This window comes from Amblyomma mixtum, chromosome 3 (genome assembly GCF_055824585.1).
Source record: "Amblyomma mixtum isolate Tamu chromosome 3, ASM5582458v1, whole genome shotgun sequence".
Classification (NCBI taxonomy): Eukaryota; Metazoa; Arthropoda; class Arachnida; order Ixodida; family Ixodidae; genus Amblyomma; species Amblyomma mixtum.
Window position 1 is genome coordinate 406,521,302 of NC_143014.1, and position 71,717 is coordinate 406,593,018.

At 47.4% G+C, this 71,717-nt stretch overlaps 2 protein-coding genes and 2 pseudogenes across 2 annotated transcripts; 3 read left to right on the forward strand and 1 right to left on the reverse strand.

Annotated features, from left to right (window-relative positions):
• The first annotated feature begins 9,688 nt into the window (after nucleotides 1–9,688).
• On the forward strand, nucleotides 9,689–15,261 carry LOC149357505 (uncharacterized; annotated as a pseudogene).
• Nucleotides 15,262–15,847: 586 nt separating this feature from the next.
• LOC149357506 (uncharacterized) lies at nucleotides 15,848–19,619 on the reverse strand (annotated as a pseudogene).
• A 13,874-nt stretch (nucleotides 19,620–33,493) lies between these two features.
• LOC149357507 (uncharacterized) lies at nucleotides 33,494–43,066 on the forward strand. Its single transcript, XM_089584786.1, has 3 exons — nucleotides 33,494–34,147; nucleotides 36,238–36,799; nucleotides 37,669–43,066. The coding sequence occupies exons 1-3, from the start codon at nucleotides 34,059–34,061 to the stop codon at nucleotides 39,700–39,702; spliced, it is 2,685 nt and encodes an 894-aa protein (XP_089440912.1). The 5' UTR covers nucleotides 33,494–34,058; the 3' UTR covers nucleotides 39,703–43,066.
• A 4,242-nt stretch (nucleotides 43,067–47,308) lies between these two features.
• Nucleotides 47,309–51,595, forward strand: LOC149357508 (uncharacterized). Its single transcript, XM_089577927.1, has 7 exons — nucleotides 47,309–48,371; nucleotides 50,390–50,626; nucleotides 50,705–50,810; nucleotides 50,890–51,005; nucleotides 51,072–51,255; nucleotides 51,314–51,389; nucleotides 51,445–51,595. Exons 3-7 carry the CDS (start codon nucleotides 50,705–50,707, stop codon nucleotides 51,536–51,538), a joined length of 576 nt encoding a protein of 191 aa, XP_089434053.1. The 5' UTR covers nucleotides 47,309–48,371; nucleotides 50,390–50,626; the 3' UTR covers nucleotides 51,539–51,595.
• The last annotated feature ends 20,122 nt before the right edge of the window (nucleotides 51,596–71,717 follow it).

Genomic DNA, 71,717 nt, shown 5'->3' on the forward strand with positions numbered 1-71,717 from the left:
TCCTCGTTCAGAAAAATGCTAAACAGGAGAAAGTTATCGCGTACGCTAGCAGTTCACTGTCGAAAGCCGAAACCAACTATTGGACGACCGAGAAAGAATGTCTCGCCATTATTTGGGTAATGTCGAAATTTCGACCTATACCTGTACGGACGACCGTTCAAGGTTGTGAGTGATCACCATGCTCTGTGCTAGCTTCAAGAATACGACATAACTGTAGGCTACAAATCTGGCCGCAAGCATTCCGACGCCGACTGCTTGTCACGAGTCCCCGTCGACGCAGCTCAGGAAGAGGAAGACGACGGCGCTTTCTTAGGACCGGTAAGCGCCAGCAGTTTCACGCAGCAGCAGCGCTCGGATCCTGAGTTGCAAAGCCTAGTAAATTATCATAAAGGCAAGACCGCATCGCTCCCCGAGGGTTCAAGCGCCAGCTGGCGTGCTTCGTCTTTCACAATAATGTCCTCCTGAAGAACTTCGCGCCCAATAGGACAGTGCATCTTCTTGTCGTGCCCAAAAATCTCAGGCAAGATATTATGTAGGCATGTCATAATGAGCCGACTGCAGCGCATCTCGGTAATGCTCGCACGTTGCACGGCATTGAGGAGAAGTACTATTGGCCGCGGCTAGCTGCTGACGTTTCCCATTACATGAAAACATGCCGTGAGTGTCAGCGACGCAAAACGCCTCCGATTAGACCAGCCGGACTCCTGAACCCCATACCACCTCCAACTAAGCCCTTTCAGAAAATAGGGATGGACCTCCGCGCCCCCTTTCCGACCTGTTCATCAGGTAACAAGTGGATCATCGCGGCCACCGACCACATGACCCGCTACGCCGAAGCAAAAGCATTGCCTAATGGTATCGGAACAGAAGTCGCAAAATTTTTTCTCGAACGATTTCTGCTGCGACACGGCGCCCCCGAAGTGCTCATCACAGACAGAGGAACGGTGTTTACAGCGAAGCTGACGCAAGTCATTTTAATCTACAGTCAGACAAACCATCGGAGGACAACTGCCTATCATCCGCAAACCAACCGACCCACAGAGCGTCTGAGCAAAACCATCGCAGACATGCTCTCCATGTACATCGACGCCGAATACAAGACGTGGGACACCATTCTGCCCTACGTGATCTTCGCCTATAACACTGCCGTCCAGGAGACAACCAGGTTTACCCCATTCCAGCTTGTATAAGGCAGGAAGCCCACGACAACACTCGACGCAATGCTCCCGCAAGTTTCAGACGAAGACAACCTCGAAATCGCCGCCTACCTTCATCGCGCCGAGGAAGCCCGAAGACTTGCGCGGCTTCGCATTAAAGACGAGCAGCACACCGACGCCCGACGCTACAACCTGCGCCGGCGAGACACGCATATTAGACACTTTTAGTTGGACGTACGCAGTGAGCTTGCATACGCAACGACACCGCGGGTAACGAATGCGCATGCGCAGAACGCAACGTATCTAGCCGCGCGTTGCGTACGCCCGCCCGCTGTAAAGTACGCTACGTGCTGGGTAGAGAACATGGCGGCGACCATCTCGCCCGCTTCGGACCGATTTCACTTCGCCGCTGCTTTCTTCAATGCGATGGCTCGCTCTAAACTGTGCTGTTAGCTTTTATTTTGTCTACTCTCACCCACACGCCAAAATATTAGGGACAAATGCGCCTTGTTTTTCAGATAATGAGGCGATTTTTGACCTTTTAAGCCTAACTAAGGTTGTGTACGTTTATCGTCATAGCAACCGCACCTGTCGAATAATTTTTTTAAGTCATGTACATACTTTTGCACTTCCTTATACATTATACATTTTTTCCTTCATTAAAACAGTATTATACTATTCATATTGTCAGAAACTGAAAAATGTTCAGCCGAGCGCTACAGCGCTTTCAGTGTTTGTCACTAGATGGCGACACAGCACAACGGCTACGCGACTGTTCTGCGGCGGTACGGCCAACTATAAGTGTGACGGGAGTGTCCTTTACAGCGTACGGAACGTAGTGAGCGTTGCGTACGCAATGTCGCTACGTACGCAGCAACTAAAAGCGGGTGATCGTGTTTAGATATGGACGCCAATTCGCCGCCATAGATTGAGTGAAAAGTTGCTGCGGCGCTACTTTGGTCCGTACAGGGTTCTCCGTCGCATCAGTGATCTCGACTGTGAAGTCATTACCGACGGCACGACAGCATCTCAGCGACGACGCATACGACCGGAAGTCGTACATGTCGTACGCCTTAAACCATATTATGAACGCTAAAGGGCTCGAAGTTTGCATTCTCCGTGTTGATTTTCATTTTTGAAGCATCGAGGCGGCGCTTCTTTGGGAGGGGGGTAATGCCGCGTATCATTGTAGTGTCCGTTCGTTTGTGCTCAAACACGCAGGAAAGGAATGCTATCATTTTTGTTTGTGACGCGCGAAGCGACCGGACTAATCTCGATTGATCACAGCCATCAAGAGCTGCATCTACGTTTTTCCAGATTACTGTAGATGATCTTGACCTGCTATCTCGAAGTTTCCTTGCCGGCTTTAAATTGAGCGATGCCGCGAGCGGCGGGCATTCGTAGTTCGACGACTGACGAGCACGTCTGTTGCTTACGCCGCCGCGGAGTGATTAAGTTCTTTTGCGGGCGCAAGTCAGCTCAAATAAAGAGCTTCGTTTGCAAATTTTGTTGCTGTCTTCCTGAGCGCTGGACTGCCGTCACTACAACGTCACAATAGCATCCGGCGATGCCTTTATATAACGCCGGGAAATCAGTCAAAAAGTCTGTTTCGACAATTCCTGTTCGCAGAGGAGGTGAAATAAAGAAAAACAAAATTACTTGATCAAAAAATAAAGCTCATATCTTGCTCGCTATGAGGGGCACCTACTTTCCAATATCGCCAATATCGCATAAAAAAGCGGGCACATTTCCGTCTTAGAAGTAAGGTGCGATGCGTCCTATATTCCGTATCCATGCGTGAACCACCATTTCAAAGCAATTTTGCGTCTTTTCCGAGCAAGCGTACTTAGTTGCGCCAGCAGTTTTTCTCTGTTTTCAGCTTTTCACATTGACCCTAAATGGGAAGGCGCACCAGTAACTATTGCACCAACGCTGATGTGGTAAAACGGGTTCTCGCACCTCCTCTGTCCGAGACGCAGGCGAATACCAGCCAGCCGATGCACAGCGCCCAGACGAGGTGGTGGTAGGAGGTGTACAGTGCCGCAACCCATGGCGCCGGCAGCGCGTCTCCGTCGCCCCAATCCTTGGTGCAGAAAAGCACGGTGGCTCCACCCAAGAACACCGCGCTCCACGAGGCCTCCTGGCACACCTGCGCACGGCGGTCAAGGTGAGCGGTGCGGTTTGCACGGAAATGCAGATGGTGCGCGCCTCCAGCAGCAGAGTTATAGGCTTACAGCAGAGCATGTAGCAAAGCGTGCAGCGCCATCCGCTACCGTGAGTGATCCGCTTCCGTGGGGCACCGTAGGTATACGCGCTGATCGGTCCCGAGTCCCGACGCGGCAGGCGCGCACGCAGCTGACGGGGACGTGGCGCCATCTGGCGCCCCCGTGGCGTTTTGCGCACGCGCGGTGGCACCTCGCGGAGGCGGATCACGGAAGCGGATCGCAGGTTGCGCTATGCTATAATTGTCTAATGAGAAAGATCAGCGGGTTCTGCCGAGGCCAGAACAGAACTAAACGAGCGATGTGTATTGTCTAACAAATGAAAGATGGCGCCTGGTAGCTAGTTACGCTGCAGATGTGGTTATATGCGATGAATTCCCGTCCATTTTGATACTTACCTTTTCGTGAGGTGACTAATGCCTTATAGAAAAGAACCGATGTGAGAGTTCGAACTTAGTGTATGAAAGGGTGTTTTAAATGAACCCAGTTATCATGGTGAAAATTAACGCCGCTACAAAAAGTATTCGTAGGTGTTCATAATGCTTGTCGTGGAGCAACCTTGCGAATTGTCAGCCCTGTGCTATTATTCGAAAAGTTTATTTGCGTGTGTGATCGTAATAGAATAGGCTATGAGAGCTAGCGCGTTCAAATTTGGATATGCCTGTTACTTTGGAAGAGCGCAGCTTGTCACACGGCGGGCATCAAAAAATATTCTCGGGTGCCAGTGTTTGAGTCTTTAATGCGAAAGCATTTCTAGGCTATGTCGGCGGTGTCGTGTCACCAAAACGTGTCCGCTAAACGTGTCCGCAGAAGTTGTCACGTTCTCAGAACGGACAGCATCAAACGACTGCGTGGTTCTCATCGATAGACGACGGTGTCAGCATGCTGCGCAAAAAATTATGTGGATAGGATGATTAGTTAATTAATTATAGCTAATAATGTCGAAATCACGTCGAAATAGCGCGGACGACGATAAAGCGTATGGACGGCAAAACAGCGGTAGAAGGCAAAATATTGGGAAAATCGGAAAAAGGTGAAAATAAAGTTTGAATTTAAATGCATTTTATGAGCGATAATTATTCTAACAAAAAGTATTATTTACATAGAAGAAATAGTTAATTATTGGCAGCAAAAATAATTGGACGGTTCATTAGGGTTCCTAGGGGCTGGACGGAGATACGCCAAATTTGAAAAACAAAAATGCTCAAGATAAAAGAAGGTATAATAAGGGTAAATAAATCGGTTTTCAACTGAAGCATCAGAATATTACGCTGATTCAGCAGTTAAATTAATTAACAAGCAAAAATAAAATGACAAAGAGCGGCAACGAGTGCCGAGGAGGCGCCAATGCTTTCGCATTCTCCCAGTGCGGGTCGCCGCAGTGATCTCTAAATGCTGGTGTAAGAAGATCTGATAGAGCTTCACTCTGAGACATTCTGGACCTGTTCAGCTTAGCACATGTCGTCGGTCATAATCGAGAATTATGAGTCTAGAAGCAGACGGCGTCAGGGTAGGAAGATCAACTGTAGCGTCCGTCTGTGATGCTTTCAAATCAGTGATTCGTAGCGTTGGCGGAATATGGTCACTGGCGCTAGGACTTGGTGTTCTAACCAGTGTTCAGAACTTTTTTTTCGTCACAAGATATTAATAAAAAGTGCTCGTTTCAAGACCTAGAAAATATATCAGTATCAATGAAAGAACCGTTTATTTTCTCAATCGATTTCAAGAAATGCTCATTTCAAGACCTAGAAATTATATTAGTATCACGGAACAATTTCATGCATTGTAACTACAAGTACTTTTATTACAACAGCTATTGGGGACTTCTTTTCGGTGTTCTCTCATTCAGACTTCTGCAATCTGCATACATGATATACGACCGGAACTCTGTCTGTGGGATATGACTGCAGAAATTAGGTGCGAATTTGAGGTAACAAACTTCTGTTTCAAAGACACCTCAAGATACCTCGAACTTCGTTTCCTTTCTGGGTGGAAAGTGGTGAATTTAATTTTGTCCCCTTCTGTCATACGTCGTAAAAAGCGCTTTTGTATGGGCCTCGACAAGAAATCAGTTTATAATGGTAATTTTAAATGGTAAGTATAGCAGCTGTAGCAATTTGCTACGCTGCCAGTCGGGAGACTGCGTACAGTACGACAGCTCAAGAATTCAGCAGCCAATGCCCGACAAAGCAGACCCTCCAGCGGATGGCGGCGGCCGATTGTCATGGCGTCGCGGTTATGGTCCCGCACCTCCAGCAGTGACATTGCAGGAGGCTTTCAGGTGCAAGAGGTTTAACCGCAGATTAACAGCATTAGCCGCGAAGTATGTCAATTGGCTGACGCCCTTGGCTTGAGGGCCTCCTTTGAGGAGCGTTGGCACCTGTACTCTTAAAGCTGTGCTGTAATCATTTAAAAAAAATAAATTACTATATATTACCAGTATAGGAGATAAGTTGCGTTAGCGCACATAGCTCTTTTACAATTCATTTTCCTGCTCAAAATGGAATGAAAATAATGAAAATTTATTGTGAAAAGCCAGGCAAAACGATGTTTGGTTCCTAGGGGTTTAACGTCCCAAAGTAACTTAGGCCATGAGGGACGCCGTAGTGAAGAGCTCTGGAATTTTGACCATCTGGAGTTCTTTAACGTGCACTGACATCGCACAGTACACGGGCCTCTAGACTTTCACCTCGATCGAAATTCGACTGCCATAGCCGGGATCGAACCCGCGTCTTTCGGTTCAGCAGCCAAGTGCCATAACTTCTCAGCCACCGCGGCAGATCAGAGGATGACAAAGAACATATAGCTAAGGAACAACTAAAGTGTCCTGCCACGCTAATACATACTAAGTTGAGACTGTTAAAAGAATGACTACCCGCGGTACTTATGTGGAGCGGGGAGTTCTCTCTAAAGGACTCATCTACTATCTGTTAAAAGAATGAAAATTAGAAGTGCTCCCACTAATATATTTGTTAGAATGGGCAATAAAAAAAGAGACATTTTCTGGTCTCAACAGCGTGACGTCAAAGGGGCAAGACCCAATGGGAAAAATCACCCACTTTTTCTTCTAAACTGGTTTTGCATGTGTCGATCATTTTCCCATCACCTTTCTTCTCCCGTTTACAGACCCCTTGGTATGAGCAGGGTATGGGCAGCACCTGCTGCCCCTCCCGGTCAGAAGGCACATGATTTGCCCGCCAAACCAGAGGCACCTTGCGCCGGTTACAAATGCCGGGAGATATATTGAAAGTTGACGTTTGCTTCTTCAGTTCCTGCCTCAGCAATTATGGTAAGGCGCAGCACACAGAGGCGGCTATGGAGCGCTTCACCACGCTACTGCCGCAAGCGACTCTGCAATCTCGCGCGGGCGGCTAGACTCGACGAAAGGACTCGAGCCCAGCGTAATCGCAGTTCAGTAGTCGGGAAAAAAATGTCAGCGTGAAATGGCCGCTGCGCGGGCGACTACACGCAATTTTTTAACCGTGCTTCATAATGTGCGTTCGATGAAGTGTAGCTGTATCCTATAACAACTAGGTCGCTTCGCGACGCGGTGAATCCTATATAAGTGTAATCAGAGGAAGAATTTCCGTTCAGATTCCGCACCCTATGGCGCAACTGTTCCGTGATGCGGGGCCACTGGTTGCGAAAGGGAAGGAAGAGGCCCTTGATGAAGCGTGGCGAGGCCTTTTGTTGCGTGAGTCACACCATGCACTCACTTGTTCTCTATCTTTTCGAATCTGCGAGTCGCTCCGCGGAGTATGAAGCATGTTTGATAATTGTGTTTCTCGGAATTTCGCCCAGTGTTTGTGTGTTCTTAAAGCAAAGAATTGGAACTTGGACTGAAAGTTTTGTCACGTTACAGTGTTTTCTCCGCGCGTCTTTGCAGGTGCGCACTGCAGTGCACAATGCATGGAGTTTGGCTCTTAACGTTTGAGTATAATATTATGTGTGTACCACGACTCAATTAGGAGTCGCTTTTGAGGGTTGGTTTCATGTTGCCGGGCAGCAGTGCTGTCGAAGCAAATTTTGTAATTTCGTGGTGGATGCAATCTGGATGACCGTTTGCCTCGCTGCGCTCACTCGAGATGTTCCGAACGTAGTTCTTGCACTGATTCTATTTTTCAGCTCTTCGTTTCACCAGTGCACGTCGTTGGCCACTTCCCATAAGGGAGTTCGTTCATTAGGCCCTCATCTCTTCCTCTTGGAGGACGAAACTTGGGCGGAACGAGGAATATTTACCTGATGAAAAAAGGCACACACATAAAGTTACTACAATGCATAGCCAAGTGTGCCGTTAGAGAAGCATTTAATTGATGACAATACTCGCGCCTTGAAGAGCAAACCGTGTGCCCATACACTCTTCTCCGCAAATGAAGGATATAACAACAAAAACACGAAATAAAAACACACAAAAAATTATGGGGGCATCTAAGCAATTCTTGTGATGTGTAAATGCGAGAGCACTGCTTGTCGCTGAGTTCTTGACGGGGACTTGGGGGGGGGGGGGGGGGGTGAACGTTATTTCACTCCAGCAGCCTGCTTCCCACATTTCGCTGCGTCGCGATGGTCGCGTACTTCATCGGCAGTGAACTGCCGACTCCGCCGCCACGCTTTGCTGTCTCGCCTGTTGATGTAGACGCGAGCGATTCAACTTGACGATGAAGGCTCCATAACGCCGCAACCTCACTCACCGAAAGCTGAAGGCGAATTAACGGCGACAGTGGGGTCTTTCTCTTTGGTGTAATCTCTAGCCGCGTTTACATGAGTACGACAGAGCCGCATCGCATTTCCTATCCTATCTCGCGGAGGCGACACGCCAATGTTTGCATCCACCACATCAAGTCAGGCTGGACAGTCGCATCTCGGCCAGTGTCGGCGGCGGAGTGGGCTAGCCGCTGCCTTCTCGATTCTGGTCTGCTTTGTTATAAGAGTGAGGGGTATTGTACAGCGACCTGAGGAATATGGACGGGCGCCCCCCAAAGCTGCTTCCATTCCATTCCATTCTCGGAAGGACAGCCGCATTGATGGTGATGACGTCACTCATGTGCGGCGTGTCTGTTATGCGTGCCTGAGGCCTGAGTGCTCCTCCCGTGACGTCACGAAAAGAGGCCCAGAAGCCCAGAGTTGCCGCCACTTTTGGCGGAGCTTAAGGAATCGCGACTGGAATCAACTAGCAGCAATAAGCTTCCATTTATCACTCCACATTTTTTCTTTTGTTAAAATACTGGAATGAATAGCAGACACTTTACGCGGAATTTATTTTGAGGCACTAGCCGCAAACCATCCGAGCAAAGGTTGTTTAAGCACTGATATCAGCACCTCTATCGCATTGCGCTTTCTCAGTAGAGGTTTTGCTTTATGCATTACTTGAAATGAATTTGCCATTGTTTTAAAACTTTACCTTTTTTCACCTAGTTTTATGAACCACAGCGATAATGAAGAATTAAACACTGTCGATTAGCTTCACAACTGCGTATGTGTATTTTTATTGGAGATACACGCATTTGTTCTAAGATCATATTTTAAATGAATACGATCCCTTGAGGTGCTTGGCTTAGAAGTATAAGACGGGCATCCCGGAAACTTTGATGGGATTGCGCCTGGGCGAAGGCGCAGATGCGAAAGTGGTGCAGTGGTGGTGCGCCCTGCAACCTCGTCGATGTCGGAGGCCTCTCGCACGGTGTCAGCCTCAATGAAGTGAAGCTCGCAAACCTAGAAGGACGTGTAATTTTAGTTTAGCAGCTGTAACTTGGAAACAGAGTTTTCTTGAAAGGCTACATTCGCTACCTGGAATGCTAACCAGCTGCTTAGTTTAAATACACTATTTTTTACAGTACATGCGCTTAAGCTTATCGTATTTTGCAAAAGTAACTATTCTTTGAAGAAGCTTCGAACATCTAAGCCCCGTTTCACATGCTGCGACTAGAACGAAAATAGTCGTCCTAGTCGGTGACGCCGCAGTGCGATTTTCGGTCAGTGCCTTCACATGCAACGCTGTACTCAACGAATTCGGTCGGCGTGACAAGCAGGGTTGCTAGATGTCTGCTTATGCAACCCGTGAATAAACACGACTGTAATGCAACATGGAATGTGTTTATATTATATTATTCATGCGTACTTTTAGATACCAGGTAACATTTCATATGTTTTTAGTAAAGTAAACAGTTTTGAATTATTCAAAAAGTACGGTGGTGCGCTGAATGAAACCCTTGAGACGTGAAAATAGCGCGGGCCACCAAGGCGTCGATATAACGCTTGGGCTCGCGCTGCTCGGGCTCTCTCCGCAATTTGGCAATGGCGACAGTCGGAATGTACGATCCCGAAGGCGTGCGCCTTTTGATACTCGAGGAGTACTACCTCCTCGAGAAAAAAAAGTTGCTGATTGCCATGGACCCAGACAGCGTCTGTGAAGCGGAAGACGTCGACACGCCGGCGCTTTCCGCTTCCTTCGATGCCGAAAATCGCCGGCTCCTGTTGCTCGAGGAGTACTGCCTCCTCGAGAAGAAGTTGTTAGAGGGCCTGCCGACACCGAGGCGTTGGTGGGTGCGGCCAGTCTGGGAGAACAGGAAGGCGGAGTCTGAATTTTACACAGCCGTGAGTTGAGAACTTTTAATGTCGCCTTGTGTGTTTTTTCGCATATTTGCTGCTTGCTGAGTCTAGCCATAATCGTGGTGTGCAGATGCCACTCCTGATCTCGGGAGACCGAGATTACTTTCGGAAGTTCTACCGGATGACGCCGGAGCGTTTCGAGGAACCCTATGCGCTGTTGGAGGATGCACTCACAAAAGATTACGTGACACGTGAGCCACTTCCTTCACGAATGAGGCTCGCGATCACCCTCAGGTTAGTGGCTTTACTGCGTACAAGTTCGTGGGGTGTCTATACGTCTGCGGCCGATTTATGATGTCAAATTCTTGTTCGCATCCCAATAACTCTGTCATTCCTGCAATCAGTAGTTGTGGACTTAGACGTCTGAAAAGTCACCGCACATACCAGAACGGGGCAAGCGGTCATGTCTCTTACCTTGTTGCCACATGGCATTCGTAAAACTGAGCTGCAATATCGGGGCAAAAACTGTGTTTTTGACAATCGCTTCGGTAGGCTAACTATTTCATTGGAGCGACACAGTTTTGAGAAAAAGAATGTGGAAAGTTTTTCTAAATTTGGAGGGACTGCTCAGTGCCATAAATCTTGCATTAACTTTCTTCACCTTCTCTTCCACTTTTGTCTTTTAGGTACTTGGCATCGGGGATGCATATGCAGGAGGTGGCCTTGTCCTTCAGGGTAGGCATTTCCACAGTAGCCGGGATCATTCACTGCACATGTCGGCTTCTGTGGAAAGTGTTGCAACCTCTCTGCTTAAAGGTATGCTTTATGGCATGTATACCTGAAGACTGTACAGAGGGCAAAACGCATGTCTAGAACAAGCGAACTGTGCGTTCCGCACCTCCCAAAGCCGCTGCGACCAGGAAGTCAAAAAATGAAAACGAAATTCTATGAGTTTAACTGCACATGCTTACATTCAGACCATTTTTATTCAAATGTTTTCTATAGGTATCGCGTGTTCAGCCCGAACCACGCCAAGAACGTGTTCTAGACATGCGTTTTGCCCTCTGTACATGCTTTCGTTATCATGCATGCATATTTTGGGGGATGATGGCCACATGACCCATACTTTATTCCTTCATTTCGTGAGGAAATTGGCAAGTAATGACTGCAGACATAATTCAGTGGTTCCAGTTGTACAAAAGCTCCCAGGAATGTGTGATGAGGGGTCAGTGGGCATGGTGTGAATAAAAACAAACTAAAGAGTGCCAGATGAGCGTAGGCTTTTAACTGAGAAACCGGAATGCAACTCTCGTCCTGTCTACTCTGCTTTTGTTTAGCCTCGTACAGCAGTTTTGTTTTGAGTTCTACAGTACTGCTATGGGAAGTGCCAGAAGCCTATGCAGCTATGTGTGTTTACGCATTGCATGTCTATTCACTTTTTTAAAAAATACAGATATTAAGATACACTGAAAGTATTAAATAAAACAGCATTAATGAACTTGTGTAATGCAGATGAACAGTGTCGTTATAATGCTGGTGCAAGAAAAATGTTTAGTCTTGTTGTGTTAACTTGAGATCTGTGTTCAATATACCCTTGAAATCTCCATTAGCGCTTGAATTTATAAATATACCATCACTGCCTACATGTAACAATCTGATCTCTTACACCATCCCCGCTCATAAATGTGCATCTGATGGCATGGGAAATTTTTATTTCAGATGCCAACAACTGAAAAGTGGTGCGAAATTGCGAATGGTTTCCACCAAAAGTGGAATTTTCCCCACTGCGTGGGCGCAGTGGATGGAAAGCATGTACAAATACAGGCGCCACCCAATTCTGGAAGCCTGTACTACAACTACAAGGTACTACCAGTGCTTTGTTAGGTTTCAGCAATAATGCTTATTGTTTTGGTTCCTTGCAGGGCACATACTCCATTGTGCTGATGGCGGTTGCCGACAGTAACCTTAAATTTATTATGGTTGACGTCGGTGGCTACGGTCGGCAGAGTGACGGCGGCACACTAAGTGCATGCAGGTTCGGAAATTGCCTGGAGCGAGGTGTTCTTGGCTTGCCAGCCCCCAAGCAACTTCCCGGCTCTGCAGTTGTCGCACCCCACGTATTTATTGGGGACGAAGCCTTTCAGCTTCGACCTGATTTCCTCAGGCCCTACTCTGGCAGGTGCCAGGAAGAAGAAAAAAGGGTCTTCAATTATCGCCTGAGCCGGGCGAGGTAAATTATGGTCTGAAATGCTGTTCTCAGAACATCTATCAATATATGCTATTTATTTCCAGGAGGTGCGTCGAAAGTGCATTTGGTGTGATGGCTTCGCGTTTCCGCATTTTTCGGCGTGTCATCAACCTTAAGGCCCGTTCACACTTGCCCAAAAATCCGGCGAGCGAAGCGGATTCGGCCGCTTTTGACGCCGGGCGACGCGGAAAGCGGCGCGGCGAGGGCGATCGGGCTGGGCCCATTTCCGCCGCGCGGCGACAAACATGGCGGCGCCTTTCGAAGCCGGACCCCCCGCTTCGGATTCAATTCTCCTTGTTGCTGCCTTTTTCAGTGCGTTCACTGGCCAGAAATGCGGCACAGGTCTTTCGCTTCCTCTCACCTCGCCTCCAAGAAAACGTATAAGTGATAAATTTCCTTTCTTTTCTTTATTCAGAGTGACGAATCAGCCGCTTATAGGCTTAACAGCAGAGTCGGCTTGTTGACAGTAATGGTTCCCGCCCTGACAGCCAGATGGCGCCATTGCAGTTGAGTTTACTTTTGCATTTGTGCTAGCATACGCTGAACTAAAAGTGAGAATGTGCCTGCGTTTAACGTACGTAAGCATGCATACGCTTATGGTACGTAGACAGCGTAAATTTATGCTCTTTTCTCACTATATCTGTGAATGCCGCTAGCAGCGACGCGGTTTGGAAAAGCGAGAAACAGCAGTGGCGCGTGGGATCCGCCTCGCCCGCGCGTGAACAAGTGAGAACAGGTCCCTGTTTTTGCGACGAGCGAATCCGCTTCGCTCGCCGAATTTTTCGGCAAGTGTGAACGGGCCTTTAAAATGCGGATTTTGTGGTGTTGGCAACATGTGCATTGCACAACTTCCTCACCGAGGACGCCTACTACATCGATGGGCAGTACGTGGACCACGAGGACCACTTCGGTAACGTAACCGAAGGACAATGGCGCTCTGCGCTGGCAGCTGATGGAGGCTCAGCGATGCTGGGCCTGCAGCCTCCTGCTGGCCATAATTTCTCTAGGGCAGCAGCTGAAGCGCGAGACATTTTTTGCTCTTATTTTTCTAGTGCTGCCGGTTCTGTACCATGGCAGCGTGCATCTGCCGGGTTGCGGCCACAAATAAGTTCTTGTTAACAACAAAATTTCGATGGAGGCGAAATTCTAGAGGCCCATCTACTGTGCAATGTCATTGCATGTTAAGAGAACCCCAGGTGGTTTAAATTTCCAGAGCCCTTTCACTATGGTGTCCCTCATAGCCCGAGTTGCTTTGGGACGTTAAACCCCCATAAACCTTTTTAATGAGGATCTCTCTCTCGGGTTTTATACTTTCGAGTGATGTACTGGTGGATGGCCGGCATCGTACCAGTAAAAGGGGGACAACCTAACTCTTTAACTATCGACCAATTTCTATCTCCTCTTCCTGTTACAAGTTACTTGAACACATAGTTTCTATCTTGCTGGAAATATTTTGTCACCTGTGCAGCAAGGTTTTCGAAAAGGTTTATTGGGGGTTTAACGTCCCAAAGCAACTCAAGTGATCAAGGGACGCCATAGTGAAGGGCTCAGTAAATTTCGGCCTCCTGGGGTTCTTTAATGCGCACTGACATCGCACAGTACATGGGCCTCTAGAATTTTGCCCCCATCGAAATTCGACCGCCACGACTGAGATCGAACCTGCACCTTTTGGGTCAGCAGCCGAGCACCATAACCACTGAGCCACCGTGGCAGTCTGTGTTGTAAAGTGTAGAGTTCATCACAGCAATCTCGTGTCTATACAAGGGCAATAAGGAGCACTGGTGTGCACACTTTCTCAATATGATCATTTTATCAGGAGTAATGCCATGGTGCTTTCTTGAACTTTCATTTTTTAAGCTATGGCTATGATCAACGCCAATAACATCGCTACATTTTTGTCTGAGCCCTGCGTTCAAATGTGGGACCTGTTTTGGTTGCTTTGTAGACGTCTGCTTGCTCAGTACTCATTCATTGTGACTGCTGTATAACACAATGGTAGATGTACTTGTGTATATAGTGTATATAATGTGTACTTATGCATGTTCGCATTATTTGTCTGACATGTGTGAAGGGAGCGACAATTTGTTTGTTTTGTGAATATTTGTATGCATATATAGATTATACTTGTGGAGTTTTATCTATGCTCTATCCAGTGTTTCCCTATTCCTTGTATTCCCGTACCACTTGTGTTGAGTCTGTCATTGCCTCTGTCTATAAGGAGATGCGAGCTTGTCAAGCCGCCCATGAGGTATATGTGTTAACAAAACCCGCATGTCGACCACCAAAAACCAAACTCTTGGGCAGCAAACCATAAAGGGGCTCTTTATGAGCTCTGCCTAGCCAACAATGATGTCCTAAATGCTAGCGGTGCAGGCAGATCATCGTATCCTTTGTTGCTGTGGGAGCAAAGCAACGAAAGGAATTTTACAGCATTTCATTAATAATGTGCACTTTCATCAAGGGCTCCAATGCAAAGAGCCATGGGCAGCTTACATCTGATGACAGTGAAGTTGCACTGTATAATTAGACCGAAAATAGTGTTTGTTTTTTTGTCAGAAAGAAATAAATGCCTCGAAATATCCCCCACTATATTCCTCGGAAATAAACGAACACTCCAAAAGCACAGCCTAGTTAAATGTGAGCAACACCTCATTGTGCTCCTCAATAGCATAATCAGAAACCATGGCTATGCTACGTAAATGCAGTGGGCAGTCTCTTCTCTTTTTAAGCAATTGAAACAAGATATTTGTGACTGTAATGTCCTGGTAGCGCAGTTTTCGCTGTCTTTGTCATCAGTGTGCCACGTGTGGTCAACAGGTCTCATTCATGCGTCTTTTGTACCAAAATGAGCAAGTGCTACTGTGTTTTTCTCTCTTTTCCAGTGCAGATAATATTGTCTTGAAATAGGTTGCAACACAGGCATAATATGCGAAAAAAACAAAGCCTGTTTCAGCTGTTCCCCCTGAACACACGGCATTGAGTAAAGCACATTCATACTATTGTTCTGTGAGCCCTACAAGGTAATAACTTGCCATGGCTTCTTTGCTCCATCTTTTCTTTTCAGAACTGCAGCACAGTGAAATAAATGTGGTGCCATACATACCGCATCTCTTCACACTTATTTATTCTGATGTACCAAATGTTTAGGGGAATTCCCCAAAGTGGAGTAAATTTGTAATAAGGGAGTAATTACTCATTGGCATCCACCTGAGCGCAGCCATACGGCTACAAAGGAAAGCTATACAGCTTTCCTTCGTAGCCGTATGGCTGCGCATGGGTGGATGTCAGTGAGTAATTACACCCTTAATACTTATTTATTCTGTCGTTATCATCAAGTAGTAAAATAAGTAATAAATAATCAGTAATAAGGGTAATAAATAAATAAATAAATAAATGACGTAATAAATAAGTAATAAGGGTGTAATTACTCACTGGCATCCACCCAAGCGCAGCCATACGGCTACAAAGGAGAGCTGCATAGCTTTCCTTTGTAGCCGTATGGCTGTGCTTGGGTGGATCTCAATGAGTAATTACACCCTTATTACTTATTTATTCTGGATTTATCATCAGGTGAGTGGGATATACTCCCTGACTGTACTGCCCTACAATGTTCAGAAGTTCCATTTGCATATGGTGTCTCATATTGCTTGGCACAGTTGCCACATATGGCTTTAACGACAGCAAGAAGTGTTCATCGGCATCTGCTGGCCTGTGCGCCAGTAATGCACTGCGAACAGTCGCAAGCTGTGCATTCACGACATCGAGCTCTTCCCGTGCTTTCCTCCGCTTTTTGGGCTGCTGCGAGCCATTCCCTGCAGACTGACTCGTCGTGCCTTCATCCACAGCCACAGAATGAGAGGTGCTGGGCTGCGGCACTTCAGGGCACAAAAAAATGTCCTGGAAAGAGCCTGCTGGTGCTGAATCTGCAGCTGGAGACCCTAGTCGTGGGTGGTCTTCGAGCGCTTCTTGCACGGCCACCACCTCCATGCTGCTGTGTCCTCTGCAGGATGGTCACATTACGTAAACATTGATCACTAAGAGAATGTAGTGATAGATTTTCACAGCAGCACTGCGAATACACCTGTGACTCTACTGATCACTATGTCGCAAACCTAGCATTCACGAAATCGCAGCTGCAATGAAACTGCACAAACTAAATTGAGGCATCACACTGAACAGTTATTGTGGTGGATGAACAATACACCCTGAGAAGCAGTACATGCAACATTCATTTTTTTTTTCTGTGAAAATGATGCCTAAATGTTTCCGCTTGAAACTATCGCAAAGAAGTAAAATGAAATGTGGGTGGGAAAGTTGCACTGGAGTAATACTTACTGACGTACTTCCATCTGGTCTTTTAAAAATCGCATCCTTTCAAGGTGCACCCAGCACCTGCTCTTCGGCAACGCTCCAGCGCCACTCCTTGAATCACATTCGGGGTCTCTGAGCTTCCTCCTATATGTCTCTTTCAAATTTCTCCATCTCTGCTAGACACAATCAACTGTAACTGAAAAATGTATGAAAGTTAGCTACAAATGAAACTAATTATCTGATTTGAAGTATGAACGCTTTCCCACATGCTCCAGAAATTGTCTAGTGCGTTCCCAAGTTGTTTGTGTAAAACAAAACTGACAGAACTACACTCTATTAAAAGCAGCAAAATGAGCCAAGTATGACTAAGAAACATTCCCATATCCGTTTCTTGGTTTCGGCGAGTGCTTGGTTCCTTCATATTTTGAATGAATATTCAATGATATTCCCCTGAACGTGCCTTCACTTCAGCGAGTGAAAATGCATACCACAATAAATAGTGACAGCACAAGGGAAAACTTGGACGGGTTTGGTGCCGGGATAAGGCTATTTCGACGTTTGAGCACACAAATGTTGGCAAAGCTGCCACAGTAACTTCAAAGGTCCAGAATGATTCCGGTCACTTGAGTGCCTTTATAGCGAACCGACAGTCCACAGCACGCGACTATTTTTCCATTTCGCCGCCACCGGAAGCCGTAACACAAACTCGGAGGCATTCGTCTCGCGCTGAGCGGCAAAATTTACGGTACTTAACCGGGCACAGGCGTGTAGTCCCAATTCGTGAACAAGACTGGGTGTCATTACGCTTAGTGTCAGTTTTCTTGTTTAAGGATTAGAAATTTTACTGAAATGAGGGCCCACTCTGTGCACGTGGTTGGCCTTCGCAGTGTGTAAACAATTTAAGGCCTGAAAAAATATGCGAGCAAAAGACGTTTTCGATATTATTTCTTTTTGAGCAGAGCACAGTATACTATGGTTCATTGGCGTTTTTATGTTCTCGTTCAACAAAGCAGTGCAGAGTACCACTGTTTAAAACGCCGAGAATCCGCACGTGCAGCTGCGTGCATTGAACATGTTGCCTGCGTCGACCTTCCGAGCCGGCTATCGTTTATTGTCAAACAAAGGGCGGTGCAATCACTCATGATCAGAACTTCGACATTACAATTAACAGCGCTAAGAAAAAACATACTAAAATAAAAATGGACCAAAAGAAGTCGTACTCACCGTTGGGGTCGATTGATCGCAAGGCGTCTCTAACCTCCTCCCACAGCCCAGTTTTGTTTGCATTCTTTCTGTACTCATTCGATTTCACGTTCCACAAAAGTGGCTGCCTCTCCACTTCATCGATGAGAAGTTCATTAAAACACGCGCGCGTGCCTTCAACACCTCGAGGAGCAGAAATGTTCTTGTGCCCACGTGCGCGCGCAACAACCAAAACACACTTTGTGTTTGCCGCTGCATCCGTTCTGCTACACGTGACCGCACGTGACATGACGTCACGATGCTTCCCATTGGTCAGTCGCAGCGCGATCACATGACGCTGCGTAAGGATTCCAACCGGACGGAACCGCTGCACGGAATGTGTTGATGATGTTATGACCCGTGTGTTTTTAGATGCAAGGCAATATTTCGTACGTTCTGATTAGAATAAACAGTTTTGCTTACGCCGCGGGAACAGCTCCCACGTGACCCCACGCCGAGACGGCGCGTGACGGCACGTCGGAACTTGGTCGCAGGCCGTCTGCGGCTAGACCGACGGCCCTCTCCAGTCGCAGACCGACCGAATTCGCAGCGTCGCAGGCGAGAATCGCATGCATGTGAAACGGCCCTTACCCTGGAGTGCGGTGATACAACGAAGTTCTCTCGTAGTATTGCCCTAATCCAGGTGTTCTGTTCTTCTTCATGCCGGTGAAACTTGAAAACGTGGTTTTTGGGACACGATTTGTAGTTAATCCGGCAACTGGGCACGCAGCACCTGTTAAGCATATCACGGCAGAAGCGTAATCCATGTTCCACTCTAGCGATGGCATTAGAACACCGTCTCGGACACAACCGCACGCGCAGCAGGAGGTGTAGGCACAGTCAACGTCTAGAAAAAAAATGTGCGTTCGGAAGCATGTCGCGACATGCCGTGACTTTCCCCGAGGCAATGAAAGGAGTGTCACGTGTTTCCAGAACCGATCGCATTGTCGTCTCCTTCGTCCCCCACTCTGACTTCTCGGTACAGGTGGGGTTAACCATTGTGTACCTTCCTGGCCTCATCTTCAACGCGAGTGCGCCGCTCGTAGCTTCGAGACGTGCTGCACGGAACTTCTATGTGGGCCTCTTTCGCGCGACGTAGCTCAGGGGGGGAACGAACAGCCAGCAGGCCTTAAGTTATGCCTGCCACGGCTTACTGGCTACGGCGGGTAAGCAAACAAGGGAAGGGGATGAGGGGCTCGTTATAAATATGACAGAAGCCAACAGCCACAGAAACCAAGGGGCACAGGGGATTTTTTTTAATTAATATATTTATTTTGTGGTGTTGATCAATTTAGAATATTACTGAATATGTTATCGCTTAAAGCTAATTGATAGAAAAGCAGAAGAAAAAACAACCACATGCCGCCGGTGGGATCCGAACGGGTTTTCCACAACGAGCCAAGTACCCTTATCACACGCATGTTTAGCGACGCTTTCTCGAAGTGCACTTTTCTTGAACGAATGACACTTTCGGTTCGCGCTGTCACACGACAAAGAAGTGTCATTTGGAAATGATGGCAGTGGCGAAGATGCTGTAGTACCTTTGAGAAATTAATTTGCGCGTAAATACCTAGAAAATACAATTTTTCGCAAATCTAATTACTCCAACTTAATTTTCAGACTTATTTCGACACCTGATTAAGTGTTAACTACAAAAAACGTCACGATCCGGGACAAGTAATGCCCCTGCCACACGGGCGTTTCGAATGCCTTCCAACCGAATGTCATTCGACTCGACTGCCGCCTTGTGGTGCTTGACGAATTTTTTAACAGCATTCGACTGAGATACATTCTAATTGGTGGCGCTACGCAAATACATTCGAATTCTTGTGGGTGCCTCCCAAACTCGAACACAGCCCGCACTATTCGCTCAGACACAGCCGTCGCCATCGCTTCGCCCCCTCCAGAGAAACGCCGGACTGTTTTGGTTTTGAGAATGTTGATTTTAATAATAATATAATGCCTTCATTCGTGTCATACACAGTATATAGCACTCAACGCCGGTTGTAGAAGCTGTCACAAATGTCAGTTTGAGAGAGCCGCAGGCCACCAAGCACTAGACAGCGCGGTACAGTGATATTGCTTCTTAAAAAAAAAACACAATATGATGCAGTACACAATACACCCTGTTCAGCGAAATTCTTATCTTCTATAGTGGACTGTCATTCGGAAATGTAACATTTTCATGTGTATTGGTAACTTTTTGCTTCTTTTTTTAGGAAATATTTTTTGTACACCCTAATTGAGTGCTTGAGGATCATAGTACACCACTGAACATTTACCGCGTAAGCGCAAAGCTTCCCCGCGAATGCACCGATGAGGACGAGTGCACTCCTTCAGAAAGTCACCTGCGGATATCCCACTCTCAGGCAAGGCACTCCATGGTATACTCTTGCTTGCATCGCTGTGTGCAAACTGCTAGTGGTCGTTTGCATGACATGAAACGCAAGCTGCACATTAGTTACCTTAAATAATCTCAATTTTGTACCGGTTGTACCCTTGCTTGTTTACACAGCGTGAACACTCTGCAGGAAGCGCCGATGCAACCGCGCGCCTTCGAAACCCTTGGTAGCTGGGTTGCGGACATCGCGTAGGACCGGCGCTTCTCGCTAATCGTCCCTCCTTTCTCCTGTGAGTTGAATACTTCATTTCGAATCAGTTTATCCAGAAGCATGTTCGGTGACCGTTCGCATTCATTGAAACAGCGTTATTTGTTATCCACAAGCGACGGCGACGACTGCTGCTGGCTGCTTTAAACACTGAGCGGCAGTCTGGGTCCTACCTGGCGCTTCCCGTTCAGCGCATGCGTGCACTCTAAAGTAAGCAACAGTCGATTTCAGGTCACTCTTTTACTTTAAATTATAATTGAACAAAGAAACGCAAACAATGGTATATGCACTTGTTTGATAACTACGTGAAAGAACCAAGAAACTATCCTAATTATCCACTGCACTACTTATTGGGAGAGCTGTGGTGGCGGTGTCTTATGTACGGGTGGGATTATCCTTACTGTGGTCTGTCGGCAATTGCTCCACCTGGGCCCCTTAATTTAGACAATATATTTCTGCCACTGTCCCGTAAAGCCAGTGCTCTCGAAAAACATCAAGAGAGCTTTTATCACTGCTGGCCCCTCAGTTCATGAACGCTCAAGCAACACGATGCTAGAGACTGCGTCCAACAGAACCTTCAGCCTCCTCAGATTGCACAGGAGTGTCACTCCCGTCATAAAAAAAAAAGCGCGGAGAGTGCCACTATTCGTGGTCGCGCCAGTTCATGTAAGATACATTAAGTTCCGGATACGAAGTCCGTCATTTAGTTTATTTATTTATTTACACAATAATGCAGACCATTTCCTTGGGTCCGAACAGGAAGGGCACAAAGATATAAAATACAATGCAAGAGCAATCTGTGAGGAGTAAAAAAATGTGCACAACAAACAAAATTGGAGAATATGCCTATACAGTACTTAAAATACGTCATGAATTGCCTTCAGAAAGTCACCTGCGGATATCACACTCTCAGGCAAGGCATTCCTGTCGGTAACTGTCCTCGGAAAAAATAATACTTTCACGGCGTATGACGCTCAGCTATGATCGCGGGGGTGAATTCGACGCGTTTGTAAAAACTGTACATAGCGTAGCGCCGATAAAAGAGCTAGTTCTGTTAGCGGGCGCCATTTTCATTGTTTTCTATTTGTTTCTGCGAGGACCGTCCGTCCCTTTCCTTTTTTTTTACGAGGGGCGGCAGCTGCGGCGGTGCGCGCTGTGCCCCGAAGCAGTGTTCCCGTTTCGGAGGGGCGGTCGAGGCTCGGACGCTGGACCGCTCCCACTCCCCGGCGCTTCTTGGAAGAGAGGCTCTCGCACGTGTTCGTCTTTTCTCTGTGTGTTTACGTGTTTTCTGAGCGTATTTGTGTGTTTGTAACTGTGAGAGTGTCAACTTTGATACAGAGCAGATGCCCTTTGTGGGGCCCAGAAAAAGAGCGGAAAACGAGCGAGACGGTTTTTTTTTTCAGTGTGGTAGTGTGTGTCCGAGCGTGTGCGCGTGCGGTTCGTTGAGCGGAACGTTGTTCTTAGTGTGTGTATAAGTAGGCTTTGTACATTGAGTATTTATTAAACTTGCATATTCTTAAGTGTAATTTATAGTCCGTCTTTCTATCTACATATATAAATATTCCTTCATTGTATATTAGTTAGCCGAATAAGCTAACATACTTCAGAAGCGGCATTCTTCAACCTGCGCGGCATTATCCACCTGCACGGCAGTCTTCAACTTGCGCGGCATTATCCACCTGCATGACATTTTCAACCTTCACGGGATCTTCAACCTTCAAGCAAACCTATGCAAGTGTGAAGAACGATGAGATCGACTACCCCCAAACTCGACGAGCGACGATGCTCTACGGAACAGCGGGACGTGAGTGTGCGAACTAAGCGAATTACCCCGAGCGGACTGATCACGTTCGTCGCCGAAATTGAACAATTTTGGCTAGTGAACGAAATTTCTGTTTCAAGAATAACTGTGCAGACATTTCAATGTGTACCTAATTTTGTCGAACTACCCAGTGTTTACGTTGACGAGATACAATTGTGCGTAATCTTTCTTGTTACTTTGTGTTTCGCCTATGTTTGTTGTTGTTTTAAGTTTAATTTTACTCGAGCTAGTGCAAATCGCCTCATTTTGTTGTGTGCTTAACGTGTGTTTTGAGAGTTTTCTGTTGTTTGAATCAGAGTGTGACGGATGTGAATTGCTGATTGTTGAACTGTAGTTAAAAGGAGAGGCATGGCTGAAGGAGAGAGTGCGCCTTCTATGGCAGATTTGTTAAAGATGGTGAATGAGAAGAATGACATTATCAATGAGCTTCTGCAGAAATTAAGCATACCACCTCAGCCAACCGTCTCGACATTCCAGATAATGCCCGACATGAGCAAATCAATCAGACTTCTCCGCAGACAGAGACTCAGAATCTGCCAGCGATTGGCTCGAAATTCTAAATGGGACGGCGGCTCTACACAATTGGCCTCCAGAATTTAAGCTCGAAACAGCTAAATCACATCTGTTTGGACCGGCATTAGACTGGTACCGAAGCCGTCGAGCGCGCATCAAGTCATGGAAGGAGTTCGAAGACCTATTCCGCCGGACCTTCATAAGCCAGTCGAGCGCGGCAGATCGATACCAGCGAATGAAGGAACGCGTGCAACAAAGAAATGAGAGCACGAGCGTGTATTTTCACGCTATGTACGTTTGTGCGCCGAGGCCCACCTGGACTTCAGTGAAACGCGTGAGCAGGTGTTGATTGGCCTGAGGTCGAGTCAGCTGTGCTCAATGCTGATGGGGCGCACACACGACGATGAGGACGACCTCATTCATGACATCCAAGATTATGAGAGAGTGGAAAAACAGAGACAGGAGCGACGCGTACATGAGATGGGGTTTGAGACGAGCTACACACATCCCAAGCGTGTTGCAAGGCAAGGATACCCCGAAGTTCCAAAAGGGCCTACGATGAGGGACACGAGACCGCCCCTCCGGAATGACAAGGGAGAGCCCAAGTGTTACAACTGCAGCCGTTTTGGGCACATTTCCAGGGATTGTCCTGAGCCGAAGCGCGAGGTAACATGCTTACGCTGTGGGCAGACCGGGCACACCCAGAGGCACTGCGGGCAACAGATTACCGTAGTTGAGGAGCCCAGTACTGCACGGCGAGGGCTCCTGCTAAAACATGTGACAGTCAATGGGAAGGTGAAATTAATTGGGATGGTGGACACCGGCAGTTCAAGCTGCATAATGCGTGCTTCCGCTGCTGCCCGCTGTGGCGTCGAACTCAGGGCCGAGAAAAAACCGCTTTACGGGTTTGGAAACACAAACACCCCGGCTGCGCGCACCATTGGGACCTGCAACGCAGACCTTGAAGTAGATGGCGTCGTCGCGAGAGCTGCCCCAGTTCTTGTCGTCGCGGACGAGGCGCTATCCATTGATGTGATTATAGGAAGGACCTTCACAGAACTTCCGCATGTCACGTATGGGAGCGCGGATGGCTGCTTTCGTTTTTGGCACAGGAATCAATGCCCATTCACCCACCTCGAGCCAGCTCCAGCAGAGCGGCTGCGGCTCGTGACTTCGGAAGACGCCCAGCTTGAGGGTGAATCCGTCAACTGGGTTACCCTCACTACACACAGCGACCTAACGGGACCAGTTGTTGTAAGTCGTTTGGGGCAGGACGTGCTTGTCGATATGGTAGGCGGTGAAGTCACGCTGCCACTCTGTCCGATCGACAGCGGAAGAACGGTTATCAAGAAAGGACACCTTTTTGGGCGCGCGGTCTCGGTTGACATAGCCGAAGCGGATCGAGGGTCCCCGAGCGATATGGAATTAGAGGAAGTGGAGGAAAAGAGCGAGGAAGTGCGTTTGGTTTCAGAAAGACGACCAATTCTTGAGCATGAGGTTGACGTCGGAGACAGCGTCACCTCTGAACAGAAGGCAGAGCTGGTGAAGCTGCTCAACGACTATCGAGACTGTTTTGCGATGAGCCTCGAGGAGCTGGGATGCACAAAGGTGCTCGAGATGGACATCCAGGAGGTCCCGGGAAGTTCGCCAGTGGCAGTGCGTCCCTACAAGACGAACTTGGAAGAGAGAGACGCAATGAGAAAAATCGTCCAGGAATGGAAGCAGCAAGGAATAGTGAGTGAGACCCATTCTCCGTACGCGAGTCCGGCGATTCTGGTCAAGAAAAAGAACGGAGAAAAACGGCTCGTGGTCGACTACCGCAGGCTAAACGCACAGACGGTTAAGGAGAAATATTCCTTGCCAAGTATAGACGACCAGCTCGAGAGACTGTCGGGAGCCAAACTGTACGCCGTGTTGGACCTCGCACATGGCTATTTGCAAGTGCCACTCTCCGAGAGTGCAAAGGCGAAGACTGCCTTCATAACTCCTGACGAAACAGGGCAGTTTGAGCGCATGATATTCGGGCTCACCAACGCTCCGGCGGTTTTTCAGCGCCTCATGAACAGAGTTTTGGGCACACTCAAGGGAAACGTAGCAATGTGCTACCTCGACGACGTTCTGATTCCCGCCGAGAACTGGGAATACCTGATCATCAGATTGAGGAGGGTGCTAGAGGCTCTTAGAGGCGCAAACCTGACCCTGCGTCTATAGAAGTGCGCATTTGGAAGGGAAAGCGTCGATTTCTTGGGATTTCGCCTGAAGGGAGGAGAAGTTCACCCCGGAGAAAACAAGGTGCGAGCGATCTCAGAGTTTCCCGTTCCGACAAATGTTCATGAAGTGAGAAGCTTCTTAGGGCTGACGGGCTTCTTTAGAAGATTTATTCACAGGTACGCGCTCATCGCTGAGCCCTTGACACGGCTAACAAAAAAGCACGCGGAATTCGACTGGGGAGAAGAGCAAGATGAGTGTTTCTCAATGCTGAAGCGTTTACGTATACAACTGACCCAGTTCTTGCCCTGTACGACCCGAATGCAGAAACAGAGCTTCACACGGATGCCAGCTCAGAGGGACTGGCAGCCATGCTTTTGCAGCGAAGGGAAGGTGAGGATAAATGGCGGCTTGTGTATTGCGTGAGTAAGAAGACGACCGAAGCTGAAAGCAATTACCACTCATCAAAACTGGAGCTGATGGCCATTGTGTGGGCTGTCGACAGACTGCGGTCCCTCCTATTGGGAATACATTTCACCGTCGTGACAGACTGCCAGGCTCTCGTGTACCTGAACGCGCAACGCACGCAGAAGCCACAAATCGCCCGCTGGTACGACCTAATTCAGGAGTTTGATTTCTCTGTGAAACATCGACCGGGAACGCAGATGACGCATGTGGATTCCCTCAGCCGAAACCCTCTGGAACCTGCCGAAGACACCTTGGGTGCAATAATGGATGAGAAGCTGGAGGTATTTGCGGTTGGGACATTCGACGACCAGATACTGACTATCCAGAGAGGTGACAAGGAACTGAGAGAAATAATCAAGATTTTAGAGAAACCGAAACAGGAACGCACGAAGGAAGAGACTGCAAGGGTTGACGGCTACGCACTCGACAACGCTAAACTTGTGAGAATCGACCGTGGAAGCCTAGTTGGCAGGTTCGTCGTGCCAAAGTCGATTAGGAAGGCAGTCGTTGTGAGGTGCCACTACCTGCAGGGACATTTTTCAACTGACAGAACGGTTGCAAAAATCAAGGAAAAATTTTGGTTCCCTAGGATGCACCGATATGTGCGAAGGCATATCGCTCAATGTTTTGAATGCATTTACAACAAAGTGCCAGGAGGAAAGAGACCAGGACTTCTTCACCCCATCCCTCCTGGAAGGCGACCGTTCGAGGTCTTGCATATGGACCATCTGGGGCCTTTCGTGAGGAGTAAGGGGAAAAATCAATTTTTGTTGGTTGTCGTTGACAACCTGACCAAATTTGTGAAGATATTCGCCACACAAGACACGTCTGTGAAACATGTTCTTCGCGCTGTCGAAGAACTAATATATGAGAGGGGACTACCGGCGACGGTGATAACAGACCGTGGGAGTTGCTTCACATGAAAGGAGTTTGAGAAGTTTTGCAACGAGAGGACAATAAAACACGTTCTGAACTCCACTCGCCATCCCCAGGCAAACGGACAAGTGGAAAGGGTTAACCGCACTGTGTTGCCGGTCATCACAACATTGATTAGAGATGCTGACCATCGTGACTGGGATGAACGGATAACGCAAGCAGAGAGCTTCATGAACAATGCTGTAAACAAATCCACGAACAAAACGCCGTTCGAGCTACTGCATGGCTACAGGCCAGACTTCTACGCTGCAGCCTTGCAACAGTTAAACGCAACCACAGATCCGCGTGAAGACCCAAACGAACTTCGGGCTAACGCTAGAGCTCGGATTTTGAACGAGCAGCAGCAGAGCAAGCAAGCTTACGACCGCCGACACTTCCGCGCAAAGCTCTATGAAGTGAGGTGGTTTTTATGAAAAGAGCGCCTCAGCAAACAGGAAAACCGACGAAAACACAAGTGAGATACCGAGGACCGCTTGTTATAACTGAAGTCCTGCCGTCGGACACCTATCGAATTGCTGACTTGGAAAGACGAGGCAAGAAACAATTTGCGACGACTGCGCACGTGTCGCAGCTGAAGATATGGCCGATGACAGACAGCGGCACCAGAGATGACGACGACAGTACTTCGGACGAGGAAGATGAAGATAACGCGTGCGATGACGCGGGAGAGACCTGCTTGAGTGCTCGACCGCAGAGAACGCGACGACCTCCCGAAAGGTTTCAGCCAAACTAAGGAACAAAAAAAAAAGATAGAAAAAACTACCTGAACGAGTCAGGAAGTCGCATTTAACCAATGTTTCGTCTTCTTGTGCATCTAAATGAGTGCTGCTTTATACCGTGTCAGCAAAACAGTGTTTGATGTCTGTCCATATACGTGCATTGCAGTTTATGAAAATTGTACCCCCTGTGCTTGTTTGAGTGCTTTTGAATTTATTTTTTCTTCTTTTGCGTGTGCTTCTGTTTAACGAGGGCGTCAAACAAGTCAGGATGCCCGAGTGTTAGCGGGCGCCATTTTCATTGTTTTCTATTTGTTTCTGCGAGGACCGTCCGTCCCTTTCCTTTTTTTTTACGAGGGGCGGCAGCTGCGGCGGTGCGCGCTGTGCCCCGAAGCAGTGTTCCCGTTTCGGAGGGGCGGTCGAGGCTCGGACGCTGGACCGCTCCCACTCGCCGGCGTTTCTTGGAAGAGAGGCTCTCGCACGTGTTCGTCTTTTCTCTGTGTGTTTACGTGTTTTCTGAGCGTATTTGTGTGTTTGTAACTGTGAGAGTGTCAACTTTGATACAGAGCAGATGCCCTTTGTGGGGCCCAGAAAAAAAGCGGAAAACGAGCGAGACGATTTTTTTTTTTTTCAGTGCGGTAGTGTGTGTCCGAGCGTGTGCGCGTGCGGTTCGTTGAGCGGAACGTTGTTCTTAGTGTGTGTATAAGTAGGCTTTGTACATTGAGTATTTATTAAACTTGCATATTCTTAAGTGTAATTTATAGTCCGTCTTTCTATCTACATATATAAATATTCCTTCATTGTATATTAGTTAGCCGAATAGGCTAACAGTTCATTGATTTACCGCAAAGATAGGCGACAGCAATTACAGCACCAAGGCGGCACCTTCACTACGGCGTCCCTCACAGCCTATGTAGCTTTGGGACGCTAAACCCCCATAAACCATAGACCTTGCAACGCCCCAAATGATTGTTGAGATTGGCCTTTTGGACACTTCCATTTCGTTCGCCCAAAAATTCTTCTCCAAGTATCCCATATCCCTGCTTTTGGCGTCCTTGACTATTAACTTCTTTGTATAAATTTTAATTTGGCTTCTAATCACGGGTCTAAATCCTGAGTTGACTAAGGTGGCACTCGGTGCTTGTTGGCATGACACAGAGACAAGATACGGCGCCTAAGAGACACAGTACACTGTTTATCACTGCGACATATTTCTCCCGGAATGTACCTTTCTTCTACATCCTGGACGTTGCAAAGCTTACAACTTGTCAAAAAGAATCACCGAAAGCATACTCGCATCCTTCCCAAGGGCCGCTGTCTTGCTAGCGTTTTCAATCGACACAGCCTACTCGCCCCCTCAAGCGACTTCAACAAACCCCTCAACCACCTAGCCTTTTCCGTCCCCTCTTTCTCTTCTCACTAGGCGCCTTTCTCAGTACACGACTACTGAACATGATTTCGACAGGCACAGAGAAGGCTTCCCGCCGCATTGATACTTTTCTCTCTCCCACAAAGCCCTTCCTGCTCCCCCCTCCTCCCAGTGTTGAAGCTAATCCTGACAACGGTTAACCCGACCGCCCAACTCCTCCGCGGTGCTCCCTCTGTCTACCCGCGTGCGGATATGCGGGGAAGGAAAGGGGAAAAGAGGAAGGAGGAGTTTAGGGTGAAGCAACCCGCGCTGGCAGTTTGCCGAACTAAACGGCCATGTGCCGGAAAACTGTGCCCCATAAGGCGCTTGAACCAACGGTTCTCTGTCACGCTAGTGCAACGCAGTCACTAGCTGCGTGCTTTGTAGAAAGAATTTGTATATAGGCCGTTTCTGTATACACACATATCCTCGTGCATTAAATAGCACATTGGAAAGAACGGAAAAAAAAGGCCCCTCGTGGCGTATGCGTTGCGAGCCCGCCTGGCACACAGAGGGCCTGGGTTCGAACCGCACTGCCGGCTGATGTCTTCTTTCGAATGGTGATTTTCGTGCTCACACGCACTGCCGACAGGCCCTGTACACGCCACTCATGTGAGAGCAAACGCCTACGCATTAGTAATTTCTAGCACCACTGGTTCCTGTCACAATTATCGCTCGTCAACCGGCTGCCTGGCGCAAACCGCTGAGGTACAGGAGCCGCTTTACGTTTCCCTGTGGACTAAAAGCGAGCGTTGGACAGCATTGATTTGTTAAGGTCGGTGAGCCCGTGCGTGGTGCGCGTGTGTCGATGGGTCGGTCATCGAGAAGGGACTCAAAGGACTCAAAGGGTTGATGGGTTAAAACAAGTATTTACTTAAAGGCAGAGAAAAGCACAAAAAAGGTAAAAACGAACAGCAGGAGTAGCAGAAACTGTACACAACACGAAACGCGACAAGCAGGAGACGGCAATACAAAAATACAGTCATCCAACTGTAGCGAACAACAAGAAGGCGTACAGAGCATTAAAAGTAGGAATATACAAAGCGTTACAGAGGTAGGAAAAGGAAAAAGTCCGGCGGACAATTCACATACGGGGCCGAGGCGATGACACAGGTTCGGGTAGCTGTCGATGCGGCGATGTCTGGAAGGCGGCGGGCCTTGCACGATGGAACGCGCGTGCCTCGGCGCGGTAATTCGGCCCTCCACTCCCGCAGGCACACCACCCGACCTGTTTAGCTGCCTGTCTCCTCCCGACTGTCCTCAGCTCCCTGCAACCCGGACGGGCCTCATTTCTCAACGCGGCGACGACGGGGCAGAGGGGTCGCATTAACCCGCGAAGCTCCACCGGAGCGCCGCGCGGTACGGGAGGACAAGAGGGACAGCCGTCGCCCTGTCGGCCAGGCCTGCACTCTCCACTTTCAAAAAACAGCCTACCCGCACCACCACTTTTGAACTTTCCAGGCTTCCTGGAACTCCAGTGTCGGCTTCGTTCGCCGATGGCCGAGCTCCGAGAAAGACCTTGACGGACCCCCAGCAACAGCCGTGCTACGAGCCTGTTACTGCGCTATCTGAACGCTCCCTCTGCTCTCTCCTGATGAGACACGTCCCGCTGGTCTCTGACAGTTTCGCACTGCTTCGGGAACTGAGTCTCTGTCACATCTTTTGCGTTGCAGTTCTTTCGAGCACAACAGTGCGTGTTATTCAGTGGACACGCAGTTCGGCAGAATCCACCGAGGCGGCTGGTTGCGGATTTTTTTTTCTCGCCTGCCACAAAATGTACTCGAATTAAATTTATAGTTTACAAGCAACGAAGTTGGTGTGTATTATGCGCCATTTCATATATTTTTATGCGGACGACCTTGATCCTTAATTTAGGTGTGTATCTGAGCAAAGAGTCACTTTCTGCGAAATTTGGAAGTAATTTTTCAAGTAAATTTAATTTATTTCTAGGGCAAGCTGCAGGGAAGCGTACAAATTATTGTGGCTGAAGCTTTAGCGACGTTTATGTAAAAATTTTCTTTAAGTGCGGCATTTTTTGCGTTTTTAATTAATTAAGAAAACACGGAAAATTCTTGCATGGCTTCATTCACAAATTATGATGAAAGAACAAATCAAGAGAAATATTATCAAAATCTCTCCTTGTACCCTGGTTCACATATCATTTAAATATTTTATACTCCAACTTCTCCTTTTCGCCGAAACTTCAAATAGCGCTCACGAAAGGAAAACATTTTTTTCGAGAAAAATACTTCACTCAAACTGCATTCGCATAACAGCCAACAAGCCCAATTTGTTTCTTCAAAACAATCGCCGGTGGTCACTTTTGCGGTCAGCGACGTTTCGCGTGGAATGACACCAAATCTTATGAAGGGACGACTGCGTGAGTGACGCAACGCGGTCTTCGCCGGAGCACGTCGCATCGCGGACGGCCGGTGAACGAGGCGTCCAGCTGCTCCGTCGAAAAGGTGGTTAGACAGCCATTGACAATAGAGCGGGCTTTGCGGAAACAAGAGTTTCACACCTTCGCCGGTGCTAAGCTCTTCATCCTATCGCATCCTTGCCGCCAATTCATGCTGAGCCCAGCGCCCATGGTGTGCGCCGTGCTAAACTGTGTGTTCATGGGGCCACGCCAGATTGCTGTCCGACGGCCTTCCCAGAACAGTTTTCGCTGTAGAACACACTCCTGCCGCGCACTTGTCTGCCGCCAGCTCTTTTCTTTCCGCGTGGAAGTACACCAGGAGACACAGCACCCAGAAATGGCACGGCTACCCAATAAACAGTCTTTCCACCAGCGCTTATTCATGAACGCTGCATCATCGAGCGCTTCAGTCAGCGAAACGCACGATTTCCAGCAAGTTTTGAGGCGGTTGCACGTACACGGCGGCGTCAGCGACGAAGAACAGGGCCACTATACTTTTTGAAGACTGCTTTATTTATTTTTGCTTTTAAATCTCATTGATTCGCTGGCTGTTCAATCTAACGTAAATAGCGGCCATCCAGCCCCATTGTGGCCAGGCATGTACTTCTGGCAGTACGATCATCCCGCACGTCCCAATGCTCGGCGCCAGTAGCGCTGCACCGCGGCTGACAGGGCTGGACGGTGGGAGAACCAGCATGCGTATTCAAAATCTAGAACACAACGCGGGTTTCGCGACGAGCGCGGAAACGCTCGACCAATCGGCACCAGTTCCATAACAATATGACACACGTGAACGCAAGGATGCAGCCAAACACGCGCTTCCGACGCCAAAGAAACGCACGCGAACGCCGCGCTAAACACGTGTACAACCTGCCCCAGGCCGACAGAGTGTGCTGCGGCTGGCGGAATGTAGGCTACGATTCTACCTAAAATGCGCTCTACGCCGGTCCTGGAAAGCGTTTCATGCTGCGCCTCCCCTCTCGGTGACAACATAGAGCGCAAGCTTGTTTCTTCTTGAACCATTGCCGTCTTCCAGATCAACAAGGCAAGCTTGCTTTTCTTATACGATGGACTTCCTCAGGGTCGACGGCATTACCGATGCGCAACATGACGCGCGTCGAAATGAACACATGTGGAGCAAGCCCATAAGGACAATACATTTCACCAGTGAGTTGCCACCATCGCGGAGGAGGAATAAGCTATTTAAATAAAGCACTATAAAAAACTGCAATCGCTCCGCCAAGGCCTGTTGCCGTCCGCCGAGTTCGAAGCACTCCAGGAGGATGAGAGTAGTGTAAGGGAAAAAAGAGGTGCTAATAACAGCATTACACCAACATAAAATGTCTTCTGTATCTACATGTCCTCATTCCCCCCCCCCCCCCCCGCCCCGAAAAAAAAAGTTTTGCGCCAGCCTGTAGGGCAGCCAGGACAGCGAGCTGTATCACCCCATGCAGCGGGAGACACCGTAACACACCACAGAAGATGGCCAAACACTTAACACATCTGGGATCTGCACCCCTTACTCTGCAAAGAGCAGTGCACAACGCCCCCAAAGTTCAGAAGACCACTCGTCCAACTAATGACTCACCGAAACATGAAGCTTCGAAGCTTGTGAAAGCTGGAGCCAACGTAATACTCCGCTGCGCATACGAACGGAAGAAAAAATTAGCTTCGACACAACTATGCAAAAAAAGCACCCCTGCGTGCACACATGCACGGAAAAATCACGCGTGGGCAACCAGCTGTAACAACGTTAAAACACAACAAAACTTGTCAGACTTCACCACACTCGTACGAAATCATTCGCAGTATTAACAGAGAATCAGGAACTGAGCGCCTACGTTTAAATTAACATAGTGTCTAGCGTTCCGTCCAGACGGAACATTTGCTGCCGCTGCAGTTCCGTCCAGACGTAATATTTAACAGAGTGTCTAGCGTTCCGTCCAGACGGAACATTTGCTGCCGCTGCAGTTCCGTCCAGACGGAATATTTAAGGCGGCGGTACCACGCTAGCGGCGGTCAGCAGCCATTTTTCGTCATGTTTGTGTGAGCGGTGTGGCTCATCCGTTTGCGCTAGAGAAATGATATTGAGCGCATTGTAAAGATAATTGTATCTTCTTTGCGATGGTATGTGTCGCTAAAAGCTATTCACGTTAGTATGATAGCAGTGAGCAAAAGAGCGAGGGGCATAAAACGATATTTTTGCTCGACTTGCCTGCGTTGGATTTGCTGGTTACGAAAACTACTGCTCCGAAAAGAAAACTGCTTCTGCAGCTTTTAGATTAAGTGTGACTCAAGGACCTCACAGGCATTTTATTGAGTTATATTGGGTAGTTATTTAGAACTGGTGCCATAAAAAAGTGTGAAATTTAAAAGAATGGCGCATTAATAACTCCTAGTCCAGTTCATAAATCACAAACATATTTAGCAGGATTGTAGATAGTACCCATGTTGTTAATTCTTGAAAATTTCATTGAGCTACATGTCATAATTTTTTAGTTTTCATTGTTCAAAGTTGGTCGTAACCTAGAAACTGCGCTCTTTTGATCTAAGTTTTAGAAGCAAGTAAACGTCGTATAGGGAACAAATTTTGCACGCGAAATATTTAGGAAATATTCAAGGATCTGCTCAAGGCGGAATTTCGCTATTACAAACAGAACGGTATTACTGCGCCATTCAATTGCGCTATTTTTTGGTGCGCCGTAACCTCCGCAAAATACATCCAGCGCGAAAGATCACTGTTATATTCCAGGCTTTTTTGACAGGAACTGAAGTCGCTGGTCTTAAACTACCAGTGATGTAAATTTGGGTATGATAAACGGCTCATGTTAGCTCGCACTCGCCCCGTTTGTTGGTCGACGGGGCTGCTGCATTTGAATCTCGCGGGCGTTTTGACTCAACAATGGAGTTCCGCCGGTCAACGACAGTGGCGCTGTCAAACATTTTGAAGCAAGACGTACGAGACAGTAACTATTGGGGTTTACTGAAACGTGTGCGCAGCGCCTCCCATGTGTGTGTGACGCCCGCAACTCTCGCCCCGGTACGGACGGCTGACTACGCTGAAGCCTGTCCTGCCTTTCGGTCGCTTCTTCGGCTGCTCCGCAGGCTGTCATCGGCGTATCGTGCTGTTTTGCTTGTTGGTGTTTTTTTTTTACTGTGCTTCTGTATTTATGTGCAGCGCCGTTTTTTATCACGTTATCTTGCCAGTTTTTTGTGTGTAAAAGTGTCAAATGGGGAATCGGCGGCGATACCTTCAAAGCAAAAGGTCGACGATCACAAAGCGTCGTACGCGCATGGCTGATGTCAGGGCCAAACGCAGGTGAGCCATTCGGACCGCAATTTTGTTATTAGTATGTGCATTGAAGTCCCAACTGTACCTGTGTCGCGTGCGTGAGCTACCTCGTAGTGTGTGTTATCGAGTGCGGTTTTTCATGAACGCGTGTGCAAGATTACCAGTGTCACGGCACTGTGACATTTCGTAAGGCGAGAGCAGAAATCTGCTGCATAATTCTTTGTTCCTTAGCTGGGGTCCTGTAGAAGTGGCTCTAAATTGGAGAGTTGAGGGGCTTGTGTTTAGAAATAAGCGATGAGTTTTAAAAGTCACAGAGGGCATTGAGGGATATTTTATGAATATGACGACTCTCGTCCTGAGCATGCGCACGTCGCGGGTTGGATCCCAGATGTGGCAGATGGAATTTTTTTCTTCACTCCGCTCTGAAGTAAGTCTATAAACTGTTGGCATTTCTAAAAAAGTATACTACAGCTTATACAGGGCGATAAAATCACCTGCTGATTCTGCATTGCGCAAAACATTTCGCGTTTGCGTTTTGCATTCCTCCTGATTTCGTTAGGAGCTCGCAGTGCAGTGCGTGGAAGCGGCAGTTTACGTTGTGGGGGGATGGACACCTTTCTATGCGAGTGGCATTTGGCAGCTTATGTGTAGATTATGATGAGGGAGGGGCAAAGCGTGATAAAAAATCGTACAAGCGCACTGCGAGCCGTAGCTACTGCAGATACCTTAGTACCGGTGATAAACTAGTTCTTAGCACTTGAAATTTTTTGCTGAGGAGGTTCAATTTTCTTCATTCATGCACCTAGCTCGCGCCTATGATGCTGATTATCTTCTAGTTTCGTGCTATGAGGCCGGTGCTTTCAAAGAAATATAATTGTGCTCGTGAAATTCACTGCATAACTCTGGCTAGAGAAACGCACTAGTCAGTGCATGCTTCTGTTTCGTATTCACTGCAAGCAAATTTTTCTTCTCCTACTTCGCTGCAAGAATAAATTGTGAAGTACAATTTAGGGATGTCGAAGAAGCCCCACTGCTCATTTTTTATTGTCTGTAGTGTTGAAAAAGGGGCCAGAGAGCAAAACTTGTGATGAAAGTGATGGATGTTCAAGTGCCCCAGATGAAAACTGTGCTCTGTGCACTATCCAGTGTACTTCCTTTGACACAGTGAGAACCATGCCAACCATGTTATCAAGACGTCGGTCCGCCTTGAGTGTATGTTGTTTGTGGTTCTAGAAAACAGGAAGTGTTAGCAGTGTAATGAGTGACAGGGACTCGTCAGGCAAAAGTGAATTGCCTTTTGTCCTGTCCCTCACACCAAACTTGTCTGAATAAAGACTTCAATCATTCAAATCAAACCAATCAAATTAGGATTCTGTATCAAAAGCCTGAAGCAAACTTCAAACAGCCCACTCTTGGCAGTCACGGTATAAAGTTATCACCAGGCTGCACTAATGTAGTCTTGCGATCCTGTGCAGGCATGTGAAGTACCTAGGCTATCGGGCAAAAACATCATTTCCATTCCACAATGCAGGATTACAAAATAAAAATCAAGATTATTAGATATGGTGTACTATAACTGTTCTTGTTGAAACATTTACTGAAGGAAAATAAAAGACAATGAAAAGCATGTAACCTGCTCTTAGTAGTTCATGTTTCACATTACGCATTGTGGTTGTATTACATAATATGCTTTTAGTATTGCCAGTTGTACCGCATTTTAGCGCACAATCATGTCTTCAACATGACTGAAATTATAAAACAATGGAAATGAAAACTGAAATATAGCTATTTCTTGGAGGTTGCGTGCACTAGTATAGCACACAGCAAGGACTTGTGTGAAGCAGCTTCACTGCACATCTGCTGCAGTATTTCTGATAAACGGCCAGACATGCTTATTCTGCAGTCGATGAGACTGCACACTTCTGAGCATGAGCAACCATTTATGGTTTTATTGCTTCATCATGATGCAACCAAATTGCTACCATTGTCTGTTGGATACATCACAATTTCGTATGGAGAGCATTGTCTGCTGTATTTTGAAGCTTTATTTTACAATGATGGACTTATTTACAATGATTCTGTTCTTAAGAGTATATTCATTTCACCACATATTTCAGGCAGAAAGAAACCCTGCCAGAAAGCAGCAGAGGTGCAGAAATGTCCACTCCCCCACATGTGGAACCCAGTATGGGCCTTACAGATGCTGGAGGACCTGACTATTGGAATGGTCTGGGACTCGGCGGTGACGAACCCTTACCAGACCTTTCCTTTGAAAGAGTCACAGATGCAGTGGAGACGCCACAGCCTAAGGCTATTTCGGGGAGGAGGGTGGTGTCACTGACACACTTCATAGCTGCCATACGGCATCTTGACACTCATAGTTGCCCTCAGTCGAAAGAGGGCCACTTTGTATTTCAAAAGGAGCGAAAAATAGGGCTGTGGTCTGAGCTGATCTTTCAATGCAGTGGCTGTAATGAGGTCAGAAAGGTCACCACAGACCCGGTTCCGGAACCGGCATCCCTCGGAAACAGCCTTGAGCTTGGCGTCAATGATGCTGCTGTCTGGGCATTTATGAGTATAGGGTGTGGCCATTCTCACCTGGAGGAGGTGATGTCAGTTATGCAGGTCCCAGTCATGAGCAAAGGAGCATTTATGCGCCGGGAGGACTGTGTTGGAAAGGTAGGACGGTGCACCTACCATTGCAATATTTTTCTTGTATTTCAGAGTATTGGTTTTGGCACCTGCTCTCGTGTATTTGCATGATTTGCAAGCACCAACATATGGGGATTGGCCACGTCAAGGGGCAAAACATGCTTAGTATGGTCATAATGGCGAAGCATGAAGCGCAAAAAAAGACAGGGACATATTATGCTTAGTATTCTGTGCACACTTGGCTAGGTAGCTTTGCGTGTCTTACTAACTGTCCACTTATCTTGCAAAAGGTGCAAATGTAGTTTGTGTGTTTTCTCACTGGCAGTGTTCTTGGAAACTAATACCAGGCAGCAGTGTAGTAATTGTGGCTTTTTTTCAAATAGCAACAAAGAAAACTAAGCCTGAACTTGTGGAGAGGATTGGAAAATGTTAAACCCAAGCTTGTGTGCCACGCTAGCAGGAAGCACAACAAGAACACTATTCATTTTTCGGTCTTTTGTGCACTGTTATTTCATGTTTTACCTCATAACTGTGAGTACATAGGTGTCCACAGACATGACTGTGACATCACGGTGTGCATAAAGTTTAAGCACCTATGCAGCGGCATATTGCGAGTGACAAGGCAAAACTGCACACACCGTCATTGTCCACAGGGACAACACACACGGATTGGTCTTTGTGGAAGTCCACCACATGCAAAATGGGTGGTCAGGAAGCTCAGGGCTTGCAGCTATGCATCACGCCCTCCCTTTTCAGCCTCTCTCATTGTCCTTATCTTTTGCACTTCAAAAGCATGAAGAACCAACCAGCATGCTCTCATACCCACGTTTGTGCGTTGTGATTCGTTGTGGGTGGTAATTTCTGTACTCATGTGGAACAACCATTATGTTTTTCAGCATTGGAAGCATGTGCTCATAGAGCATATGCTCAAAGCTGGCCAAGAGGAGCGAAGGTTGGCGGCTGAAGCAGGGGAGTTCTGTGAGGACCAGAGCACTCCACACATCACGGTGGTGGTTGACGGCGGCTGGTCACACAGAAGCCATGGCCACAGGTATTCAGCAAATTCTGGAGTTGCGGTAATCATTGGAGCACGCACGCAGAAGCTGCTTTACCTGGGTGTGAGGAACAAACTGTGCAGTACCTGTGAGTACTACACAAGAGAACAGAAGCAGGTGAAAGAGCATGCGTGCTACAAAAACTGGAGTGCAAGCTCTGGTGCTATGGAGGCTGACATTATTGTGGAAGGGTTCAAAATGAGTACAGAGATGCATGGCCTGGAATACCGTACCTTCATAGGGGATGGTGATTCATCTGTCTACCATCAAATCAGCACGAAGGTAGACTACGGTCGTTTCATAAAGAAGAGCGAGTGTGCCAATCATGCAGTCAAATGTTATACCACTCGCCTCTACGGTGTTGTGAAAGAATGCAAAGGGAGTGCCAGCATCCTAAGTGGCCCTAGAATAAAACGCATCAAAAATGGTGCCCGCAAAGCAATCAGCCACTATGCCCGCACCCTGCGGGAGTTTCAGGGCTCCTCAGAGGAGAGGCAAGAGCTGATAAAGCGCAGCGCACAAGATCTGACTGCTGATCTCTTGAATGGGCCAAGTCATGTATTTGGCTGCCATGAGAAATGCAAAATGTATTTTTGTGATGGAACGAAGAGTGAAAATTCCTGGGGGTGCATTCCTCAAATGCTGAAAGTCAAGATAATGACTGCAGCAAATATTATTGCTGACAAGGCTGCCCGCCTGGTGACAGGGGATACAAGCAACCTTGCAGAGAACTACATGTCTCTTGCTGCCAAGTTTTCAGGTGGCAAACAGATCAACCGGTGCCAAAAAGGCTCTTATGAGCATCGGTGCCAAGGTGCTGGACTGAGTTTTCAGCTTGGACCTCAGTGGCATGCCATAGCTGCTAAAGCTGCAACTAACAAGAGTCCAGCACCTGTCCTGAAAAAGTATGTAGCAAAAAAAAATGACGAACGAGTGCATAAAAGGCTGCAGAGGAAACGGCTCTTTGATGACTGTGGTCAGCAGAAGCCTAGACACAAAGATCCTATGGCCTGCGAATCTTTTCGTCACTATGGGCCTAACTGTGAACAGCCAGATATGCCACCTGAACAGTTCTCTGAAAAGACTAGAGAAATGCTTCAGTGTTTGCAAGTTGATCGCAAGCAGCAGGAGGAAATTGAAAACGCAACACGAGGTCAGGCTGATAATCCAGCCTGGCATGCTGAGAGGCAGCATCGCCTTACAGCATCATACTTCCATTCCGTTTGTACACGGAAGGACTCTACTCCATGTGACGTACTTGTCAAAAGCCTTGTGCACAGAAAGAGCTTCACTACAGCAGCCCTGGAACATGGAAGGCACCATGAGAAAGAAGCCTTGAGCTTGTATGAAACTTTGAAGCAAAATGAGGTGCAGCAGTGCGGGCTTTTTGTAGATATAGAGCATGGTTTTTTGGCTCCTTCACCTGATGGTCTGGTTGGTACTGATGGTATTGTGGAGGTCAAATGTCCGTACACAACAAAAGACCAGGACCCACTGGAAGCTGCTCGAAAGATCTGTGCGAAAACAGATAGCAGTACTGCTCCTACGCTTCCGCAGTCTCACCAATACTTTTATCAAATTCAGGGCCAGCTTCACATTACTGGGAGGTCGTACTGTGACTTTGTTGTGTACACCACAAAAGGAATTCATGTGCAGCAGCTGCTGCGAGATGATGAGTTCTGGAGGAACAAAATGGAGCAAAGTCTTATTCGATTCTACAGAGACTGCATTCTTCCAGAAATTATTGACCCCCGAACTACCCGCTCAATGGAAATCCGCCGACCAGAATGGAATAGGCTTGCCATAGAGAAAAGCCAACTAAAAAAAACAGCTTCTTCCAAACGGAAGAAAGAAGCGTGTGCCCAAAAGGAGTGAACTATGTATGTTTGAAGCAGAAAAGCAATGCCACTGTCTGAAAACAATCATGTCACTTCCCGTACGAGTAGTCGGTTCAACCAGCGAGAACTGTGTAACCACTACGATGACTATAAGTATGCACCTCTTTCTCATGGCACATCCTGCTTGACAAACAGTAGTCGGTTCAACCAGCCAGAACTGTGTCACCACTACAATGACTGTCAGAAGCACCTCTGTCTCGTGGCTATCCTCCTTGACAATCAGTAGTCGGTTCAACCAGCGAGAACTGTGTAACCACTACAATGACTGTCAGAAGCACCTCTATCTCATGGCACATCCCCCTTGACAATCAGTACCGTGTTTTGTGGTGTATAAGTCGTATCCCCCTTCAGATGGCTGTTTATCCAAAAAACGTACATAAGCCGCACCGGTGTACAAGACGCACCTGTCCACTGGGGTCGTTGAGGATCACCTGTAAAAAAATTGCGCCGACAATTGTGGCAGCTCATATACAATCTAAAAACTAGATAGGACTTTTAAAAATGTTTATTGAGATACATACGGAAGGCACGCAAAGGCGCAGTCAAAAGTAAATAAAATGCACAAATGGAAAACTGCATCCATCATACCCTTATTTTGCGCGTCTGGCGCTCGTCATCGTCGGCTAAAATGTGTGCACGTTATGTTAGTGACACGGCATAATAGCAGCAGTGTATGGCCAAACCCTGAAGTTTGTCTGGTGTCACCATGCATGCGCTCCCTACTGGCTATACCAGAGGCCATGCACGGTATTTGCTGACTCCTATCTAACTGGGCGAACCAATCTTTATACACACCACAGCTAGCACCGGAAAAAATCATCGTACTGCATTATGAAAATGGCGTGCACTCATTTTAGCTGCCGCCGCCGACTGCCGGATGCACAAGATAACAGTATGTTGGAGACAGTTATCCGCTCGCTCAAGAGACAGCGCGCACCGATATTTTCAAATCTCAAAATTGTAAGTTGCTGGGTTAAACATAACAAAGTGACATGGACTATAAGGGACGCGGTAGTGGTCGGCTCAGTTAGGCATCGCGCAGCACATCCATACCAGCACACAAGCACCTTTTCGGGAGCAGCTGGTGCGACCCGCATTTATTCCGTTTATAAGTCGCACCGACGAAAATTTCAGAAAGAAATGCGACCTGTACACCTGAAAATACAGTAGTCTGTCAAACAGCCCGAACTGTGCAACTACTATAATGACTGTCAGAATGCACCTCCATCTCATGGCACATTCCCTTGACAATCAGTAGTCGGTTCAACCAGCAAGAACTGCGTAACCACTACGATGACTGTCAGGACGCACCTCTGTCTCATGGCACATCCTGCTTCACAATCAGTAGTCGGTTCAACCAGCGAGAACTGCGTAACCACTACGATGACTCTCAGGACACACCTCTGTCTCATAGCACATCCTGCTTGACAATCAGTAGTCGGTTCAACCAGCGAGAACTGTGTAACCACTACTATGACTGTCAGGACGCACCTCTGTCTCATGGCACATCCTGCTTGACAATCAGTAGTCGGTTCAACCAGAGAGAACTGTGTAACCACTACAATGACTCTCAGGACGCACCTCTGTCTCATGACACATCCTGCTTGACAATCAGTAGTCGGTTCAACCAGCGAGAACTGTGTAACCACTACTATGACTCTCAGGACGCACCTCTGTCTCATGACACATCCTGCTTGACAATCAGTAGTCGGTTCAACCAGCGAGAACTGTGTAACCACTAAGATGACTGTCAGGACGCACCTCTGTCTCATGGCACATCCTGCTTCACAGTCAGTAGTCGGTTCAACCAGGGAGAACTGTGTAACCACTACTATGACTGTCAGGACACACCTCTTTCTCACGGCACATCCTGCTTGACAATCAGTAGTCGGTTCAACCAGCGAGAACTGTGTAACCACTACGATGACTGTCAGAAACACCTCTATCTCATGGGTTGTCCTGTGTGATTAGCTCATGGTTGAGCAACTATGAACTATAAGTTATTGTAACCTATGTTGATATCTTTCTTGTGTTCCCATCACCAGCCAGGTCACATCCAGTGGAGGACCACAGCCAGTTGTGACCTCTATTCCTGTCCTGTTCAAATCACGGGGAGCCTAATTTTTATACGCACCACATCTAGCGCTGGAAAAAATGCTGGTACTGTATTTTGAAAATGGCATGCAACATGTCTGCACTCCCTGAAGACTTGCCGCTGCAGACCATCAGACCTCGCCTAGTCGTTTGCTCTTTTGCAACAATATAGTTTTTCTTTCCGCCCTCCTGTTATGACCTCGTAGGTGAGTATATGTGAGGTAAAATCATTATAGAGGGTATTTTTGCTATAAACTTATCACTTGTTTCATACAAATGCTTGAAAGCTACACAGCCCTCCTTGAGTTGGGTGTTTTCCTTAGCTGAAAAGGCGCTGAAGCACATTTGTGGATGAATGCACTCTAAATATGCTTGTAATTGATTTTCAAATGTAACCGTTGAGATCCCTGCTATATGAAACATGAAACTGTGTTTTCATTTCTTTCCGCTTTATATTTTCAAAAATGTGGGGCTTTTATATGTCCGTTGCAACGGCACTGTTGAGTTGTTTCTTTTTCCCCAAGTATAGCTTAGTTGGACATGCTGTACTTCTTATGCCTGCTCCTTTCTTCTGTTCTATAGCTGCGTCTTTTCTTTTGCTACTAGCCCGCTTGTGGCGTTCACTTTCCTTGGAAGCACAGTATCAATATACACTTTCAAGGGATATTCAACCTCACAGCTCACATTTTTCTGCTTGTGTGTAATGGATACAGCCTTCTGCTGGTAAGCTTTTTCTTCGTGAACTGCTGGTGACATCAAAACAAGCAGTGTATCATTGTTCCAGCAGCTTTGTATCACCCTGTATGGCGTAAGCAGAATATGTTTCTATCGTGCTCAGCAGGCTTTTATCCTAACTTATCTGCTCTCATTGTTACAGTGGCAGCAAATTACTTAGATGTATGTAAGGACTTTTCAGTCCACTTGCTATGTTTATGCACATATTTTCTTTCCTTTTCCGTTACTGCCCTCACATTTTTGTATGACGGGAGGTAAGCATATGTGTTTGTGTGTTACTGAAACACTAAGTCAATGGAAAGTAACTGCAATGGTTGAGCAGTAAACAGCAAGCTAATACCCACTTTTGAGCACTGACATTTCCTGTCACTTCCTGAAAATAGACTCACATATGACATTGGTATGGACTTGTTTGCTTGCAGGCTGCCACCATGATGTGTGGGGGAGTTGTGCAAGGCATCTGAACGTGCTTAGCAGATGTTGCAATAAAATGGTCCTGTTTTTATAAGGAACATGTGTTTGTCTTTTGAAAATGCACATCAATGGAAGTGAATGAAGCCTTCTGCTTCTGCCTCTACCAGTGGCGAAGTGCATGTGTGGACAGTGTGATTTCACTAGCATTGTAGTGGCAAAGCATGCCCCCAAAATTATATGTCAATCACACACTGCAAGAAAAAAAGAATGCACGGATAACATTCTTGAAAGGTATATGGGAGCATAGCTGGTGATATGCATGCGCGCAATGCAGCAAAAACAATGCCAGCATCTCTTGCCATTGTTTGCACTGCATGAAATACCAGTACTTTCCCTCAGCGGTGTGCACACCACGGATACCGAAATCGTTAGAAATGCAATCAGTTGTCAGTCTCGGCTACAGGGTATTATGATTCAAAACTAGCTCTTGTAAATGGCGGTTTCCGGAAGAGCTGCTCCACAATAGTACAGCGACATTTGCTGCGCATGGCGCTGCACGAATGCGCGTGTAGTGTCTAGATAGGAGTAGGTGAGTTGCATAAATATGGAAGTCTGCTATGGTGGGCTTGCTGCTCGCACCGCTGGCACTTGCCACGTGCCAGCGCAAGTGCCAATCTGCTCGCGGGTGCTCAAAAGCGGTGGTGTCCCTCATTGTTAGTCATGGCTGGAATTCCGCTCCGGTCAAGAATGGAGAAAATTGTGCTGCGGGCGTGCGGGGCAGCTTGGTGTATGCGAGTGAGAGGGGAGCTTGCGGAGCGGGCGAGCGTAGTGTATGTGTGTGTGAGAGAGAGAGAGCGCGGTCGCCCTCTCCCGAAGTGCGCGCCTCACGTGTCAGGTCGCCGGCAACTTTCGCGGTCCTTCCCACTGGCTGTATCGCCTCGCGTAATGGAAATACAAGCAGGTGGGAAGGTTTTCCCTCTCTCTCTACCCTTTGTTTTCCCCTTCACTGTCATCTCGCTTTCCATTTCCATCCCCCAGCTCAGGTGCTTCTAGACATGATAGCAGATGCCGGCGCTGGCAAGAATCCTTTTACCTTCTTTTTCATTTACAATAAAAGCCACTTACTACTACTACTCAGGATAGTTCCGTGAACACGAGGGGCCGAGAGCTTCTGGTGAAATTTATTGTAAACCGGTATGAAGTCCTTTGGCTGGGTGGTCTGTGGATGACATTGGTGAAAACATTTTGTCTAAGAGCTATTTTTCAGCAGATTTCGAAGCCCTCTCAGCAACACCATCAAGGACTTCAGGATAATTCAGCAAGGTTATGTGGGAAGCAGGTTTTACATCGCGAATTGTTTTTTGACCTGGTTTACAAAGCGGGGAACATAATATGACGTTAGTGTCGATCCGTATTCACAAATTAGAAGAAAGACCATAAATATTTTCAAAATGGTGCTCGTCTACCTGATAAACATTTACGACCAGATTTTCATTAGCGTGGTTATGAAAAAACCCTAATTGGAAGCGTCCGGAACTCTACATTTTACCAGATCTGACGAACGCTTCAGCCTCTTGCCCAGGACGGTTCCTCATGCTTGTTTACAAAAAAGCATACAGCAGCAGCATGCTTGCATTGTCTTCGCATTCCGGCCTTGAAATAGCATTTGCCACAGCGGTTGCTTTTGTGTGCATGGTGTTGAAGACGAGGTTCGGGGTCGCGGCTCGACGGATCCACGGTCTGCACGACGCCCGTTCCCACCTCCAGGCCAAGGACAGGAGTGCCGCAGAGCGACGGAGTTAGAAGGTGGCAAAAGAAGGCTGAGTTTATTTACATAATTACATGAGTGAAGATCGGAAAGTAGTGCTCTTCGACGGCATTCGTTGCGAGTTTTATACCATCTTTCTTCCCTAGCTTCCCTAGGATGATGACGTCAACTCCAGGGCAGGTGAGGCCAGAAACTCACTCGCGCGCACACACTTCCACTCCCGCACCTGTGGACACGTCACGCGTTGAGCCGGGGAGAAAAGGAGGCCCTCGAGGTAAAGTTGAGGTGAAGTTCTCGGACGCGACGAATGTTCCCCCGGGCTGTTGACACCTGTCCGTCAGAAGACATCCGTCACGAAGGGTCGGAATGCGAGACCGTCAAAAGGGCGGAAGTGGGCCTTTGTCCTTTGGGGACGTTCTTGAAGATTGCGGAAGTCCCCCGCCAGCCCGCCGCGGTGCTCGGTACGCAGAACAATCATCGAGACGACGGCCCTTGACATTCGCAACGGTTACTGCGAAAAGGGAGAGGTAACGTCCACGTGCTGATGTCCCCACGCACGTGGGCCGACTCCGGAGAATTGGGCGCTTTTGTGTCCATTGGGCCTGCACGGAGACGTAGCAAAGGAGGCTGCCCTAGCCTCGTGCCGAATCCGGAACGACTTGAGGCGACCAGATTTTCATTAGCGTGGTTATGAAAAAACCCTAATTGGAAGGGTCCGGAACTCTACATTTTACCAGATCTGACGAACGCTTCAGCCTCTTGCCCAGGACGGTTCCTCATGCTTGTTTACATAAAAGCATACCGCAGCAGCATGCTTGCATTGTCTTCGCATTCCGGCCTTGAAATAGCATTTGCCACAGCGGTTGCTTTTGTGTGCATGGTCATGAAACGTGAAAAAAATCTGCCATCATTTACACACACATCTATTTTCCTCAATATTTCATGACATTCTAAGATATTGGGAGTAGGCATTGCTCTGGCTGAATGTAACTTCTAAGTCAAAATGTTTGCTTGCACATGAATGAGCACATATAGCGATGGCTCTGCAAATAAAGTGTTCCCGCATGCGCGGTAATCTCTTCAGCTTCGCATATCTGTTTAGAGGCACTTTATGCTCGCATAAAGATTGTGTTTATTATTATTAGCGCAAAACGTAACAAAACCCCATTGTATTGGCCTCGAATTTCAAGTTGATTCACTTAGGACACACACTTTCTGTCACTTCCCCATGGAGGTAGTTTTCATTGACAATCTGCTCCACTGAGTGCACGTGATCAATTAGCAATTTTCGCTCCTTCAAGTTGACAGAAAAAAAAAATGTTTTCACTATTTTCTGGGACACACATCTTAGGCTCTACATTTTTCTCACCTGAAAAAGAAAAAAAACGCGACTGCGCATACAGATTTGCTGGCAGGCCAACACGTGCAAAGAAAACTGGCTTCCTTCAAGACACACGTCATCAACGCACGTGCTTCTGGTCCGAAGGGCAAAACATGCGCCGTACCGAGAAGGCTCACACTGGGAGAAGAAGGCTGCCAGGCGTTTCGAATCAGGGAACAAAGCTGGTGGGGGAGTGCTCGGCACCTGAAAAACCGGTTCAGAACCGAAATTCGACGATTTTGCCCATCGGGGCACACCTTTTTGACGTCACACTGTTTACATCAGGGAGAGGTCTATTATGAGGCACCGGCCGGATTCACCATGGCGCCTGGAGCGCGCTCCTGCCACCCGGCCTAAGTCATTCAGCGCAAGCGTTTCCCCTCTTCTATCCTGTGAGGGCCGGCGAGGCGTCTCTAATCGGGGTAAAAAGGCGGCGAAGGAGCCCTCGGGACCAACAACACCGGCTCAGAACCAAAAGTTGTCACTTCTGCCAACCGGGCCACAACTTTTTGACGTCACGCTGTTTACAATAGGGAGGGGGTTTCACAGTTCTGCGAAGCTGATGTTTTGCGAAGGCGATTGACATGCGGCCGTTCCAATCCAAGGTTCTTCTGCAGCCAAGGCCAGGCTAGAAAGAGGAGACAGACCTGTGTGCCTCTGCTGCGGGGAGTGGGTACAACTTGTCAGGGCGCACCCGCCCTGGGCGCAGTGGGGTTTGTAATAAAAATCTTTAGCGCGGCACCCAACCCTTGCTCTCACCGTCGTGGTGAAGCGGTGCGTTGCGCGTTTCTTTCCAGGAACGACGCTTGCTCCGTCAACAACTGCGGGGGGTGGGGGGAACGTACACTGCCAGTAGCCTTTATGCGCTCGCAATTACATGCGTGGTCCTGACAGTCAACAGACTCGAGCGACAAGACGCGGTCAGGTTCGCCAGCGTAGCCTTGTAAAGTGCACCGGGGAAGGCGTGTCCACAGATGACTCACCCCTTTCATTTCTGCCTATTGAAGCCAGCACTGCCCGTTACTGCTCTGGAGACCACCTGCACCCACAATTATAAATGCTTTTTGGCAAAAAGAGGTGCTATTTGGAAATGATGATAGTGACGATGGGTGTTGCAGGTAGTGACGATCGGTGCTGCAGCACATTGTGAAAATAAGTTTGTTTTCGCAAATACTTGCAAAATATGTCATAGCAGATGTAATTGCTTTCGCGTCTGATCGCATGCTGTTATCTAAGAAAGCATCACGAGCCTGAGATTAGCAATATCTCTGCTACACGGGCGTTTCAAATACCTTCCAACCGAGTGTCATTCGAGTCGGATGTCGCCTTGTGCAGCTGCACGAACTATTCAATGGCATTTGGCTGACATACTATCAAGTCAATGGAGCTCCGCGAAGGCATTCGAGATTTTGGAATCCCTTCGAGTCACGAACACGGCCCGCACTGACGTCGCCATCCCTTCGCTCCGCCAATAACACAGGGCGACTGCACACCAGTACTCCTTTTTACAGCGCTGTATGCAAACAGCTATGTTTGTTCGCGTGAGGTAAAACGAGAGCTACGCTTTTGTTTTATTAATCCTATTTGTGTACTTGTTGTTCCTTTGCTTGTTTATGCAGCGCGACAACTTTGTAGAAACTGCCGATGTGATCGCGCGCCTCGGAAACATTCGGTGGCCGGATTGCTGACATCGCGTAGGACCGACGCTTCTAATTGTCCCTGCTTTCTCCGATGTGATATTCAATTTTGAATCGCTTTATCCTGAAGTACGTTCGATGGCGAAATAAAACGTCCTTATTCCTAATCCACAAGCGACGCCGGTGACTGCTGCATGTTGCCCAAGAGCGCGGCAGTCTGGGTCCGACCAGAGCTTTCCTTTCATTGTATGTGCATCCTGCACTGTGAAAATAGTCGATATTAGGTCACCGTTGTGAAAACTTCATTTGTTGGCCATTTGCATTCCCCAAAACGTGAATTCGCGTTCGACGGTTGCGGAAATTGCACACACGAAACCTGCGGAATCGTTAGACCTATCGCGGAAAGGGGTCGTCGTCACTAGCAGAGCGAGAGTAGCTGTATTCAGGTATGTACATTATATTTAGTTGCTCATTACCAAAAAAAAGTTCGCACTAAGAACCAGAATAAAAAATAAAACTTTATTTACAGCGGAGCACGGCTGCTGAGACTACACACTCGCCTTGCCGGACCAAGTGTAGTGTGTTCGCCAAACTCACTGCTGGGCAAATGCGTTTTGGTACGAGGCTTTTGTCGCAAGCTTTCTGGCACGGGGTTTTTGACACACGAGGTTTATGTAGTATGGGACATACATTGCAAGGGCGTTTGTCACGCAGCTCTAACAAGGCAGAGCTTTGGAAACGGGTGTTCTGCACTCGAATCAATCATGCTGTATCAGCAGGAGATATGTTACAATTTCCAATTAGCGGCTTGGAAGACGTCCTTTTAGTGCGAGTGTAAAGCGTGTCATAAGCATGATGGAGATGCGCGATTGTTGTCAGTGCACCACCTAGTACCTGCTCCCAGTATAGGCCACGCCGCCACATTGAAGGCGCTTTAGCTCTGCAGGGTACGTAACCGGCGTTTGGATTCTTGCAGATTCACTAAGAAGGTTTTTGTATGATGTTGTATCATCCTCCTTTATAAACAACGCAGCCAGCCCTGCCTGAAACAGGAAAGCAGAAGTACAGTCGTGATTAGCATTAGATTAGCACCAGTGACGTTTTTATCTCGCAACGACAAAAGCAGCGCACGTGTTCACATAATCGTAACAGGATGCAGAGAACCGTGTAGGTCATTTCGAAAAACCTGACATTTATTCTTTATCGTAAGCGTCGCTCACAACGTTTCCCCAACGGAATGTACAAGCTGTGCAGCGCTCGCGTCATGTGCAGCGAGGTAGCTTAGTTTGCGGCTTTTCCTCTACTACAGTTGTGGAATTGCATGAAAATTGGTTACTGTTTCTGCAAACGCTTTCGGCAACCTTCGCAGCTGCAGGACAACCAGCTCTGTCAAAGCGTGCTGCATGCCCATGCACAATGCGTGGACATCCAGCCTCCGACATAATCGTCAGATATTCCAGGAGGCGAGGACCCGGTGCAGCTGTGCCGGCTTTACTGAGTCGGACAGGTAGCGAATACTTGGGACGAAAGATGGTTACCATGTTGAGTCGAGGAAGCGATACCCAGAAAACGTGTGAGGTCAGAAAAATTGCTACGCGTTCACATAACGAATAGGATGGCAGAATGGACCATTGTACGGAAAAAGAAAATGAACTGAAAGGGACAGGGGACGCTGGAGGAATGAACAGCAAGGAGTAGGTGGTGTAATGCCCTGTCTGATGCGTGGTATACTGAAAAACCCCCAAGTAAGGCAGCGAAGCACCCATGTACGTTTTTCTTTTTTGCGGTGCGTGGTCAGAGGGGCTCAGCATGGTTGCAAATTTTTGCAAGCCTGCAGACCTAGTTATCAGTGCAGCGATTCGTTATGATTGTACAATACCCAACATAATAAGTAGGAGCCAATGAAGTTAGCTTTTATACCCGGCGTCAAACGTTTTGTGAAGCCTATATTCGAGTAAACAAGCCACGTGTTGATACGAAAAATTGAAGATGGCATCACGCCTGCCTGCAGGCATGTGCTATTTGTTGATCTTGCATCTACGTTAGCGCACACAGCAGCTTACCCACTTTCCCCGCTTTTCGGTTACTGAAGTTTTCCTTTACAAAAGCACTGGCTTCCCTGCGCGACGCCCATTGCAGTGCATGGTCACTTTAGATAATGGGACATTTTGCACCCTGCAAAACTGCAAGATGAATGGAACATTTGCGGAAATCTGTAAGTGAGCTTTCGGAAAGGCTTGTTTTAGAAGGTCTCGTTCCTGGAAGACACTCTCGCATTCTTTGTGGAAACGAACAGAGCCATGCTTCCGGTGATGAAAAACCTTTGAAATGTCGCCATGTGACTTCGCGAGTACTCCTAGGGAGCTGTCGAGAAAGTACAGGGTCGTCCACTCTTAGTTAGAAGGCCGCACTCTTCAGAGGGCCACCGCGTGCGACACAGTCGCTCACCACAGCAAAGTGGCGCAGAAGAAGGTTTTTTTTTTTAAATAAACCACTACCACCACCCTCCAAAGAGGACGGCCATGCGCTAGCGCATTCTAAGTAAGAGTGGACGACCTTCTGTAGCAAGGCAGCAGGGGCTAGGCAGGAAATGAAAAGAAACTTGTCCACTTTCGGGTCTGAAAAAAATTTGCAGGTGTCGAGCGATCCTCCGCGGCCTTTATCCCCGAGAGACGCCTCGCAGCCTTTCCTTTCCTGGTAAGAGCCTTCTTGGTACAGCGCCAGTTTTGTCCACGAGACGGGAAACACCTGCGCTGATGACGTAAGCTGAGAGAGGTCGCCGGGTGCACCCATCAGTATAAATTACGGGCCAGCAGCGTAGCAACCGCATTGCGACCCGTCGTCCCGTCACAAGGATCCTCGATCATCAGCAGTAAGTATTGCTTTTTCCATATACTCGCGGCATAACTGGGGATTCCCTAAAAGTAATTTTTTTTTCTTTTTGATTCAGATGTTTCAAAACCAACCTGCGAAAATTTACGAGCATCAGCTCATTGGGGACAGCATGCTCCTGCGGTTGGCGGAGCGTGCTTCTGGACTTCCGCGAAGCCAGATCGGTAAGTTTGGCCGTAGAAGCAAATATGGTTCATTTTCTGAAACTGCAGTGCCTAACTGCTCGTAAATTTCGCCGCGCAGAAAGTCCTACCCTAATGCCGGGAGGGACTGCGGCAACTCTGCTCGGGAGACTACGCAGGGTGGCTCACGTGGAGCCCATGGTCGCCGTCCTGGTTGGCACCAACGACCTTACCAGGGTACGCTTGTTTACGGCATCGGCATTATGCGTGCAAACTCATTTCCCTGTTTTTTTTTTCTTGCAGGCGCGTACCATGGTCGACGCAAGGCAGCTCGTGGCCACCCTGCGGGAGATTGTGGAGTGGCTGCGCGGGCGCTGTGCCGTGGTTGTTTTGCTCACGCTACCACCCGTCGCCCGTGCAGCCCACAACAGCACCCACTGGCGCATTTTGAAAGTAGTCAACACGTGGATTACTCAACAGAACCACGGTAAGTTAGTTCGTAACGTAGTCTATAAAATATAATGATTGCTTTCATTTCTACGCAGACAATGTGGTGCCAGTGCAGATAGACCGCCTGTTCATACTGCGGAAAAATCGCGTGAAATACTGTTTTTATGAAAGGTAAGTAAATATGTCAACATTTTCCGCTCAAAATAACGACTGTTATTTCTTTTAGGAGGATAGGAGTGGCCAGGCGGCAGGATTGCGTCCACTGGAGCGCGTCGGGCATGGACGCAGTCCTGGAGCTTCTGGCGGAAGTGATCGCCTAACGCGAACTGCACAGAATGGCCTTCTCCCAAAGGACGGTAGGCAGCAAGTAGTGAGCTACTTCGAAGACGACGACCTATGGCTTCTTCATGGTGGTAAAAAAGACGGATTTGTGGTGATGACCACCCAAACCTACAACAAAGGGCCGCCTTTTTGTTTTAGGTTGGGGCTGTCATCTCCACGAATCGTCTTGTTTATCACCATAAAAAAGTCATAGGTCGTCGTCTTCGAAGTAGCTTACAACTACTCCTTGCCTACCGTCCTTTTGGGAGAAAGCCAGTCTATGACAGCCCCAAACTATAAAACAAAAAGGAGCTAGTGCGCTCCATATCCTTACACAGGCCTATCGTTGTGGTGTTCACTCTGCAGGCTTGTCTGCTCACCTGAACGAAGTTTTTCTGTAGCGCGGATTCGTTGTGATGACAGCCCCAACCTCCAAAAAAAAAGGGGTCCCTATAGGCCTCCTATAGGGAGGCCTTTTTGTTGGTGGTTGGGGCTGTCATCACAACGAATCCGCGCTATAGAAAAACTTCGTTCAGGTGAGCAGACAAGCCTGCACAGTGAACACCATAACGATAGGCCCGTGTAAGGATATGGAGCCCAAGCAAGTGCAAGAAGGGTCATTTAGAGGTAACGCATATGCCCGATGTGCTTTTCAGATGTATTGTTACCGAGAGCAATTCATGTCAACCGCAAATTAGCCGTGTTCTTCCCTTCGCTACCAAGGATGTGACAGATGTGACACCTTTTTTGAGAAAGCAGACGGACGTTGGGTTTTTATTTTCAATTGATGTTGAAGGTTTATTATAGTCTGTGCCACGCGCAGAACTGCCTGAGGCAGTATGCGCGAGTGTACTGATTTCAATGGGGATACATCGTTTCAAATTTTACCAGGTATTGGTGTGCAAAGATTCTTGTTGTGCTTAGCTCCACTGTTGTTTCTTTTGGAACAAGCATGTTTGTTCCTGGTGTTGCACCGGTGCTATGCAATATATTTTTATCTTCCATTGACCGTGCCTTAGCACCTTCTGCTGACGACGGCTCTGTCCTGCGAATATGTAGAGTGTTGACGAGGTAACCGCACCTTGACGCATGCTAGCACTTTATAAGGAATCTTATCCCTGCTTAGACAACTAGGGAAAAGCCTTGCTTTTACACAGCCTGAAAAATATTGCGGCCAGGTATGGCGTGCCTGTTGTTTTCTCGGCCACGAGACAGCTCAGCGGTTTGTGCACACGTAATGGGCGAAGAAAAAAGCACCAGTGCGAAAAGAGGCATGGTGAATGCTTTGCAGATTGTGCAGTTGGTGTGGTATATGAAATTCGCAGCATGAGAGCACTCAAAATCGCTAGAAAAGGGAACTGGATCTAATTTACCTCTTCACTGCGCAGAGTGGAAATGGGAGCCGGCACTTGACAGTATCAAGGTTCTTGGCAGGAGTCGCGAATAAGACAGCGCGCGAGGTTCTTGCAAAGAAAGGAGCCTTTGCAGGAGAAAGGAGCCGCATGTTGTAGTGATTGTTCTGCTGCATTATATGTTTTTTCATAATCACCAGGCCTTGATAGCAAATGACTTCTAATAAAGAAGTCCTTTCTGCGTGTTGTGGATTTACTGCTATGCGCTGAACGCGTTCTGTCGCTTTTGTTGTTTCTTGTTCTTTTTGACGATTTATTGTATATCACTGTATTTTGCAATGATTTTCTGACGCTGCTTCTGCAAAGATACTTTTGTACAATAAGCAGGAAACCGGAACTTGGAGATAGACGGTCAGATTGAAGATGCTGAAGTCGTTGTAAACTGTGATTCCACGAAGGAGGGTTGATGTGATAGCAGTTGTGCGCGGATCGTGTTACTGAGTGCCCTGTATATATTTGAGCCCCAGACTTGCGAATAAACAATTGGTAGTCCAGCCACTTTATTGTCTGTTTCTCTTTTCCGATTTTTATATTTTTGGATGGTTATTTATTTCTCATAATAAAGAGTTTTAGTTGTTGCAGTTTTTGTGTTACGCAGGAGTGCTGAAGCGGGCACAGCTCTCATCAGGAGAAATTAGTTGCTAAGTTGAGCTTTGCGTTTCGAGTAGACATGTAGTATGCAGTCTTCCTCGACTAGCCTGGCTTCCAGGACTATTGAGGATTTGAGGGCTCTAGGAGGCTCGTTTGTGGCGACCCTGTATCCCGGTAGCCGATCATCGTGCACATCGTACAAAAAATGAGGGTGCCAACAGCGGTGCCCTAACAGTGCTCATTTCTTCAGAAGGCATCAACTGGAGGGTACTGACAAACTATGCCCCTCGTGTGCCTCTGGAGTGGATGCCATTATCAAATTTTCTGGGCAAGTGGCTTATCACGCTTTTGTCACGCGAATAACCTTTATAACAACTATACAGTCAGGTGTGGCTGAAGAAGCAGGTTCGACATCCGTGCGCGTGGTTGGTAGATGATATCTTTTCAAAATGTTGATATGATCTGTTTAGACTTATGCCTTCGCTCCACTGTTGTTTTTTTTTTTTTTTGGAACAGATATGTTTCTTCAGAAAAATAGTTGCCGCTACGGATATCGAGTATGCTGCTGTGCCGGCCCAAGATGGCTCGCACTTGACATTAGAGACTCCGGCGTACCGCGTGTCGCTGCCAAGGCGCAGGGGTTAGCGCATCAGGCGACTGCAACACTTCGCGAAAAAGTAAAAAAAGAAAACCGTACTGCCAGTTGGCGTATTTTTTTCTCGCTTCCTGGGTATTTTTTCGCACAGTTTTTTGAACACGATCGACGAAATAAGTGTTACTGCAAAATTTGCAGTTGGACCCTTGAGGCCTCTTACTCAAGCGCTTTTTTGAACGTACTATCACGATCAAAAGAAATGCCGTCAGAGTGCAGGTCGAGCTGAGTATTCGAAAGAGCAACTTTTGAGAAGGAAAACCGAGACTCCTCTACTCTCTTCCTCGATTTTTTTTTTCCCATTCCCTCAAAATGCGGACTGAACTCGACTTCTGTCGGGCTCATGTATCCACGGGACGAATGCCGTGTTCGCTGACGCTCTGACAACCGGTGCCGTTGCGCAGTTTCCGCAGCTATTCTAAAAAAAAAATTTTTTTTTTTCAGCGAGAGAGCTACCGGGCGCTACGTGTTAGAAGGAGCACAGGGAACGCTGTGAGTAGCGAGACGGGAGGCGGCCAGGCCGCCATATATTTCGCATCGGCTCCTGGACAATGCAGACCACTGGGAGGCCAGATCTGCGAATTTCCGCTACCTATCGCCGAAATTCACTAATTGTGCAAGGATCGATTCGCCCCAGGCCTCAGCGCGAGCACAAAATGTTTTCTTATGCTAGAGCAAACGAAACAGAGCAGCAGAAGCGATTTCAGTAGAAAAGTGACGTGAAAGCAAAAGTCCACTTATTTTGCGGACATCAGCTAGAGGACTACCACGGTGCGTATAGCTCTGACTTCCCGCATTCCCCGGAATGGAGAAAAAATGAGCCTTTTACTATACTAATTTACTACACAAACAGTGCCAGTACAAAAAGATGGGAGGGGGGGGGGTAGTGCAATATCCACATTCGATCGCTTATTTTCTAGACAGATGCTGCCGCACGCTCACATCCGTGTTCACAAGACAGGAGGGAATTAGAACTGTTGGAATTAACACAATTTCGTGCTGGTCACTAACGATATCACAAAAGCAGGAACGTTGCCTCGTGTGGCAACAAAATGCAGTTCCAATGAATGGATGGAAATGCTATGCTAAGGCCACAGTAGGGAGAAACCCGACGCGATTGTAATGAGTACTTATTAGCTCTTGCCAGCTATGTCCCGCAGTCTCCAGTCGAAGTTTTGCAGCCAGTGTTTCCTTTTCGTTTTTCGAACCTTGGGGGTGGTAGTAGTTTATTTGACAATAAAAAGTGAACGAAAAGAATGTTGCCGGCTGCGGCCCTAAGCACTTTCGGGATTTTTGTTATCATACACGGATGCGCGGGCGGAAAAAAAGAAAATCAGCATTACTTGCAACGTATCTCAACGTCACAGACTACCTCTCCGCAGCTACTGACCCAACGACTTGAACGCAATATGTTTGTACCATTCTGATATGCCTTATTCTGCCCATTTTCTCTTATTTACTGTTACCATATCAGCTGTCTCTTAGAATTCTACGTAGCACTGGCAGTGTGTGAGTAAACAATAAAAACACTCGTCATGCTTCGAAATCTCGGGTTGATGTTTCACTGCTGGTGTTTTTCCTGGAATTGCGAAATAAACGTTTGTATGGTGAACGGGAATCAATAGCACACAAGCTACGCGCCACGCGCCTTTGACCGCAGAAAAGGCTGTGACAACACACATGGCAACAACCCTTTGAAACCAAGAGGTCATCTACTATTCCGCTGCATCCATTTCGACATCATCCATAGTTTTACGAAGGCCATAGCCCATAGATGTCTTGTGGCCCTTTGTTATGGATGCCAGTGGAACCTACGAAGCTTTATTTTGTAATATTGCTTGCCGTGGCTGCCGCTGCTAGTCATCAAAATATTTGTCAGGGTCGTGAGAAAAGAACAACTATAAAACAACGTGTACAACTCTGGAAAAAATGGAAACAAAATATGATTTCTGTAAATGTCACAGATATAGAGACTTCGTGTTCAGGAAAGTAAAAACAGCGCTAAATTCTACACAAAACACACAGAAAGACGGACAGGACGGGCGCTGACTAAACTGAACACAATGTCACATCAACTAGCCCCGCAAAAGGTCACATTCGAAATAGTGCCTCCTAAAAAAGAATCGCCAGACACCATGGCAGGGCCGCCAAGGGGTGGGTAGGGACGAAAGAAGCAGTACCCGTGTGCCAAACACGTTCGAGCGCGGTCGTCATTGTCATGGCGTTTATCCCCCTCCGTGACTAACCGCCTCCTTCTGCCACAACGCGAGGGAGAGGAGGTCAAGGTAACGCAGAGAGGAGGACCAGACCGTCTCGAAGGAGCGCTTTTTCGCTTCCACGGACAAGTGGAGCCGCCCTGGTGGTTCAACTAACGTCTTGTCCAAGATGGCCGCCAGAGTTCCGTCCATACAATAGACAGTTTTAGTTTCACATAAGTAGAAGCTATATGTACGTAGAGTGCTTACGGGTCACCGGTGCGCATGCGCAGAGCGCAAAGTGTCTGCGTGAGTCGCATGGACGTACGTGAGATTCGGATCTTTGCGTTGCGGTCTTCACGTTGCTTGCGTACGTGGCGTTGGCAAGATGGCGGCGCCCTGCCCGCCCGCTTCTCAACGATAACAGCTTCGTCGCTGATCCCTCGACGTGGTATCGTGTTGTAAACTGCTGTATTTGCCTTCAGTTGGTCCATTCTTGCTTTCGCATGAAGTTTTAGGTGAGAACTGGCTTTTGTTTTCCAGTTAGAAATCCATTTCAGCAGCTATTAAGCCTGACTGAGAAGCGTTTGTGGTCGTCATAGCAACGAGTGTGAAACAAAATTAGTTTTATTTATCTGTACTAGATGGCGCAACATGCTAGCGCATTTTTTAGGTTCTATGGCAGATCTACAGTTTGCGTCGCGTACGTGTAGCTAAAACAGTACGAAGCGACACGAGCGTACGCTGCGTAGACTGCTCACGTTTACGTACGTGAAGGTTCTACGTACGTAAAACTAAAACTGTCTTATGTCCGTACTGTCCAGACTATACGCCTAGTGCATACCGTCATAAAGTGTACAAACATTTGTTGCTGCACGCTTTTATTGCTTTTATTTTGGTTCAGTCGACGCTAGAAGCGCTGTCACACACCAGGCGGAACAGGATTGCCACTTTTTTAAACGGACATTCAAAAGTCTGCAAGCAAACTGGGTTCCCAATCCCTAACACCAACTTTAAGACCGTCTGGACATAACTCTTGTGGCAGATAATGCTGGACGGAACTGTATGGTGTCAGATACAGTTCCGTCTGCACGGAACCCCATCGCTATAAGCAGTTCGAACTTTAGCGCAAATTGTAGTTCCGTCTGGACGGAACTCTAGCGCAAATTGTAGTTCCGTCCGGACGGAACTCTAGTGCAAATTGTAGTTCCGTCTGGACGGGACTCTAGCCACAGCCTTAAATTAAGATTAATCGATTAACATAAACGAACACGCATCGGCAAGCCAGGGAACTACACAGTAGAGGGTGCCCAATTTGTACCCTACAATAAAGCATGAAATGCAACATCCGGTTGAAAACACCACTCAGAAGTGACCACAACAAACTCCGTCAAGTGTAAAACGCGCTAAAAGGCAGCGGCTGCATAAAGAAATGAAAAAAGTCATCTGGCTCGCGCTCACAATTTTCGATGACACGGACCGAGGTAACGACCCTACCGCAGGTCATAGACGATCGACGAAATACCAGAAGCAGTGGTACCATAACGGACAATCACTTTGCAGAGCGGCGATGCGGGCGCTAGAGTTGCGGTTTACTCCATCCACTCTCTCGGAGTGCCTATAGAGGGCGCTAGCGGGTGCCAGCGCCTAGAGTTCCTGTATATGCTCCCGCAGGGAGCAGAGTTGCGCGAAGGTCCGCCAGCATGTTCCAAGCTGTGCGGGAAAGCCACTTCTCGTACGTACAGGGGCTGCGTAGCTCGTTGTGCAGGGCGCTTGGGCTTCTTCTTTTTTCTCCTTTAAATAGATTGACTTGATGGCAAGTTTCTAAACGTAACGCTGAAAACTAATCTGTGATTTACCGACGGTGTGCATACAGCACGAAAAAAAATCGCCAAAGGTTAACAGCAAATCGTAATCATGACAAACTGACGAAAAAAGACTGGAAACGGCCAGCGAGTTTTTTTTTCTTTCTGGAACCAGTAATTTCACAAGAACAAGCAGTTCCGTTCCAGATGAGGCAGCGTCTGTCCCATCCTGTCTTCCTGCGTGCACGTCTTAAGAACAAACAAAGTATAGCGATGAATTACTTTTTTTCACAACTAGCACCGCCGCGTGTTCTGTACGAGTTACGCGCGGAAAATACGAAAACGCATCTCTCTAGAACCACATTAAAATAATTGCGCGACTTGTTGTAGGCAAGCAGACTAAAGCAACGCCAGTGCATTGAACGAGGCGAGTCTGACATAACGAAAATATTAACACTCAATTGGTTGCCCAACACATTTCACAAAATGTACCCCGTTGCTAAATGCAGTGATAGGGCTGATCTTTAAAGGACCTTGAAAGTACTCTTACACGTAGATATTATTTAACTTTCCTCATTTTTTTATCGAAAAGCACTATCGTTTCACCTTAGTTATTAAATTACAATAGTTGTTGATTGCTGTGGTAGGTTTTCCTGCCTGCTTCATCCTTATTGCTCGGAAAAATTAATTTAATGTTCCGCTTTGCATTTTTGTACTCCTTCTTCGTAGATTCGGCTTAGGTCGCAGTATCAAAACATTTCGCGACTCCTGGATTTTTTTAAAGCCGAGGTTATAGGCTGATTTGCTGTCTTCTAGCTGAAATTATTCGCGGCATCAAGATTTGCGACACTTGTTTACATGCGATTTTTGCCTATCCTATCCTCACATCTCTCATTTAATCCTTGTAAGACGGTTCTTAAGGGCATTTTTACTAAGAACAATACTTTATAGCATAGGCAGACAAATGGTTTAGGGGGGTTTAACTGCCCAAAGCGACTCAAGCTATGACAGGGAACAGTACATGGCCTCTAGAATTTCGGCTCCATCGAAATTCGACCGCCGCGGCCGGGATCGAACCCGCGTCATTCGGGTCAGCAGCCGAGAGCTATAACCACTAAGTCACCGCAGCGGCTGCATAGGCAAATTAAATGCTTATGCAGGTGCGACTGGCATCGAAATGTAGCAAAACTTTGCATGGAATTTGCTTCTTGAACATTCATTGCCCCTTATATTTCACCTCGAACCATCACTACAGAAGGCTCGAAGCAGCAGTAGAGTAAGCAGAGCCTGCCCTAGTGAAGGGCCAAAAAGTTGCAGATGCAGACTGTAAATTATGTACAATTTTAATGCAGTGATATGCTACAAATACTGCTTCGAGGGACAGGTATAGGCTCAAACTAGTATCCATAAAAGGACACTAAGTGAACGATATAGACAAACAAGATTTTCGTTGCCAGTTCCTTATTTGATAATGTGTGTAAGCTAGAAAAAAAAAGTAGTGATTTGTTCAAGGTAAACAAATGTCGACACATGAAAAATGTTTTTACCAATGCAATTCTGATTTCGCTTTCAAAACAGGCAAATGTTGGTTGTGATGGTACTGGTAGATCTTCGAACATGTTAGAAATTTTTATTTATTTATCAATACTGTAAGCCTTTCACAGCCGCAAACAGGAGAGGTTCATTCTCAAGAGCCACTTGAAGCGCCGACGCACTTCGGCCGCCGACCTTCCACATATGGCACTGCGTAAAACGCTTTGCCGTTTCCCGTGTGGTTGCTGCAGTTTGGCGCACTGCACCCAGTCATAGCTGACGACTGCGCCCGTCACTGCCACTGCAGAACACCAAACCTGACGCCACAGGTGTGCACGGAAAACAAATGAATGTAGCCGACAGCGCGGGCTCACATGACGCGTCGAGAAGACAAGGGTTCGCTCGGCGCTGCACCTGTGAAGTCAGCTTCTCCGCGGAGTGTTGAACACACGACGTCACGAAAATCATGTGATCGCCTCTCGGCGAATGGCGTTCGGAGCGGCGAGGGAAAACAGACGCGCAACTCTGCTACCTTTGGTAGCATATACAGCTACCTTTGGTAGCATATACAGTAACTCTACCAGCGCCTAGAGTTACCAGCGCCTAGCGATGACGACTAGCTGTCCAGTGTCTATTCATATATTTTCACGTGATAGCATGCTTCGTGCGTCCAGTCATGCATTTATTCGCTCACGTTTGGACGCCGGAGCACGTGTCATGGGCTGAGCGACATTGTGAGCTCTCCCGCACTGATTTTAAAGAGCAGCAGACCTGCGGCGCTCAGCGTTCCTCGCTGCTGGACGCTCCGCCGCGCTCGCACGCTGTTTTTCGGCTTTAGCGGCGCGCTCAGCCGCCTAGGCCACCCTACCTTCTTGTAACGTGGCGACAGAGTCGCGTTTATCTAACCTGTCCGGCTCCACTGCACGGCCACGGCTGTAGAACTAGTGTTCCCAAGCGTTTGGAAACGCAGATTGAACGAATTAAGCATGATTGCGGTTTGGTCGCTAAGAGTTGTTATATGGCAATCAGAACACAGAGCAGTGTAGTGACGGTCGAGTGGCATCCAGCGTCGGTTAACAAAGCTCCAAGTGCAGTTCAGTCGGTGTTGTTTGGAATACCGCTCGAGGAGCTGTAACGGTGAAGTTTTTTTCCGCGCTGAAAACCATCCGGACGGATGGTTCCTACTTGATTTTTGTTGTCGGCTATGGTTTTATTGGAACGCTGATGGGTATAGTTCATTTCATGCTTGAAGCCCCCGTGTGATGTGCACTAGTCAGCGCAGGAACCCAAGGAGCAGTGCACGAACCCAAGATGGTCTGATTAGAAGTGGAGCCCTTCACGACGGCGTCGCTCTCAGTCTACGTCCAACTTTGGGTCGTTAAACGCTACTCCTTTGCTACGTTGCGGGGCCGAACCACTACAACCATGGTCACAAGGGTTTCTGTCTCGCGGTTGTGCAGAGCCTATACTCCGTTTCATACATAGCAGTCAACGCAGCCAAGGCTGCGGTGCCTGTTTGCGCTCCTCGTCCGCATCGTAATGTAGTGCGTCGAAAGCAAACATTGTAATGAACTCAAAATTAAAGTAAATGTTGGTTGATATTGCAGTATAATGATAACGGTGTTTTATTTTGCAAAAAGATTGCTTTTTCTTTTATGTTCTACAAAACAGAGTGCCTTAGCTTTTTGTTTTTTTTTTCGGTCCCTCCTGTATCAGGTTTTCGCAGCTAGGCCGGCCGCGCAGGCCGGCCGGTCATGTCGTCTGCTTGAGTTGTTCACCTGAAGTATTTCCTTCCTCCGAGACCTGGTGCGCTGTTCTCTTTTCTGTAAAAATCACCGACCGTACAACCGCTGTAGGCCACTCACATGATACGCGTAGCAAGTGTTATATATACCATTCCATAACCTACAACACCAGTTTCTACACTCTTGTGAGTTGTGGCAGTAGTGAAAAACAGCGATAGTAGATTACGATCGAGCAAATGGACAACTTTAGTTAAAAAGATGATATTTACAAAGGTTAAAAACATGAGAGCGGATGTCAACAATTAAATGCCAGCCACAACGTTCACTCACGCTGCGCTTACATCTCATTGGTGTGCAAGAAGCCCGAATTTTTACTCGTTACCGCGAGAGGACGATGACGAGCTACTGTGTGGAGAACGAACAGCGAGCTTCGTCAACCTCTTTGTGCCCCCTATTCAGAAACCATGGAACCTGGTCGTCGGCTTCTCGCAATACAGAAATACAGAAATGGTGCTCCGACTGGCTCATGCAGCTTAATATTTCGAAATGTAAATGCATGCACATATCAGGCAAACGTTCCAGTAGTAATTTCCAGTACTCCCTGAACTCTGTGGCGCTGTCAGTAACGAATTCATACAGGTACCTTGGCGTCGAAATAACGAACAAATTAACATGGTCAGACCACATTATCAAACTTTGCGCAAGCACTTCCAGGTCACTTGGCTTTATCCGAAGATCACTATCAATGTCCCCTCCATCAATCAGACAACAAGCATACGAAACATTCATTCGCGCTAAAATGGAATATGCCTCAGCAATATGGAACCCTCACCAGGCTTACTTAATACAACTGCTCGAAGCTATCCAGAATCGGGCAGCGCGCTTCATAACGTCGCAATATTCGTCTCGACACAGCGTTACCAACCTAAAATCGTCTCTTGGCCTTGAACCATTAGCACTCCGCAGAAAAATATCAATTCTTTGTCTTTTACACAAACTATACTTTAACTTCCCTGCACTACACCTAACTTTGTTATCTGCTCCCTTACGCTCATCCCGCTGATTATTCAACTCCCTCAGCATTCAGCGGTTGCACGGTTCATCCAACACTTTCAACAAATCTTTCCTTCCCATCGCCATAGAAGAATGGAACAATCTTCCTGATACCGTTGTCATCGAAACTAATCCCGCCAGATTTAGGCAGCTAATAACAAACCACTTGAACCAACTATAGCTACTTCCCTCGCGATGCTCTGCCTACAATTTGAACTGCTTGTGCCATTGCGACCCCCCCCCCCCCCCGGGCTCCTCCCCCCCTCCACAAGTGTTTTCCCACTTATTTAATTTCCGTCCATTTTAATGTTTAATTTCATATACTACTGCTTTGCCTTATATATTCTGTACTATTTGAATTACCTGACGCCAATTGCACATCAAACTTGTTATTTTTTGTTATGCTTTTCTATGTTTACATGCCTTTGTATGACCGTTTCACACCACTGTCTTTCCCCCCCCCCCCTTATGTAATGTCCCAGACGGGACCTTTAAGGGTTCAATAAATGATGATGATGATGATGAACTGCAGCGGCAAGTGCGCTAATATACGACACCACTTGTTGCGTTCGATGACCTGCGCAGCGGAATCTCTGCTCACGGCCCAAATACACAGCTTTCAACAATCCCCATCTCACCGCACTAGCTCACACCCATAACACACCAAATCCAACATCTAATATAAAACATTGCTACGAACGGAAGCACTTCAAAGAATTTTCCTTGTGACAACAGCTCAAAAGTGGAGACTTCCCGAATCAGACGCCGCTCACTTTAAAGGGGCCCCGCGATGATTTCCTCAGTACCAGTTAATATCATTAAACAGATTCGTCATGCTTTCCAGAGACCAGAGTAAAAAGAATTATTGAAATCGGAGCATGCAAACGAAAGTTATTCCACTCTGAAAATTCGAAATGAAAAGCTCAGACGAAAACGCACTTCACTCGCCCATTTCACTCACCCAGTACCGAGACTGGGCGCTACCAATCAGAACCGCACCTAGCGCACACGCAGCAGAAGCATGCATGCAGTTGTTGCTTTGTCGGGCCTGTAGACAGCCGCGCATTTTGACGGCGTCTTCCCCCCGTGTACGCGACGCCGTAGTCAGGGGAGGGGCGACTAACAACAAAGGAAGCTCCCCGAAGTTTCTTTTTTAGTCGGACTTAGCCCCCCTCCCCCCCAAGCTATGGTGGCTACCCAAGCTCAACTCCCGTCTCCTGTCCGGCCTTTCTCTTCCCTGGGCAAGGTGTACCGACTGGCTTTTTTTTTCGCTGCTGTCTTGGTATGGCCACGGCCGGTCTCGACACGCGCGCTTTCTGTTTTGAGCCAACGTTTTTTGAACAGCGCTGGCCGCCACGAAGGTTTGAAGCGGAATGGAAAGTGTCGCCCCTAGCTGCACTCTTGTTAGTTTTCGTCCGCTTTCCCTGCTTCTTTCCAGTTTTTTTGGCATGCGAAAAGCTTTCAGTGCTCAGAGACATAATATTTTGGATTCATTTCGCAAGTATAAAGGAACAATATGTAAACTGGACGCCCAACCAATGAGAAAGGCAGCGCCCTTAGGCAGGCTGGAAACGCTGATTGGTCGATGGGATGCGCTTCTCCGTGACGTTTTTTGACTTCGCCCTCGTTCTCAACCGGACGTGGCGTCAGCGCGCCTTTTTCGACCTCTCCCTAGAGCGCCTGGGGAATCGCTAGGTGCACCCGCCGCGCGTGCGTGCGTGGTCAGCGGCCATTCGTTTCGTGATCCTCGGCGCGCTCGTTTCGAGGCGTGTGCAGCTATGGCGTTCGTGCGTGGTGCGCTCGTCGGCGACAGCCAGCTGAAATTTCTGTGCAGTTTTTGCTTGCGGCTTTCGCCGTTTCGCCAGGAGCACGTGGCTAGTGTCATGCTCGTATTTAAAGTTTTTGCCGCGGCACTACAAGGATCCACATCAGGCGCGCTTTGAGGAGCGCCGTTTGACAGCTACGCTGACGCGCTTGTCGGGCGTGCGCATTCTCAACCCCGAGGTAAGGACTGAACTACATTGTCGCAAGTTTTCTCGTGCATTGAGGGCTCACCAAATTTCGGTGCTTGTAACGAAACTTTTTTTTTTGCAGCATCGTTCCCTGGATATGCTTCTCGGAAGCCGATGTCATTGTTCGCCGCGGACGCTGGGCCTACTTCTCGCCGCCACGCCGCTGTAGGTTGACGTTGAAGAGCTGCTCCAAACGGCCCTTTTCAGGGCCGCTTCATTGCTTCCTGGAAGATTGCGGGCATCCAATCTCGCGGCCGTGTTCCCTCGCTTTGTCGAAATCGGCGCCAGACATCAGAACCCGCGCTAGGCCTCGTTGCAGGGTTAAACGAGTGCAGTGTGGCTTTAGAGAAGTTATGACTTGCGCTTAGTCTAGCTATATCATTCACCCAGTGCAGTGTGCCTTTGCCTCTTTAGCGACTTCTCACGCCTCGTTGAATGGTTTAACCGAGTGCAGCGCCTAGCAGTGCACCTTTCTTCGCTCCTTACTTTTGTTCCTTGCAGTCGTGTCCTGAATCCGTCGAAAAAGCCGGGCTTGCCGGATGATTGTTCGCCGTGAATGGAACCACGAGGCGATCGCATCTGCATACACAGCACGACTTTGTTCCCTCGTGTTTTTTTTTTAACAAGGATTGCTTCGACAGCTCGGGCAAAACAACGAGGACTGCGCACGCCGTGTCGTCGCTGCTTAGTGAAGAGGCATAAAACGGATGTCGTCCTTACTAAAGGCCCTTCTCGGGGCCACCTCAGTGTTTCCTGGGAGACCACGCGCTTTCCGCCCTGTGCACATGTTCCCCTCATTTCCAATCATTTGTAAGTTGCATAGCAATGAATTAATAAATCAGTCAATGCACTTTATTTACCAGAAAAATCTGGCTGGTCACCCTGGGCTAAAAGCTGTGCACACAGCTTGATGGTGGCTCAGTGGTTATGGTGCTCGGCTGCTGACCCAAAAGACGCGGGTTCAATCCCGGCCGCGGCGGCTAGAATTTCTTTGGAGGAGAAATTCTAGAGGCCCGTGTACTGTGCGATGTCAGTGCACGTTAAAGAACCCCAGGTGGTCGAAATTTCCGGAGCCCTCCACTACGGCGTCTCTCATAGCCTTAGTCGCTTTGGGACGTTAAACCCCATAAACCGAACCAAAACCAAACAGCTTGACAGGGCCCAGGAGACCATTAGATGACAGTTTTGAACGTAGGAAAAACAAGTTGGTACTTTACAAGAACATGGAAAGTACACCAAACAATATAAGAGATAAACATTACAATCGCGCTTTACAGTAAAGAAAAAGAAAACACTTTGACAGCAGCCATACAGTATCAATTTACACTATAATACATACAAAAATTACGACATTCAGCACTATGGCACGAAATATAAAAACAGCACATAAAGCAAAAAAGATAATGGAAGTTACAATAGTACAGATAGATTAGCTGTTTACATTTACATATGCATAAAATTAGTCCTCGGCTCCTTGGGCCTCCTTCAAATCCTGCAGAAGGCTTGAATTTGCAACTGCTAATATCAAAGAAGATTTAGAAGAACTTCAGTTTGGGGTACATGGTGCATAGTACTTGAGAAAATAAACAATAGCGCCTACAATGACACACACAGAAGAAGAACGATGCAGCACAAGCGCTATCCTGCGCTCTACAGTATCGAATTCTGACTGTGAAAAATGAACCTTCACGTCAGTGAAATATGAGTCTTTAGGCTGTCTACAAATCGTTATTACAGAAAGAAAGAAATATTAGTGAATGTTGTGTAAGAGGCTTGCATACTCTGTTTGTTTATTTATTTATGTTACCCCTCAAGGCCAGTGGCATTACACAGGGGGAATGGTAAATATACGAAAACTGAGAGAAAAATACAGTTGATTACATGAATATTAAACAGCGCCTGAATATACAATGTTAGCTAGTGCTACGCGGAACTGCTCATAATTTTCAGTGCCGGCAACTTCTGCGGGAAGGTGGTTCCAGTCGCATGAGGTTCGTGGCAGGAATGACTGCGAGCAGCATTTTCTGTTGCATGACATACTTCCGACTTTGTGATCATGATCAATGCGGCGGGATACAGAAATTGTATGGGGGATGAGGTGATCACGAAGAGCGGGATGATAGTACAGCTTGTGGAACAGGGTGATACGAAACAATTTTCTACGCGATGTCAGTTATGGGAGGCATATATTAGACTTCATAGTAGTTATACTCGCTGTGCGGTTGTAGTTAACAAGGATTAAACGCACGGAGTTATTTTGCACCAGCTCAAGATCATTAATGAAGTTGTCATGAGCAGGGTGCCATACACGTGTTGCGTGCTCGAGTTTTTATCGTATTAGTGTTTGATAAAGCAATAGTTTCAAACTGGAAGGAACGTTAAAGAAGTTGCGACGTAAGTAGCAAAGCATGCGATTAGCATTTTCAATTATGTTCTCGGTATGAAGAGACCAGTTAAGATAATAAGTAATGTGGACGCCGATGCACTTATATGATGAGGCTGATCTCAACGAAATGTTATCGAAGTAGTAGTGAGGTGGGACGGAAGTTTTTCTAGTACACGCATGACTTTGCATTTGTTCATATATAGCTGCATTCACCATTCTTCGCACTGAAGTCAGTGGCGGTCTCGTCAAGTAGTCCCCTGCTTTGTACGTTCACCTTGTTAGCAGCTGTCTTATTTCACACAATTCCACGTTCTACACGTTGATAGTTATACGAGCACAATTCGTTGTGATTGTCGAGGAATCGTGTTCCTGCCTTGCCGCCACCGTTGTCTTGCCATGCCGCCGGCGCGGCGGCGACGGCGGTGCCATTGACCTGCGGTTGCGGTGGCCAACAACCTCATCGGCGGGGGGGAGGGGGGGAGCCACCCATTCATGTCTTTATCCCACCATGGGACACAGCGACGCCAGCGAGGGGACCATCCCTTTCTGGCTTGACAAGGAGCGCCGACCAACCGCCTTGAGGACTGAGGGCGGAACAAATTAAGCCACTTCCCAGAACTGAGAAATGAAGGCCGCTAACCCCACTGGTGAAATGTCCGGGCAGGTGCTTTGACCTTAGTGGACATGTCGTGGCGGAATATCTCAGACGTCGACTCGTTTCCCCTGGTATCGAAATGAATATTGCTCGCGTAAACGTTAACATTCAAAGATTGAGTAATGGTATAATGTCTATACCTTTCGCCCTTTATTTTTCAATAACAAAGCGGAAAAAAATTTTTGTGCAAATAAAATAAAAAATCGTTGTTTCTATTTTTTCTTTTTTTATATACAGCAGTCTGTCCGCTCCCCCTAAAACCGCTCTGTGACCGCCACTGACTGAAGTAATGTAAGGTTGTTAGTGTTGGTTATTTCTCTAAAAATGACGCAAACATCAGCGAATAGGTGAATATGAGAATCCATAAGAGAGCGGGGATCATTAATGTTAAATCAGGAACAGTAGCTAGGGTCCAAGCACTGAACCTTGTGGAACTCCGGAAGACACCTCTGTAAAACAGGTGTTATAACCGTTAGCAAAAACTAATTGTGAGCGATTAAGTAGACCTTCAATCCATTTCAATAAGTTACAGTCAATATTCAGATGTTTTTTTTTTGTGAGCCAAAAGGTTGTGACATACATCGTCGAAAGCCTTCGAAAAATCCAGAAATATACAGTCAGTTAGTGATGGTAGGTCTAGAATACAGTGCAATGCATGTGTAAACTATATTAACTGTGTTTCGCAAGAGTAAGGTTTTCGAGAACCATGTTGCGCTGACATAAAAAAGTTGTTCAATGAAAGGAAGTTAACAAGGTTGGTGAATATTATATTTTTGAACATTTTGGGTCAAGTATTGGTAAGGGATATGGGACGATAATTAATAGGGGATGCTTTGCTGCCGGATTTGTAGACTGTAACCACCTTTCTGATCTTCCACTCAGTAGCAGCGTCGACTGGTCAATGCTGGAAAAGTTTGGTTAGTATAATGGGCGAATAAGCTGCAGTGCTTTTTAAGTAACGCAGTCATAACCTGGAGCGGAATGAACACTGAGTCCATCAATAAGCTTATTCACACCAGTAGGAGCAACAGTTATAGGTGGCATGAAAACATAGTTGAAGTGGTGAGTTGTAGGCATATGTATACATCAGATATGGGTGTAAAGTTGTCAGTGATTGCGCGGTTAAGAATCGTGACGCAAAAGTCGGAAGGGATGGGGTCGCCTAACGGGTCAGATAACGCAAAACTATCGTTGGTGGAAGGATTAATGACCCGCCAGAATTTTTGACATTGGTGGTTACATGTGAGTGAAAGTGCTTTTAGCGCTTTTGAGCGCCTGAACATACATGTTGGAAGCCGCTGAATACGAAGTCCGATCACTCACTAGTTGGCGAGAACTTTACGATGCGGTAGAGGCTTTCTTTTTGTTAGATAAACGTTTAATGTGATTATTACATGTTGTGTCCCCTTATTGCTTTTGTGTGTGTAACGACCACTCGCATCCTCCTCCTAACGACCACTCAATCCTCCTCCTAACGACCGCTTGCCCCTCGTCGCACGCTGTCACCAGATGCCCCCCCACGGTGCGCCCCCGCACCCTCCTCCTGTTCTGGGAAGCCACTCCCTCCCGTGGACGCTTCTCAGCTCCCTCCTTTCTTCGGGCGGCCAGTTCGGCTCCTGCCTCGGTCGACGCTGGTCGCACCCTCATCGGCCCTAAATAAACGAAGTCTAAAGTACCGTGTGCGTCTTTCGCTGCATTCAACACAGCGACCGGACACGACATTACACCAGGGAGCTATTGAGTGGGTGGTGGCAGTGCGTTCAGGAGTGTATTGTTCTGTGAGATGGGTGACTATAGCTGTGAACATACTCCAGTTGGTTTGAATGCTGCGGACACCAAAGCTATGGGAAAGCATCGATAAAAAAAATAGTTCATTATTTATCGCCTGAAAATTTGCTCCGTTGTAGTCTCGTATTATTATTTTTTTTTTCTTTTTGTTAGTGTTCGGAGTGGCTAGATTAATGTCAGAGTGCATTAGCAACTGATCGCTGATGCCTGGCAGGTATGTAATAGGTGAGACTATGTCAGATCGATTTGTCAGGATTAAATCTAGCGTATTAGCCGCGTTGGCTGTTATAGTCCCTTGTGAGCACAAATGCACCAACGAGAATACTGAGCGCACATCTAAAAATTCGCGACTTCGAGACGAGAACGGGGACATTAAAGGGGAGTTGGTATTCCATGTTATCTTCGAAAAAATTAGATCGGCAAATAAAACAATACTGAAATAGATCATGGTGCTTTGTTTTTAAGTGTTTCCATAAAAAAGTATGGCAACAGATAAGGAAAGGCTTAGGTGATCGTGATCGAGGAGGTTAGACTGAATTATAGTGCAACAGCTTGAAACAGGTCTTCACATCATTCATATATACTAGAACATTGTAGGAGCCCGGACAAAGCAAAATTTCACAAATTACGTTTGAATAGAGATCATGGCAGGAAAGTGGATGAAATATAGCTAAAAGAAGAATTGTGAACCGAAGCAAAGTATGTAATGAGCCAGAAAAATGCATATCAAAGAAGACACTGCACTGAGAAAATGGACAGCATGAAATAAATGAGCAGCACAAGTGCAGCGTACAGGCCTTTATCAAAGAATTTATTTTTTATTTATTTACCACGTCCTGGTAGAGTTAGCTCCATAAAGCATTATCAAAATTATCACAATTTTCAGTTTTATTTGCTCAGGAGAACGTTAGAGCAATAAGAATTTGGTTCATAAATGCACTTCAAATATTGCCATAAATCATCGTACTCTTCGTCCTGAGCCACAAGAGCTGGGGCTTCATGAGATAATTATTACGGTGCATTAACGAAAATTTCAACATGCCGTCAGCATGCAAAGATTTTATACTGGCGCTGAAAAAAACCGCATTTTTTAAATTTTCGCTGGCAGGAGGGAGTAACTTTCTTGACTGCGCTGCTCTCTTCCTAAGCAAATGAAAGACGTGTATGCCGAGCAAAAGCAATTCGAAAATATGTAGCGTAAGATATAACACTAATGCACTGTGAAGCTTGATGCCTTATTGGTCCAGTAGAGTGGAGAGCTGGGCGAGTTAATTGGTTCACGATTGTAGAAAGAAAACCAGCGCAAAAGACGGGGACACAGAACTGGGAACACAGAACACAGCGTCATCCTGTGTTCCTGTTGTGCGTCTCCGTCCTTTGCTCTTGTTTTTTTTCCTTAATTGGCCATGCACTTGTGGCAATTTAAGTGCACTTCCTGTGAATTTTGCACAAAAGTAGTGTATTTTTGCATTCACCTTTTTTACACGCTGAGTTGTTTTATCTTTTGGTCACTTCAGAACGGAGGAGCTAGTATAGAAGTAATTTACTTGGACAATACAAGGAAATATATCTTGCGATGAATTTTCTCATATTTTAATTCTGCCTGATGGGAATGCATTACGCGCCATACGGTGTTACTCACAACCAAACGCCCAGGGCTCTAATTTGGGCAAAGCATGTATCATATATGTGGAAGTGCGAATATGGCTGTGGTGCGCTGGGCGTCTTGCATGCACAGCAGGAATAGATTTGTGTCTAGACCATCCAGGAGGGAATGTACAAGAACGGGAGGATAGTAAAAACGCTAAAAAAAAAGCTAGCTGGGGCTGGAAACGCATTTTTCGTTCTAGCAAGTACCAACATTGGGGCAAAACAACCAGTTTTGGGCGCCTTGTAAGAAGAAAGGATGGTTCTGGGAAGCGGAGGCAGGGCTGCATACGGCGCACGCGAGGTCGCGGGGTCACGGAGTCGCGCTGCAGCAGCACATCGGGAAAAGGTTAAATTCTTCCACTCGCCACTCGCAGCGCACCGCAGAACCGGCAGCCTTCTCTCTTGTCCGCCTACCCGGCAGGTTCCGGCCGGGGAGACGGACAATAGTCGCGGGCGAGAGCGAAGGGGGGGGGGGGGGGGAGGGGCACCACATGAATGGCATTAGAAGAATGTCACTGGCGCCTCCACTACGGCTCAGCTCGTACTATTCTGGCGCAGTGCTGCGTTTCGCCGTAATCGCTTGTCAGCGAAGTGAACACAGCACCGTGCCTTCCCGTGAATAGTAGAAGCAGGGACGTCGCGGCCACATCGGCATTCGCAGGATAGCGCTGCCCTGTCGCTTATTTGCTCGCTTATCCTCT

Coding starts and splice junctions, on each gene's coding strand:
- LOC149357508 (XM_089577927.1), top strand. CDS start 50,705: ATGTTTCAAAACCAACCTGCGAAAATTTACGAGCATCAGCTCATTGGG. Junction 51,256..51,313: donor GATTACTCAACAGAACCACG/GTAAGTTAGTTC, acceptor ATTTCTACGCAG/ACAATGTGGTGCCAGTGCAG. Junction 51,390..51,444: donor AAATACTGTTTTTATGAAAG/GTAAGTAAATAT, acceptor TATTTCTTTTAG/GAGGATAGGAGTGGCCAGGC.
- LOC149357507 (XM_089584786.1), top strand. CDS start 34,059: ATGGGGAATCGGCGGCGATACCTTCAAAGCAAAAGGTCGACGATCACA. Junction 34,148..36,237: donor GATGTCAGGGCCAAACGCAG/GTGAGCCATTCG, acceptor CACATATTTCAG/GCAGAAAGAAACCCTGCCAG. Junction 36,800..37,668: donor GGGAGGACTGTGTTGGAAAG/GTAGGACGGTGC, acceptor TATGTTTTTCAG/CATTGGAAGCATGTGCTCAT.